This window comes from Impatiens glandulifera, chromosome 8 (assembly GCF_907164915.1).
Source record: "Impatiens glandulifera chromosome 8, dImpGla2.1, whole genome shotgun sequence".
Taxonomy (NCBI): Eukaryota; Viridiplantae; Streptophyta; class Magnoliopsida; order Ericales; family Balsaminaceae; genus Impatiens; species Impatiens glandulifera.
This window is the reverse complement of record NC_061869.1, coordinates 10225864-10297952: the sequence shown is the minus strand read 5'-3', so window position 1 is coordinate 10297952 and position 72089 is coordinate 10225864. Positions and strand designations below refer to the sequence as shown.

Sequence of the window (72089 nt, the reverse complement as noted above, 5' to 3'; positions counted from 1 at the left end):
ATGAATGTTTGATATTTTCATTTTGAAAATAATAATTTGAGTTTGAGTTCAAGCTCGAGTTCGAGCTCGAGCTTGAGTTTGAAAATTTAAATTTAGTTCAAGCTTTTCGAGCCGAGCCGAGCTTGTAGTTTAATAGTCGAGCTCGAGTTCGAGCTCAAATTTATAAACTCGTTCGAGCTCGAGTTCGAGTCGAGCTAAAGAATACTAAATCGAGGCGAGCTCGACTCGACTCATTTGCAGCCCTACCCCATTCTAGTGTTCACATCGAGAAAGGAGGCAGTTAAGGATTTGATGGAAGCACGAAGGGCATCTATCTCCGAATGTTTTCGGGTTTCCATCATGGTAGGATTGTCTGGCTCTGATACCAAGATGTTACAGGTTAGGATTTGATAGAGTACTAAATTATATGATTTTATGAATTTAGGGCAGGAAGCAAAGTTTTCAATTGATTAACAACTAAGGGGGCGCTTGGTTCAAATAAGGGAATCGGAATAGGAATGGGATTGATAGATGTGTGGAATGGGAATTGATATGATTGATAGAAGTGTAGTGTTTGGTTATGAGTATTAATCATTCTCAATCACATTGATAACGTTTGGATATTTTCATTCCATAAATAATGTTTAGATTTATTAGAGAGAAATTATTAATATTATTTTTTAATTAAAATTAAATTAATATTTTTATTTTTTTATTATTATATTTTATTTAATTATAAATACAAAATATTATTTCTTTATATTATAATTGTTTAAAATATATAAAATATTGAAGTGTGTTCTAATTTAATAAAATATAAACCTATAATATTTTATTATATTAATTATATATATATATATATATATATATATTTTAAAATTCTTGTAAAAAAAATTGAATGATTCATTTTTTTTATTTATAAGATAAAGTCTTTATAATATTATATATTAACAATTAATTAAATTAAATATAATATAATATTTTACCTAATAATATATACTGTAACAATAAATAATATTTTTAATAACATTTTTTATTAAAATATTTCATATTTAATTTTTCTAATATTTTTTAAATATTTATATTATATAAAATTGATATTTTATTTTTAAATTTTTATATTTTAATTAATTTATTATAATTTTATTATTAATATATAATATATAAATTAACTATATAAAAGTAATTTTATTATTATTAGTTATTATAATCATTATAAATTTTTATTTTATATAATTTATCGATATTATTTAAATAATTGAAATAATTTATTTTAATAAATAAATTAAAAATTTATTATTAATTTAATTATAAAAGAAAAAATATATATATAATTATAATTATGAAAGAAAACTTGGGAGAGTGGACATCATGGAAGAGAAAATGCATTACAAGGGAATGGGATTCAATACTCCCAATTTAGTGAGCATTGGATGATTCCCGAGTATCCGGGAATCAAATTAATGTTCTGGAATGAAACTCATCAACCAAACACTTCATTTTATTCTCTTTCTCATTCTTGAGTAAAAAACCACGTACCAAACATCCCCTAAGAAGAAAGAAAGGTACATAACAATATTTTAGATTTTCCATCTTGATAAAGAGATTTGGAGATTTTATACCCAAACATTACATTTACATAACTTTCTCACCTTTCCACTATTTTCATAACTACCCACTACACAAACAACTATTACTAATTTGCATGTCCATTACCCCACTACGCATAACTGCCCATTATAACCCTTATACTGAAAGATGAAATTTTAGCTACATGTAACCAAACCTATTAAGATTTCGTAATAATGAGGACTTACATATGATTTAGAAAAGTCCCTAAGACTTTTAGATGTTATGTTTTTGTCTAGACCCATAATGGGCTTAGAACCCTGGCCTAAAAATTCATAAATCCAAAGTTTGAATCGCAACCTCAAATGGTGAAATTTTTTACAAGTTATTTCGCTATCCGATTCTTATTACTCGCTCTCTTCTCTTAGTCTCCAACCCCTCTTAAATACCCCTTAATCTAATTTATACCCAATCTTTCGAATTTTGAAATCCACAAATTTCTTCTTGTTTCTTGTTCTTCAAAATACAACTAGCTCGGGCCTTAATAAGACTTCTAAGGGATTCAGGGATGACCCGGTTAACTCCCTAGCATATTGTTTTTTATGGGGAGCGTTTTGGAGAAGTAAATCGAAAGTTGGAATTTATAAAATTCATATTTTTTTGGGTGTTCTTCGACTACTTGGGGGCGTACGATGAAGACGATATCCTGCGGTTGTTGGACGCATCCAACGCGGGTGGGACGCAGGCGTGCGTTCCATTTGTTTGATGGGCGTTTCGTCACAGATTAGCGATCCATCTACTTCTATTTTGCCCATACGTTAGCTTCTCTATTTGGGTCATTTGCTTATGTACTTATATTCCTTCCGCTTACGCCTAGGCCCGCCTTTGGTCGAGCACATGCGATCTGGGTTCGGTCTTAAGAGCCTCGGTACACTTGTTGGGTTTTTGTTTTCCTTGGTCAATGAGGAAAAGCCCAGCAAATAGGTCCATTTGGGCCCCCACTTGATTCACTTATTTGAGAGTAATATAAAAGGGGAGAAATCTTCTTTTGCAAGAAATAAGAGCAAAAGAAAGAGAGAGAAAATTAAGAAAGAAAAGAAGGGAAAACTTCAAGTTTAGCGGCCTTAGTGTTTTGATGATTATCGGAGTTTGCACCGTTGGATCGTCCTAATTTTTGGACAGCAGCTTCACAACTTCTGGGCCAACATTCTGGACGGTGGAGATCGGATTCTGAGGTCTGGAGGTCGGAGTTTCTTTGCCGGAGCAGTAGCAGTTGTTTTTGGTGATATTCTTCATTTCTTGTTCTTTGATTGTTTCTATATCCTTGATGTGCATGTTTCCAAGGGTATTATGAATTTGTATGCCTCTAGTATTGTCTATAGAAGACTTTTGTATTACTCTCTTGCTGGTGATAGTGGATTTTAAGCGGCACTATGTGTCCCGTGGTTTTTACTCATTGAGGGGTTTTCCACGCTAAAATTATGTGTTGTTTGTGTGTGTTTGCTTGGTGTGTTACTCACTGTTTTAGGGGCTGTGTTGATTGCATTTGTGCACACCTATTTTTTATCTTCCTCACAGGTTTAAACAGATTGGGAAAGTGTTGCCAAACGAATGATATAATCCGCAGTTTGTAGTTTACCGTTGTGGTGCATTTCCATCAAAGTGGTATCAGAGCCTTGGTTGCTTATTTGTGAATTGAACTGTTTGAACGATGGAAACTAATACAAGTAGGATGATTAATTTGAATGGTTCTAATTATCATGTTTGGAAGGCAAAAATGGAAGATCTCCTATATGTGAAAGATTATTACTTACCTGTTTTTGCTACTAATAAACCTGATAATAAAACTGATGCAGAATGGACTATTTTGCATAGACAGGTTTTTGGATATATTCGGCAATGGGTGGAGGATAATGTGCTGAATCATATTATTGGGGAGACACATGCTCGCACTTTGTGGAACAAGCTTGAACAGTTGTATGCTCGGAAGACTGGGAACAATAAACTGTTCTTGATTAAGCAATTGATCAAGTTACAGTACAAAGATGACACTCCTGTTACAGATCACTTAAATGCATTTCAGGGCATTGTGAATCAGCTTTCAGGAATGGGTATCAAGTTTGATGATGAGATTCAAGGTCTTTGGCTACTTGGTACGTTACCAGATTCTTGGGAGACTTTTAGGGCATCCTTGTCCAATTCTACACCGGATGGTATTATCACCATGGAATTGGCTAAGGGTAGTGTTATGAATGAAGAGATGAGAAGAAAGTCACAGGGTTCCTCTTCACAATCAGATGTCTTGGTCTTTGAAAAGCGGGGGAGAAGTTAGAGTAGAAGTCCGGGTAACAAAGGAAATCAGCATGGTACTAGCAGCTCCGATAAAGGGAAGTATGCTAATATTGAGTGTTACTATTGTGGTAAAAAGGGGCACACAGTAAAGTTCTGCAGACAGGCAAAGAAAGAGAACAAGAAGAAAAACTACAACAACCAAAACAACAATCAAAGGAAAGATGACGATGGCAGTGACAAGGTTGAAGTGAATACTATCACTAATGATTTCTTTGTTTGTTGTGATGATAATTTGGTGAACTTTGCACATGATGAGGCGAGTTGGGTTATTGACAGTGGAGCTTCGTGTCATGTTACATCACGAAGAGATTTTTATTCATCTTACACTCCAGGTGATTTTGGGGATGTCAAGATGGGTAATAGTGGGCTATCAAAGGTTGTTGGCATTGGAGAAGTCTGTTTGAAATTTGATACTGGGATGGAGTTGGTTTTACAAAATGTAAAACATGTCCCGGATATGAGATTAAATTTGATTTCTACAAGTTTACTTGATGATGATGGGTACAACAACTACTTTGGTAATGGTTTGTGGAAACTCACTCGTGGTTCTTTGATCGTGGCAAGAGGTAAAAGGTGCTCAAAGTTGTATGTGGTACAACCGAAGATCTCCAAGAGCATTGTTAATGCAGTGGAGAATGCTGACATGACTGAGTTATGGCATAAGATACTTGGCCATATGAGTGAAAAAGGCATGGCTTTATTGTCAAAGAAGGAAGTTTTATCAGGTGTAAATGATGTCCAGTTGAAGAGGTGTTCTCATTGTCTTGCAGGTAAACAAAACAGAGTTTCCTTCAAGAGTCATCCTCCTTACAGAAGAGAGAGCATACTTGATCTTGTTCATTCTGATGTTTGTGGTCCTATGAAGACAAAAACACTTGGTGGTTGCTCATATTTTGTCACATTCGTTGATGATCACTCCCGGAAGGTATGGCTTTATACTTTGAAGTCTAAAGATCAAGTTTTAGATGTGTTTAAGCAGTTTCATGCCTCAGTTGAGAGAGAGACTGGAAAAAAGCTCAAGTGTATTCGGACAGACAATGGAGGTGAATACATTGGGCCATTTGATGCTTACTGTAGAGAGCATGGTATTTGGCATCAAAAGACTCCTCCAAAGACACCACAGTTGAATGGCTTAGTAGAGCGGATGAACAGAACACTAGTTGAGAGAGTCAGATGTTTGCTTTCACATTCAGGGTTGCCGCGTTCCCTTTGGGGTGAAGCGTTGAACACGGCGGTACATGTTATTAATCTAACCCCTTGTGTTCCTTTACAGTTTGATGTTCCTAACAGGGTTTGGAGCGGCAAAGATGTTTCTTACAGTCACTTGCGAGTCTTTGGATGTAAGGCATTTGTGCATATTCCCAAAGATGAAAGGTCAAAGCTTGATGTGAAGTCTAAGCTTTGCGCGTTCCTCGGCTATGGTGATGATGAGTTTGGATACAGGCTTTATGATCCAGTTCAGAAGAAGCTTGTTCGAAGTCGGGATGTTGTGTTTATTGAAGATCAGATTTTGAAGGATGTTGAGAAGACAGAGACAATTCCTCGACATAGTGATGATCTTATTGATTTGGGTCCAGTTCCTCTACAACATGTTGACACACAGGTTGGAGATGATGTTCCTATTGATGACCATGGTACTGATGATGTTGATGCTCAAGAGCAAGATGTAGATGAAGTTGTTCATCCAGAGTTACCAGTTCCAGACATGCCACCATGTGTTCCACTCAAACGGTCTATGAGAGATCGTCATCCTTCTGTACGTTATTCTGCAAATGAGTATGTTCTTCTCACTGATGAAGGGGAGACTGAGTGTTATGCAGAAGCTATAGAAGATGAGCACAAGAAAGAATGGGCTGAAGCTATGCAAGATGAGATGGATTCCTTGTATAAGAACAATACTTATGAGTTGGTGAAGTTGCCTAAAGGCAAGAGAGCATTGAAGAACAAGTGGGTTTATAAGGTGAAGACTGATGAGTTCACCTCACAACCCAGATACAAAGCTAGATTGGTGGTCAAAAGATTCAGCCAGAAAAAAGGTATTGATTTCGATGAGATTTTCTCTCCGGTTGTGAAGATGGGTTCTATTCGGGTGGTTCTCGGTTTAGCGGTCAGTCTTGATCTTGAGGTTGAGCAGATGGATGTCAAGACTGCTTTCCTTCATGGTGAATTGGATAAAGAAATCTATATGGAGCAGCCTGAAGGGTTTCAGGTAGAAGGTAAAGAAGACTATGTGTGTAGACTTCAGAAAAGTCTATATGGGCTGAAGCAGGCACCGAGACAATGGTATAAGAAGTTTGAGTTTGTTATAGGGAGCAAGGATACCGAAAGACTACTTCAGATAATTGTGTTTTCTTTTAGAGGTTTGGTGATGATGATTTCATCATTTTATTGCTTTATGTTGATGACATGCTTATCGTTGGCAAGAATGCAGGAAGAATTGCTAAGTTGAAACAGCAGTTGAGCAAGTCTTTTGCAATGAAAGACTTGGGGCCAGTGAAACGGATTCTTGGGGTACGGATCACTCGAGATAGAGCTGCCAAGAAGTTGCATATGTCACAAGAGCGATACATTGAGAAGGTGCTTTGCAGGTTCAACATGGACAAATCTAAAGTGGTTAGTTCTCCTCTTACTACCAACTTTAAGCTAACAGGTAAAGATTGTCCTACTTCAAAGGAGGACATTGAAGATATGGATAAGGTTCCATATGCCTCAGCGGTCGGTAGCTTGATGTATGTTATGGTATGTACAAGGCCGGATATAGCTCATGCAGTTGGTGTTGTTAGTCGGTTTCTGTCAAATCCTGGTAGGAAGCATTGGGAAGCAGTTAAATGGATTCTCAGATATCTGCGCGGTACTTCCAAACTGGGTATCACATTTGGAAATGAAAAGTCGGTGCTTATGGGATACACAGATTCTGATATGGCTGGAAATAAGGATAACATGAAATCTACTTCTAGATATTTGATGACATTTGCAGGGGGGTTGTTTCATGGCAATCAAGATTGCAAAAGTGTGTGGCCTTATCGACAACAGAGGCTGAGTATATGGCAGCAACGGAAGCTTGCAAAGAACTATTGTGGTTGAAAAGATTTCTGCAGGAGCTTGGCTTCAAGCAACAGCGTTACGTGGTTCTTTGTGATAATCAAAGTGCAATACACCTTGCTAAGAATTCCATGTTTCATAAGCGAATGAAACATATTGATGTGCGGTATCATTGGATTAGAGAATCTCTTGAAGATGGGTTGTTTGAACTTGATAAAGTTCACACTGATGATAATGGTTCTGATATGTTGACAAAGGCATTGGCAAGGGAAAAGTTGAAGGTGTGTTGTTCGATCGCCGGGATGGCGAAATCTTCCTCATAGTCAGGAAAAGGGGGAGATTTGTTGGGTTTTTGTTTTCCTTGGTCAATGAGGAAAAGCCCAGCAAATAGGTCTATTTGGGCCCCCACTTGATTCACTTATTTGGGAGTAATATAAAAGGGGAGAAAATTAAGAAAGAAAAGAGGGGAAAACTTCAAGTTTAGCAGCCTTAGTGTTTTGATGATTGTCGGGGTTTGCACCGTTGGATCGTCCTAATTTTTGGACAGCAACTTCACAACTTCTGGGCCAACATTCTGGACGGTGGAGATCGGATTCTGAGGTCTGGAGGTCGGAGTTTCGTTGCCGGAACAGTAGCAGTTGTTTTTGGTGATATTCTTCCTTTCTTGTTCTTTGATTGTTTCTATATCCTTGATGTGCATGTTTCCAAGGGTATTATGAATTTGTATGCCTCTAGTATTGTCTAGAGAAGACTTTTGTATTACTCTCTTGCTGGTGATAGTGGATTTTAAGCGGCACTAGGTGTCCCGTGGTTTTTACCCATTGAGGGGTTTTCCACGCTAAAATTCTGTGTTGTTTGTGTGTGCTTGTTTGGTGTGTTACTCACTCTTTTAGGAGCTGTGTTGATTGCATTTGTGCACACCTATTTGTTATCTTCCTCACAGGTTTAAACAGTTTGGGAAAGTGTTGTCAAACGAAGGATAAATTCCGCAGTTTGTAGTTTACCGTTGTGGTGTATTTCCATCAACACTATGCCCGACAGCTCTGTCCGCCTCTGTCTACCTCGGTTATCATTTTCGGTGGCTAACAATTTATTTATTTTATTTCTATGCACACACACAAAATATAATATAAATATTTATATTTAATAAAGGTTTTTGCCTATTTATTTCATTTATTTATTTTTAGTAATTTTGATTTTATTTAAAATATATGGTTTAATTAATTTAAAACTCATCGGATTTCGTATTATTCTCAAATTAATTATTTATTTTAAATCTGGTACAATTAGTTCTTATATGATTTTTATAAAGAAAATAAATTGAATAAATATTTTTATAATTTATAAAATTATTGAGTAAAAATTAACACAACACACTGTTTTAATTTATCTAAAAGTTATTTGTAATATGATGTTTAATCACACCTCATCAATTCTCGTGCAAAACAATATATTGTTTTTTAGTCATTGTTCTTAAATAAGTGCCAATAAAACATCACAATCAATTCAAACCTTTTTTTTAAATTGGATATTTTTAGTTGGGGTTGAATGGATGAATTTTTTAATTCCAACATCGTATACAGAAAATATAAAATTTTAAATTAATATTTTATTCAAATTGGGCTAGCACAGGTAAGGATGACAATTTGAAATCGCCCCGCGAAAACCGAATCGAATTGTACTGTTTGGGACGGTTTTTCCCCGAAACCGAATGGGGATGGGGCAGGGATAGTATTTGTGTCCCCCGCCCCGACCCGCCCCGATTTCATCCTGATTCTGCCCCGAACACTAAAAACATAATTGAATATATTAAATCACTAATATATTTATTTATTTCACTATATTTTATAAGAGTAGTAAAGTTATTTCTTTATAATAATTTTAAATTTTTAATATATTATAATATATATTATATTAAAAAATTCGTTTATATAATTTTATTGTATAATTTTTATTTTTATGTTTTTTTGAAAAAAAAAGTTATTAACAGTACCCTGCGGGATTTTCCGAAACCGAAAAAAAAACGAACGGGACGGGGATGGTAAATGCATTTCCCGCCCCGAACCGCCCCATTGTCATTTCTAAGCACAAGTAGAACGATGATACGAGAAAACCTTACAAAGAATTTTTATTTTTTTTTAATGGTTTAATTTTATTTTATTAAAAATCCTTTAAAGAGGAAAATGAGTTTTAAGAAACAAAATTTGACAGACCCTAACTTTGTTAAAAACACCAATTGAATTTAAAAAAAAACTAAATTACAAAACAAACAGAATAACAAATAATTGAATTATAAACAAGCTATCAAACAAAAACTATTTGAAGATTCATTTCCTTGTAATAATCTCATAGGTATATTCAACATTTGACTGAGCTTTCAACTGTCTTCATTGATCGAACATCCCCTCCTTATTTGTATGAGAGCATTGTCATCAAAAACAATATAATCCCAAACTTTTCCTTCTAATCTCTTATTTGTGCTATAAATTCTTGTATTTTTTTCTCTCCAAGTATTGTAGATCAGGGCTCCAAAAAATATTTGAAAAACATTCGCGTAGAAGTTATCGCCCTTAGTCTTTTTCTTTACGAACTCTACGATTTCGTTCCATGTACTTGGAAAGTTAGTGATATTTATGTTTGAAGCAAAATCGATCCATAGTTTGAATATAAATGTGCATTCCTCAAACAGTTGGTCAATACTTTCCTCTTTTACTACGCATATTGGGCAATTGACGTCTCGAATATTCATATACTTTTTAATTATGTCTCTTGTTGCAATTTTTTTCCTGAATGTCAGACAGAGGATGAATTAGTGTTGAGGTATAACCTTTGAAGACAATACTACTTTATGTCAATTGACTATCACCTCCTTTGTTCTAATGATCTTCCGTATTTTTCCTGTCACAAACTTTCCATTCATAACAGGATATGAACTCTTTGTATCAGTGTTTCCATTAAATTGCATATTATTGATCAGATTCATAATTATGATTCCTTCGGAAGTACTCTTTATAATAGAGCTGCATTTTTCTTCTTGAATATCTCTAACTGAGTACAAAAGACTATTTTTCTTATTCTGATAGATTGGAATTTCTCTCGAAGAATTATGGGATTATTCTCTAGCCATGGATCCTGCCAGAATAATATTTTCCTTCCATTACCGATTTTGAACTTCATCATCTGATATGCGTCTTCTCTAGTTTTTAAGATTTTTGTAAGCACAATACCATTCCATTTTTGATTTGGCATGTTCATATACTGGTTTCTCCTTTCATTAATCTTGTATGAACCTAACCTTACAAAGATTATAAACTTCCTTTAGGGCTCGTTTGATGTAATGGTTATTATATTTTTATTTGTTTTTCTTAAAAAATAGTTTTTTATGGTTAAAAGTCAAAAATATTATTTATTTTTTTATAGATAAATTAATTTTATATAAAGGCTAATTTTAGTATTTAAAAATATAAAATGAGTGATTAAATAGTTAAAATGATAGATGAAATGATTGTTGAGTTTTGAGATAAAATACTGAAAAACCCTCAAAATCACTACCTCAAACGAGCCCTTGGAGTTGATGTATCAAATTTAAGGTAATATAAGCACTAAGTAGTAAGCACTCTATCTATCCAATAAGACAAAGTGATATCTTTTATTCTCTAACTACTCAAAAAGTTGAATAAATAAACTAAAAAAAAGGTATTGTGCCAATTATATATTTAACTTATATAACAAGAAAACTTTATATGAAATCAAAACTTGTGGGTGCTAAATCTGAATTGTGCGACTATTTTTGTCAAATTTGTTGTAATCATATTGCCGACTGACGTTACTTTTTTCGAGCTCAATTGAATGCTCTCATTGAAAAATTGGATAAATAACAAATTTAGGATTATAGTTGAAAAGTTTTGTCAAATTTAAATCTCTTTTAATTTTTTATCGTTTTAAGAGGTCTTTTACAATGTTTTTGTTATATTTAAAACTCTCAAACTAACCATGTTAATTTATATATAAGTCTGTTAAATTATTTAATTTTTTATTATTTAATATAATATTTAAATGTCATCAATTTTTTCTTTAATAATCTTTTAACCTCATCTCCATCATAGGACCTAATTGCAAAATCGGATCCAATTTATCATAATCGGTTAGTTAACATGTTGGTTAACCGAATTTTGAAACCAAAAAAAATTATTGGCTTATCAAATTATTTATCGAGCCATGAAAAGGATTCAACAAAAGATGAATATGATATCCATATCGTATGGAGTATATGACAATGATGGAGTATTGCTATCTGACATGTCATATAGGCCCGAGTCGGACATCCAATTACTTCGATTTCTATTCCACCATATTCGATTCTCTCTCCTCCACCGTTTCCGATTCTCCCCTAAACCCAAAACTTTTTCAACCCATTCAAAACATGAATAATGACTTTTGACACACATGTATTAAAATTAAAGCTTATAAATGAAATTTATTAACCTTGCCAATTCGTCTCCTCCCTCTTGAATAAAGTTTAAAAGAAACATTGTTTCAAATAAATCCATGACAGCTTCTTCAATCTTGTTTTTCTTTTTACATAATCATTTAAATATTACTTGCAAGGCCTTGTTTATTGACAGCCCAATCCCAAGAAAGAGTCAATTACACCATATTAATTAAGTTAAAAACTAAACTGTTTCTTTAAAAAAAAAATTGCAAGAACCGAGTAGAAACCTAAGTAGTGAGAATGACGATAGAGTCAGAAAATAATCTTTTGAGTTAGAATTCATAAGGCAAGAAGACAATGACAACGACTTTTAGTATTATCATGGCCTTCCCTTCAGGGTGCGGTAAATCTTTATTTAGAAGGGATGATAGATTAGGGAATGAGAGAATTTGGTCGGGAGAACGATGAGAATAATTAGAAGATAAAAGAATTATATAAAATAAAAAATGACATGTACGTATTTGAGAATTTTAAGTATAACAAAAATATTATAAACTAAAGTTTTTAAAATGACAACAAATTATGAGGATTCTAAATAAATAAAAAAATGATAACTTAAGATTCTAAATTTATCATTATACCAATAAAAAATTATGACCTTATATAATTTCAAAATAATAATAATAATTGAATGGAGAAAGAAGTCTCCTAGACCTTGGGATATGTACCAATGGATAGTTCTTATTTTTACAATTTTGTTTTTCATTTTTCAGAATATTACAAAACAAAATAATAACAAATAAATTTATTTATTTATCAACATAATTATTATTTATATCCAAATATTTAACACGAAAATGTTTTTTTTTAAATAATTATTTATTTAATAGAATAAAATATATAAATAATATATTAAATTATTCAAATCTAACCATCTTATTACTTATTTTTAAAGTTTAAAATTTATTATTCTGAGTCCAAAATGAATTCAAAAACAGTTATTTGTTTAATAAAATTTTAAAAACTAAATTATTCAAATTTATCATATTTACTATCATATTATTTATAGTCCTACTTTAATTATTTCTGAAACATTTATAAAATATTTATTTATTTAATAATTTGTGTAATAAGCATTTATATTTATTTAAAAAATAATTAGAGAATTTTATTTTAGGTTTGAGGTGATAATTATTTTTGATAATAAAACTTAAATAGTATTGAGATATATAAATAAAATAAATAATAATAATTTAAAATAGAGAATATTTTAATATTTTAATTAATGAAATAAGTGATGTGATTAGTCTTAAATAATTAATTAAAAAAATAATTTTGTATAGATTAAATAAAAAAAATTGAAAAAGAAAGTGTTATAACTTATAACAAACAAAATTATATTAAAGCATCTTTTGAAAGAATTAGCATAAAATCAATTACAATTCATTTTATAGAAGACTCTTGCTCTAAGTTTTGTTTTATTTTTCAATATCTACAATAATAATTGAATATTTAGTTAGTTTTTAAGATATTTATGATAATTTAATCACCAAATCTAAAAGTTTAGACAAGATAATGAATAACTTTTAATTCACTTGTATATAGAGAGAATAGATGGGTAAATCAAACTTGTATTATTGAGCTCAAATTATACTTAATCTAATTTTATCTAACTTATTTTATTTATTAATATAGATTGGGTAATCAAAATAAATTGGTAATTTGTGGGCAAAATTAGTTTATCCAACTAATGTTTCTTATATGATATTTATTTGTATGTGTCTTTTTTCTGTTTTATATTTTTGTTTAAGTGTTTATTATATACATTTTTCAATCATTTAATATTTTTAACTTATTTATATAATTTTACCCATTTAACATGTTGCTTCAGTGCTTTACTGTTTAATAACTATATATGTTGTGACATGTATAATATGTTTGATATGTTTTAGATTTTTTTTTTTTTTAATATTTGAATATAGTAGAACTGTCAATTGGGTCGTCAATTAGAAATTGAATTTCTTCCTTCTTTTAAAGTTATACAAATCAAATTTATCTTAATGATTTAAAATTTAATTATATATATGAGACATTTATTAATAAATAATTATAAGATCAATTTCATAAATTAAAATATTGAATTTCAACGAATTGATAATTTTGAGTAATAATTTTTTGAAATTCAATAATTAAAATTTTAATTTTTTGAAATTAAATAGTTATTAGTGATATTAATCTTTTATTTATTTATTTATAAATAAAATGTATATAATAAGTTAACGACATTTAAACCATTAAAACACAACTCGTTTTCTATCATTTTAACAATAATGAGCCTTAAATTATAAATTTTAAAATAAAAAATCGAAAATACAATATTTTAATATGAATAGAGTCATTTAACCTATTTTTAAATTAATAATAATTCAATATAAACTAAATAGTAATTTCAATTCAATCCGGATTATTAATTAAACAGTTTTTTAATCAAGTTTGTATTTACAACTTATTAGTTATTACCTAATATTTAACATTAAGGTTATAAAATATTTAGATGGTAAAATCTCATAATATAAAGTGAATATACTGTTGGAAGCATACATTTTTAGATTATAAATAGTTATTAGTTAGATAAAAAGTAGGTTCTTTGATTTATAATAGTTATTTTGATATTTAAATTTTGTAAGAATAAAACAATTCATTTTGATATAAAAAATAATGAATTGAAGGATTTAATTATTAAATTTTAGACAAAAAAAAATTAATTTTATAATTAATTGAGTTGGTGAAAGTTGCCATACAAGTAGTTGTCTTCTATATTTAATTCAATCTTCATTTTTTTTCAGAATCATCCACTTTTGTTCTTTATTCCTTTTCCTCTTTACTAATCAATAGTTTATTTCAGATTCTTTTAAATTCAATTCTTATATAATAAATCTCTAAATAAAGTTTATATATTTAATTATACCCATTAATATTTCATATCCAAGAAACCCTAAAAACCCTACGAAATCAATAAAAAGAACAGAGCAAATGAAAAGAACTTGATTACTATATAGTAAAAAGCATTACATTACATCACATAACCTAATCAATTCAGCAACATAGATCTAAAACATGTTAATTAAAAGCCAAAATATACAATAAGATAATTAAAACATCAACTACATAAAACTAGAACAAACCCAACAAAACCCATAATCAAATCTAAGAACTAGTAAACTTAGTAACAGCCTTAGTACCTTCAGAAACAGCATGTTTAGCCAATTCACCAGGAAGAACAAGTCTAACAGCAGTCTGAATCTCCCGAGAAGTAATCGTGGGTTTCTTATTATACCGAGCAAGTTTAGAACTTTCCTGAGCAATCTTCTCGAAGATATCATTAATGAAACTGTTCATGATTCCCATAGCCTTACTTGAGATTCCAACATCAGGATGAACTTGTTTTAAAACCTTAAAGATATAGATCTTGTAAGTTTCAATACTCTTCTTATTTCTCTTCTTTTTCTTATCTCCGGCAGCTGCTGCTCCTCCTTCCTTTGGTAGTTTCTTACCGGCCTTTGGTTTCTTCTCTGCCGGAGCTTTCTCGGCGGCGGTTTTCTTCTCCTCGATGGGTTTTTCGGCTGCGGGTTTCTTCTCTGCTGGCTTCTTTTCTCCTTTTGGTGCCATTTTTGATCAACTGAGAAAATCTAGATTGAATTTGGAGATGATGATAATGATGATGGAGAAATATGGAGATTGTTTATCTTATTTATATTGCGGTGGAGAGTTGTTTTTATTGGTTGGTGGGAAGTGAAGTGGATCGATGACGTGGCAATCATGTTTTTTTTGGATTTGTTTCTGACCGTTGGATGTTTTGTGAAGGTTACGGATCATGTTAAAGCAAAAGGAAACGTGGGAGTAGGCTATTGAATGAAATGTTTGGGCGCGGATTGATGGTTATTTGGGGAGATATTTTTGAGTTATCTTGTTAGATTATTATATTTGATTTTAATAAATATATTATTATATTATTTAAGAATAAAATGAATGGAAATTAACTTTGAATAAATAATAAATATAAGAGGTTAATATTAATTTTAGTATTTTTTTATGTATATTTATGGGACAATATATTTTAATATTTTATGTGATAATATAAATAAATGTGTATGAAAATTAATTCATATATATATAGAAAAAAATTCAAGTTTAATTTATGTATTTATTTTTGAAGAAATGTGAATTTTTTTAATTTTCAGAAAAAATTGATTTTGAATAATATTATTTTTTAAAAAATACAGCCTTTCTCCTGAAGGATGTTATATATATATATATATATATATATATATATATATATATATATATATATATATATATATATATATATATATATATATATATATATATATATATATATATATATATATAAAAGCTAGTCTTATTTTTTTTAAAAAAAAGGTTTATTTATTAAAAGGAAAAATTTTATTTAGGCAAAAAAACCGATAAAGATTTATTTATCAAAGAAAAAAAAATATTCAATAAGTTATTAAACTCGTAAAATCTTGGGTCTTGTTCGCTTATTAGGTTGTTTTAAAAATCAAGAGAGAAAAAAATTAAATGATGGGTGATAATTTTGAGAAAATAATGATTATTTTTTTGTAAAAATACTTAAAAGTATTAAAATATATAAATAAAATATAAAATAATAATTTAAATTAGAGGGTATTTTAGTATTTTAATTAATAAAATGAATAATATGATTGCTGAGAAGTGATTTATTAAAAATTTAATTTGATAAAGATTAAAATAAAAACTTTTAGATAACAATGCCTTAGAAAAAAACAATTTACTAAACTAGTCTTATTAATTGATATTTACCTTTAACTAAGGCAAAAACAATTTACTAAACTAGTCTTATTAATTGATATTTACCTTTAAAATATCAAATAAATACTTAAATTAGGATATGTTTTTTAAAAAATTGAGTTAATAATCTCATGATTGTCACTTCTACAAATTAGATCAAGGCCATATTTTGTATTGGTCAAATAAAATAGATCAAAGTTTGAAAACAAAATACAATCATAAAGGATTTTATTTAAATAACAAATACAATCATAAAAATTTTCAAACTAGCTAATCAAGCTTCAAAATATTCATCACGACGATATCAAGTAATACTCGAATCAAAATATATTTCACAACCGAAGAAAACACATCAGTAAAATTAATCTCTGGAATTTGACTATAACCTACCAATCGAGTTTTCGGGAGATCTAATTTCATATATTGGCTTATTTGTAGCAATATGATATTGTGGTGCAATCGGTGAAGTATTTGACAACTCTAGTGTAGTTAACGGTAATGTTGCAGGTTCAAATTCTGATATGCTCTCAAACTCTACATGCTTGCTAAATTCTTGTTGAATTTTATTTCGAAAATATAGAGGATGTAGCATTTAACATATGTGTTTCATTGAAAGTAACATCTCGACTAATTATTATATTTAAATTTTTTGGACACCATAGCTTGTACCCTTTACACTAGATTTATAACCGATGAAAATACACTTCCGAGCTTCCAATTTTCCTTGATCAACATGAGCATACGTCGAACAACCAAAAATTCTCAAATCATAATAACTAGAAGTAATACCATACCATGTTTCTTGCGAAGTCTGTTTATTAATTGAAGTTGACGGAGAACGGTTGACGAGGAAGCATGTTTAAGTTGCAACTTCAGCCCAAAAAACTTTGATAAATCAACATTAAGGAGCATACAACGCACATTCTACATCAAAGTTATATTCATCCTATTTGTCACACTATTCTATTGTAAATTCTTAGGCACTATGAGGTGCCTTACGATTCCTTCAATTATGTATAGAGCATTAAAATTTTAGAACATAACTACAAACTATTATCAGTACGTAAACTTTTTATTGGTTTCCTTGTCTATTTCTCAATCATAGTATTTCATTCTTTAAACTTGGAGAACATATCACTATTTTGTTTCAAGAAGAAAAAAAAAATTCTGGATAAATCATTGATAATCGTCAACATATAATTGACACCTCCCATAGAAGACACCCTAGATGGTCCACATAGATCATATTGGATATAATCAAGTGTTCTTTCATTATTGTGGATGTCTTTAGAGACTTTGATTCTTTTTTGTTTGTCGAGAACACAATGCTCACAAAACTTTAATTTGGTAATACTCTGCCCATTAAGAAGTCCTCGTTTGCTTAATTCGGTCATTCCATATTCACTCATATGACCAAGTCGCATATGCCACCATTTTGTGACATCATCATCAGATAAGGAAGATGTGGTGACAACAACATCGCCTAAAACGGTAGAGTTTTTCAAAACATGTTAGATTTTCTTTCACCATTCATCACGACAAAAAACACATTACTAATATTCATCACTCCACCTTCAGTAGTGTACCTGTACCCTTTTAAATCGAGAGTACTAAGAGAAATTATATTTCTATTCAAATCAGTTGCATGTCTTACATCACCAAGTTTCCGTGTAGCTCCATCAAATATCTTAATTTTGATTGTTCCTATGCTCACAACCTTAGAGGATGAACTGTTTCAATTAATACAACACTTTTGGAAATTGTATCATATGTTGAAAATCAGTCCCGATTACGTATAGCCAAAATCGAGTATTTATTAATAATGTGATCTCGCGTCGCAAACAGAAGCCATGAGGAGTTCATTGTCTTAAGCTTCAACAATACTAGATTCACCGAAATTTTTACCCTGCTTTTTAGTCGAATTACTATCCTCTTTTTTACCTTTATTTTGTAGCTTCACACACTCAGATTTTATGTGCCTCCTTTATTCAGGAATTGCATGTCTTCCAAGGTTTTCTTGACTTCAATCTATCTTTCTGATATTTTTTGAACATTTTTTTTGGTTTTCCTCGAGTAGTAAAACCCTCTTCCGGACCATCGGAATGACTAACAAAATGTTTTATCTTCTTCTTAGAGAATAATATATTTATAGACACATAATTGGGCCTAGTGAGCCCAATATCAGACCGTTAAGGTTTTATTTTATATTATTTTATTATATCGCGGACTTACCCAAGACCCAATCAAAACTTATATGAGTCACCATAATCTAACACTAACCATTGCTCCTATCAAAATAATAATCATCCACATTATACTTATTGCAATAAAATATGACACTCCATAAAAAACGGTTGGAATATTTAAACATGTCAGATATGTAGAGAATGCAGTCACATAACTATCGGTTGTCGGATCTTTACTCAACAACGAAAAAATAACCCCACAGTTATGAATCAGCTTCTTCTGCAACTATTACAGATCCGACAAGGGATGATCCCAGTTCAGGTGCTACTAATTATGTCACATTAAACCTCAATATATTTAACTTTATTCACCATATATATACAGGTAAAGAAAATATTACACCTTTAAATATTTCTAATGAAACTTCTATTATACCTAGTTATGATTGGTCACTGTGTTTGGAAAATGTCTTACACATACCCGAGATCACAACAAATCTGCCAAGTGTTGCTCAATAACGTTTTCAGCGTCGAGAATTGTGACGGTTCCACTTACTCTAGTAACTTTGCCAATGTCGTCGAAATCAAGTTCGGCGAAGGAAGTCTTCATCATCGAGCATGGCAACGGTTCCACCTTCTCAAGTAACTCTGAATGTACATATGATCAATGGCAACTCAGCTCAACAAAGAAAAACAAATCGATAAAGGAAAATCAACGGGTCACCTAAATTTAAGCATTATTATTATATATATATGTAAATATATTAATTTAAAAATTAGATGAACAAATGTTAATTATTTCAATAGTTTAAAATTAATCAATAAAAAACACTTAATATCTCAATATTAATATAGTAAGAACACAATCAATTTTTTTAGTACATACTAACATTGACTACATTAGTCATGTTACTTATATTATTAAATTAAATTTCAATCCAACTTTACTAATTCAAAATTAGCAAACAACATAAGCATTTCTAAACACACTTTAACTTCTGGCCACGAAAATATACTATCAAGAAAAGTTCAGCCATTATTATTCCATCGACCCGCAAAATACATAAAGAGCGCAAATATATACAAACAGTTAAGAGTTCAAAACTTGAGAGTTACTCAAAAGTTCCCATTTCCGCAGCTAAAAACAGCATCATTATCATCCAAGAAGCATAACTTACTGTAAAAAAAAGCATCAGTTTACGCCAGAATTGACTAATAACTGCCACCTCTGGAAGAGCCTTTAGCTTTCCTACAATTCCTCTGAGATTTAGCCTTGTTCTTGTTATGCTTGTTCCTGTAATTCTTCTTGTGCCTTGAGTTTCCATTGTTATGGCTACTCACCGAGTGTGATTGAGATGTAACCGGTGGATCGTAAACATCAGCTGCCCATGACACACTAAGCTTTCCCACGTTTAGGCCTTGTTTCTCCCTACTACCTTTCATGGCAGATACGAGCTTCAATGGAGCCTGAGAAACACAAATAAATAGATATCTCAAACACTTTAGTTTGTTTATGTATACATACTTATTTGAATCTAGATACACCATTAGAAACTAAACTAATCAGAATAGTATTTGTTGTTTCTCTAATGGATCTAGATCTAGTAACAAAAACTTACATTGTTTGATGAACACATTAATATTTGAAATTGTTTAGGTTGTATAACTAAAATATTATTTGTGATTAATATTTCAAGTCCTAGTATAAAAAAATAAATAAAGATATTTAATATTTTAGTTGATAATTTGATTAAAATCAAATAACCTTTCAACAAATAGGCCAAAACTAGTTTTTTTAATAAATAAATAATAAATATGGAAGATAGTTTAACCTTTTAACTCGTGATAATCCAATTTTTCATCAAATGTTTTTTTTTTCATTCAAAAAGAGAGTTTATTCAAGAAAAAATAAACAATATAAAACAACCTTGTCTAGACTCTAGATTAGGGTTAAATAACTTTGTTGTGATTGAGATTATGAAATGAAGTATTAGAAGATATTAATACACAGTAGGAAAAATATTTGGTTTTGATAATTTTATTAATGTGATTGATGAGAGAATATTTGAGAAGACTATAGATATTTGAAGATTATTCAAATAACCCAAACCTGGTTTTGAGTTATCAAACTATAATCTTAAATAACCTAAATCTTATCATATCTCCACATATTCAAATCATTAATCAAAATACCATTTATTTCCTTAAAAATAAGTAATCATATATAGTATTTTTACCAAAAATAACTAATTTTTCAGTAACCCAAATCTAACAAAGTTATTTTTAATAACTCAATTGGTTATTCAAATAACCGGGATTTCGAACAAGCTCTAGTTGTTTCCAAATGGGGCCTTACATGAGGAGGAGGCATAAAGGTAGCAGGCGATAGATGAGTAGAATCCATTGAACTTTCATCAGCAGCATTAGTAGTTATCTCTTTATCACCAGATTCTAAACCATCATCTTCTTTTTCAGTTCCATCCAACAGTGGTGAAGTGGAAATAGTAAACAAACCTTGACCATCTTCAAACTTACTTCCAAGATCAACCACAAAGCTATCAATTACAGTAGTAGTATTCCCACCATGCCTAGAATTATTACTCCACAACTTAGACCAGTCTTGATGGCAGGCTACATCGTCTTTGACTGGTTCAACATAACGAGCTAAAACATCCATCAATCGAGATGAAGAGGAATTCACTGCCTGTCAAATAACAGTTCAAACTATGATGATTCAATAGAATATGACAATTGAAACTACTGTCTAGTTTTCTTCTCAACATTAACAAAGTAGGAATTAGATCAACATACAATGAAATTAGAGTAACAAAAACCTCTACAAAATGAAATAATACTAACTCTTGGGAAGCCAATACTCCACTTTCAAGCTGTTCATTACATTGTCCATTCTATATCCTTCAAAGAATCTGATAAATCTAATGGAAGTAAAAGACTTCAAGAATTAAGAGTATCAAATAATGAAAACCTAAACCAGAAGGCAACAACACCTGCACCAATCAATCTCACATTTCATCTTATAAAATGGAATTAGAAAACAAATTTTCTAAAAAAGTACCTTCAGCTCAGTCTCTAGAGTCCAGAATAATCAAGATCAGATTTTGACGCAAATTTCCAACGACCCAAAAGCTAAGTCAAACAACAAACTTCCCCGATAACGCAAGAAGGTTATAATAAAACAGAACGATCGATACTAGAAACACAAAAGGAGCTGAATGTTAACTAAGATTATCAATCGCGATCCAATTCTCGATAAGCTTCAGACGATGCGAGCACGAACCGGTATTTCCTAACATTGTCATCGCCGTAGATCGATACACGGACGAAGCAAAGAGTGAGCACATTGGCCGGTGCGATTCGGCCTTTAAGCTTTGAATAGATTCAAAACCCTAGTATGAAGCCAGATTGTTTCTCTCTCCTTTGTCTTGTGGATTTCTACAACTGTGTTTCGGATGCGGTAAGAGAGAGAACGGGGATAAGATGATCCATAAATAGAAAATGGGTCGCCCGAAATTCGGACCTTGGTCCGATTGTTACCATTGACCCGGAACAGTAAATAGTAAGAACAGACCTGACAGGTAATCTGTAAGAAATAGAAATAAGAACAATGTTTTTAATTTTGTAAATATTATTTTATATTATTTATTAACTAATTTTTTATAAATAACTTCTATTTGAATTTAATGAGAATTATTTTTTTATAAAAGTAAATAAATTTAAATCTCAATTATTATTTTAAGGTCCGCCCATATTTGGTCAAAGTTGATTATTTTATTTTGATCCTTAAATCTAAATATATGGCCTTGTTCTTTTGAGTTTTTAAAAAAACCCAATCAAAACCAATTTTCCAATCAATCACTTTTCAACAATTACGTCACTCATTTCATTAACCAAAATACTAAAATACTCTCTATTTTAAATTATTATTTTTTAGTTTATTCAAATATATCAATACCCTTTAAGTCTTTTTATCTAAAATAATCATCACTTCCTCAAAATCATCACTAATCATTATTTTTTTCTCCCTCTAGGTTTTTTAAAAAACTCCAATCCGAACAAGGCCTATGTTAGATACATATCCAAACAAAATTAACTTTGAGATATTTTATTCTATTTACATCTCAAAACACCTTTGGATAGAACTAAATATCCAAACAAAATTAACTTTGAGATATTTTACATATCCAAACAAAATTTAAAATATCTCCTTCTATATTAGTTTATCTCTTTATATATTAGTTGTTTTGATAATACTAAATATATGTCAGATACTATTTATACAAAAATTAATTTTTATTTAATTCAATATAGAGTTATATGTAAAAATAATTAATAAATATTATAAAATAATATCTACAAAATCAAAACAATTAATTAATTATGTCATCAAATTTGTTTGATTTAGTTCTTTATACATATAAAATAGTATTACAAGGTTTAAAATTCATTTTCTTTTAAAAATAAATAAATAAATTTTCCTATATACCATCTATGATGAAATGAAATTGAAAAATTATTAGAATTTAAGTTTTTGGTGATAATAGAATAGGAGTTACTAAAAATTAAATATTTGGAGTTATTATAATATTAAATGTATAATTATTAGAGTTTGTAATTTTAAAATAATTATATGGAGAAAATTTTATTTCATTTATATAAATTACAAAACACAAACATATATTTTTATATGTCTATTTTAAATTAATAATGATATAGAACAAGATTTAGTGATATAAAATGTGTGGAAATGATGTGACAACATTTGATTAAACTGAAATCTAATGAGAGATAATTAATTTAATTTTTCAAATCTATATATATATAATGATGCTTAATTTTTAAAGTGTCCGGATTCCCGGGTCGAGAGCTGTGGTTAATTTGGATACTTGGGTCGGATTGTGGGTTTACCCGTTTTTAAATTTAAAACGGTTAAAAATAAAATTAAAAATGCTAGAGGTATGTTTCGAACTTGCAACCTAACAAAACAAGTACAATTCTTTAACCAACTAGGCTACAAAGACTTTATATTTTAAAAATCAACACCAAATTTGATAAACGCGGGACGTTTTAACATTAATATAAGTTCAACTTTTTAACTAACTAATATATATATATATATATATATATAATGATGCTTAATTTTTAAAGTGTCTGAATTGCCGGGTCGAGAGCTGTGGTTAATTTGGATACTTGGGTCGGATTGTGGGTTTACCCGTTTTTAAATTTAAAACGGTTAAAAATAAAATTAAAAATGCTAGAGGTATGTTTCGAACTTGCAACCTAACAAAACATGTACAACTCTTTAACCAACTAGGCTACAAAGACTTTATGTTTTAAATTCAATACCAAATTTGATAAACGCGGGACGTTTTAACATTAATATAAGTTCAACTTTTTAACTAACTAATCTATATATATATAATGATGCTTAATTTTTAAAGTGTCCGGATTGCCGGGTCGAGAGTTGTGGTTAATTTGGATACTTGGGTCGGATTGTGGGTTTACCCGTTTTTAAATTTAAAACGTTAAAAAATAAAATTAAAAATGCTAGAGGTATGTTTCGAACTTGCAACCTAACAAAATAAGTACAACTCTTTAACCAACTAGGCTACAAATACTTTATATTTTAAATTCAACACCAAATTTGATAAACGTGGGACGTTTTAACATTAATATAAGTTCAACTTTTTAACTAACTAATCTATATATATATAATGATGCTTAATTTTTAAAGTGTCCGGATTGCCGGGTCGAGAGTTGTGGTTAATTTGGATACTTGGGTCGGATTGTGGGTTTACCCGTTTTTAAATTTAAAACGTTTAAAAATAAAATTAAAAATGCTAGAGGTATGTTTCGAACTTGCAACCTAACAAAATAAGTACAACTCTTTAACCAACTAGGCTACAAAGACTTTATATTTTAAAATTCAACACCAAATTTGATAAATGCGGGACGTTTTAACATTAATATAAGTTCAACTTTTTAACTAACTAATCTATATATATATAATGATGCTTAATTTTTAAAGTGTCCGGATTGCCGGGTCGAGAGTTGTGGTTAATTTGGATACTTGGGTCGGATTGTGGGTTTACCCGTTTTTAAATTTAAAACGTTTAAAAATAAAATTAAAAATGCTAGAGGTATGTTTCGAACTTGCAACCTAACAAAATAAATACAACTCTTTAACCAACTAGGCTACAAATACTTTATATTTTAAATTCAACACCAAATTTGATAAACGCGGGACGTTTTAACATTAATATAAGTTCAACTTTTTAACTAACTAATCTATATATATATAATGATGCTTAATTTTTAAAGTGTCCGGATTGCCGGGTCGAGAGTTGTGGTTAATTTGGATACTTGGGTCGGATTGTGGGTTTACCCGTTTTTAAATTTAAAACGTTTAAAAATAAAATTAAAAATGCTAGAGGTATGTTTCGAACTTGCAACCTAACAAAATAAGTACAACTCTTTAACCAACTAGGCTACAAATACTTTATATTTTAAATTCAACACCAAATTTGATAAACGTGGGACGTTTTAACATTAATATAAGTTCAACTTTTTAACTAATTAATCTATATATATAATGATGCTTAATTTTTAAAGTGTCCGGATTACCGGGTCTAGAGCTGTGGTTAATTTGGATACTTGGGTCGGATTGTGGGTTTACCCGTTTTTAAATTTAAAACGGTTAAAAATAAAATTAAAAATGCTAGAGGTATGTTTCGAACTAGCAACCTAACAAAACAAGTACTATTCTTTAACCAACTAGGCTACAAAGACTTTATATTTTAAATTCCAACACCAAATTTGATAAATGCGGGACGTTTTAATATTAATATAAGTTCAACTTTTTAACTAACTAATATATAATGATGTTGAGTAAATGGATACTTGGGTCAGATTATGTGTTGACCCACCTATAAACTTAAAACGGTTAAAAATAAAATTAAAAATGCTAGAGGTATGTTTCGAACTAGCAACCTAACAAAACAAGTACTACTCTTTAACCAACTAGGCTACAAAGACTTTATATTTTAAATTCAAACACCAAATTTGATAAATGCGGGACGTTTTAATATTAATATAAGTTCAACTTTTTAACTAACTAATATATAATGATGTTGAGTAAATGGATACTTGGGTCAGATTATGTGTTGACCCACCTATAAACTTAAAACGGTTAAAAATAAAATTAAAAATGTTATCCGTAATTTTTTCATGATTTTTTATATTATTACTCGTGCAAATGCACGGGCTAAATGCTAGTATATATATAAATACCAAATTTCCTTTTTATTATATTAAAATTTCACTAATGAAAGGGGTAACTGAAATTGAAATTAAGGCTGAAAAACATTAATTCTTTCCATCACAATCTTTTAACATTGAATCTTGCTCTTGTTACACTACTTCCAAATATTCAACAGTTAATCTTATTCAATTTCATAGGACTTCCAAATTATTCAACAGATAATCTTATTCAACTTCATAGAAGGAATTAGGGACGGTTGAATTATTTGGTAATATTGGATCAAAATAAATAAAATATTAATAAGATACAAAAACTAGCGACAAATAAATTGACTTTAAAACAACAACGATTAATTATTATTGATATAAAACAAAGCTCGTATTTATCTTGATTACCTTTTCTTTAAATCTTAATTCTATTAATACTAGGATTTCATCCTAGTAAAATAGAACAATTTTTTTAAAAACATTATGTTATTTGAACAAAATGTCACCATTTCTCAAACTATCGTCGCTAAATGTGTGTAGCAAATGTAATTAGACCAAGGCTAATCGTCGTTTTAGCTTTCGTCGATAAAAAGATGTTTTTGGATCCTACAAACTCGATTTGGTGAAATGAAAGTTAATTAAGAGAATTGGTGAAATGAAAGTTAATTAAGAGAATCATCATTTTGTAAATAATGTTGGATATTTTAGTAAATAAGATTGTAATTATCTGGATTATAATTCATATTAAAGTATGATTTTGGATTCTTTAATATATAAAAATTATTTTATGGATCATGGTCTAAATTATAATAGTTTTATTATTATTTAATATTGAGGTATTAAGATTATTGATTAGATCAAATATGAATCCTTACTTTTTAAAGAGAACATAACATGTGTAAATATTTTAAAATTATATATATATATATATAAATTAATTTTGGTTAGTGTAAATGAGAAATTACACATAACAAATAATTTATAAATAATATCTAAAAATCAAGACAATTAAATATGACAAATTTAAAGAAAAAATTAAATTGTATTAGAAAGATATACAACATCTTATAATTTTTTTAATAGTCACATAGTAACAAAATAAAACAAATTTTATAGTGTTTCTATAGTCACTAAAAAGTGTTTTTAACGACCAACATAGCCACGATGTATGTTTGCCGTGGTTAATAATATTTTATTAGTGTCGGGATCAATTTTCTGTGGTTAATAATATTTATAAGTGTCGATGATGTAACACCGACACTAATAAATATTATTAATCACGACTTTCGTTGTCTTCGTCGTGGTTAATGTTTTGGCTTTTTTCGCGGACTCTTCCACCATTATTATTAGCCACGGTTTTGTGATGAACGCCTAAGCTAAAAGTCATGTTTCTCCGCACTTTTCTTGTCATTTTTAGCAAATATAATAGTCCCGGTGATAGCTAATACCGTGGCTAATAATCGATATATTCACCACGACGATAACATAACGTCGTGGCTAATATTTCAAAAACTATTAAGGATGGCGTTAGCATAAAGCCGTGGTTAATAAAAAGATTATTAGCCACGAATTTATGCTAACATCGTCCCTAAAAATCATCCACCGAAAAATTCTTAAATATTGATTATTAAGGATGGCGCTAGAATAATGACGAGGTTAATAAAAAGATTATTAGCCACGACTTTATGCTAACGTTTTCTCTAATAATCGTCCACCGACAAATTCCTGAATATGATTATAAGGACAATGTTAGCATAATACCGAGGTTAATAATCTTTTTATTTACCACGGCTTTATGCTAACGCCATCCTTAATAATCCACATTCAAACTATTAGTAACACACTGAAAATGTCGTCGCTGATAATCTTTGTCAAATTATTTTCGAGGCCTATAAATATAATGCTTTCGTTTCTCTCCATAAAGAATTTGAGATAGATTCTCTTAAACTACTGATTTCCTTCAAATCAATATGCAATTCGGGTTCGATCATTTGATATCACTAGTAAAAAATGTGTTTTTAACAGCGAAATTTTACGGCGGTATTTAAAACCGTAGTTAATACCTTGATTTTAACTGTGGTATATAAAACCGCCTTTAAAAGTCTTACATTTAACTACGGTATATAAAACCGCCTTTAAAAGTTTATATTTAATTGTGGTATATAAAACCGTAGTTAAAGTCTTATCTTTAACTGCGGTTTTTTATACCCCAGTTAAAATCTTACATTTAATTGCGTTATATAGATCCACATTTAAAAGTCTTATATTATTATAAATCATAAAAAAAATTATTAATAAATTTTAATTTTTATTATTTTAAAAATTAATTGGGATAAGTTTCAAAAGAGAATATTAAATAAGTTAATTAAAATATATATACTTGTAAAATATTATTTTATCAGTTCAATAAACATATCTTACATGAATTAAGAATGAAAAAAAAAACAAACGAATAATAAACTATTATATTGAGACTTCATATTTATATATAGTTTTATATCCTACCCACTTGATTTTGTTTATAAATAATTCTAAAAATAATATTAAATCTTATTAATATTTTTCTCTCTCATAATTAATTTCTAATTAAATAATAGAATAATTTATTACTAATTACTTTTATAAAATAATATATATATATATATATTTATATATATATAAATAAAATATTTATTATTTTTAACCTTTATAACTTGGTATGCACTATTATATTTTTTAAGGGGCGCTTGGTTAAAATAAAGGAATCGGAATAGGAATGGGATCGATAGATGTGTAGAATGGGAATGGGTATGATTGATAGAGGTGTAGTGTTTGGTTATGAGTATTAATCATTCTCAATACCATTGATAGTGTTTGGATATTTTCATTCCGATATTTCTATTTCATTGATAATGTTTAGATTTATTAGAGAGAAATTATTAATATTATTTTGTAATTGAATTAGATTAATATTTTTATTTTTTTTGGATTGTCGGGTCGAGAGCTGTGGTTAATTTGGATACTTGGGTCGGATTGTGGGTTTACCCGTTTTTAAATTTAAAACGATTAAAAATAAAATTAAAAATGCTAGAGGTATGTTTCGAACTTGCAACCTAACAAAATAAGTACAACTCTTTAACCAACTAGGCCACAAAGACTTTATATTTTAAAAATCAACACCAAATTTGATAAACGCGGGACGTTTTAACATTAATATAAGTTCAACTTTTTAACTAACTAATCTATATATATATAATGATGCTTAATTTTTAAAGTGTCTGAATTACCGGGTCGAGAGTTGTGGTTAATTTGGATACTTGGGTCGGATTGTGGGTTTACCAGTTTTTAAATTTAAAACGGTTAAAAATAAAATTAAAAATGCTAGAGGTATGTTTCGAACTTACAACCTAACAAAACATGTACAACTCTTTAACCAATTAGGCTACAAAGATTTTATGTTTTAAATTCAACACCAAATTTGATAAACGCGGGACGTTTTAACATTAATATAAGTTCAACTTTTTAACTAACTAATCTATGTATATATAATGATGCTTAATTTTTAAAGTGTCCGAATTACCGGGTCGAGAGTTGTGGTTAATTTGGATACTTGGGTCGGATTGTGGGTTTACCCGTTTTTAAATTTAAAACAGTTAAAAATAAAATTAAAAATGCTAGAGGTATGTTTCGAACTTGCAACCTAACAAAATAAGTACAACTCTTTAACCAACTAGGCTACAAATACTTTATATATTAAATGCAACACATAATTTGATAAACGCGGGACGTTTTAACATTAATATAAGTTCAACTTTTTAACTAATTAATCTATATATATAATGATGCTTAATTTTTAAAGTGTCCGGATTACCGGGTCTAGAGCTGTGGTTAATTTGGATACTTGGGTCGGATTGTGGGTTTACCCGTTTTTACGGTTAAAAATAAAATTAAAAATGCTAGAGGTATGTTTCGAACTAGCAACCTAACAAACAAGTACTACTCTTTAACCAACTAGGCTACAAAGACTTTATATTTTAAATTCAAACACCAAATTTGATAAATGCGGGACGTTTTAATATTAATATAAGTTCAACTTTTTAACTAACTAATATATAATGATGTTGAGTAAATGGATACTTGGGTCGGATTATGTGTTGACCCACCTATAAACTTAAAACGGTTAAAAATAAAATTAAAAATGTTATCCGTAATTTTTTCACGATTTTTATATTATTACTCGTGCAAATGCACGGGCTAAATGCTAGTTCAATTAAATGCTATCATATCAATTTTTACATCATTTATGACACTAAATTTTCGCTCTCTATCTAATATTTTAAAATAATCAATATAAATATATGTTTATGTTTTGTAATTTATATAAATGAAATAAATTTTCTGTATATCATCATTTTATTTTTCTTAAAAAAAGTGATGTATTTAAATTTTAAACTAATTCTATAAATTTTATTAATTAATGAATAAAAATTAGAATGCGAGTAATAAAATCGATGAAATTCACATTAAATTCAAACGTTAATTAAAATGTGAAATTTGATTGAGCTTATTATTATTAATTGTTTTAATAATTTAATATTATTATTAATTGACAGAAACAAAATGTTCTTAAAAAATCAATTGAAAAAATATGTAAGTATTGCAAAATAAATGTTTTAATTCGATGATTTTAGTCAATCGTTTATTTTTAACAATATAAAATTTTATATCTCTAATTCATTAACTCTATATCATTTCTCACTCTATAATTTTATAACTATTTTATTATTTTTGTGAGTTTTTTTTAGTTTTTAACTCGATTATTTATGTTGAAACTAAGGGATTGAATTCAGATATCTTTGATATGTTCGATGTGTACTGATTCCAGTACATAATCACTACTAAAATCGTTGTATCCTGAGACAACTATATGCGATAAATTCTAGCACAAACGGGAAACAATTGAACTGTTTTAAAAGAAATGTGTATAACACATAGCTCAGATCAACTTTTATTCGGTGATTTCGTTCTTCGTATATATTTTATTATTTCATTTGTTTATAACATTGTATTTTTTATATGTTTATGTAATTTAAAGACCAAAATACTACCAATATGTGAAAGATATTATATTTAAGAATGTGTCCACCTTAGATAGTTCTAAATGGGTCTCAAAATGTATGGGAAATCGTCCTCGATCAAAAGATACTCATATGATGAAGTACTTTTTGCATTCAAATGAGAAGTAAGCATTTGTAAAGACAAGAGAAAATAATTAACATCTTTTACCTTATTCATCAATGTTTGAGATGGTAGCTACTTCAAAAGAATAGTGAGCTAGATTTTAGAAAAATATTTTCAAAGTATTAATAAAGTAAAAAACGTGAAATTTCAAATGATTTGAAACCTTGAAGTTGAAGGAATCCAAGTCAATATTGGAATATTGTTTGCGAAAATTGAAAATGTTTGTGTCATTGATCTAAGGTCCTAACAAATTTGATTATGTGGCCAAAGAATAATTGGATTATTCACCCTAAGTTTATGAAATAAAGTCAAGAGATATGATGATCCATTATAGCAAATTTTGAAAGCTAAAGTCACTTAAAATGTATGAACAAGGAGGAAAGTGAAAAGAAAATAAAAAGAAAAAAGATCAAACATTTTTACTAGAAGGAAGATGTAGATGACAACAAGTCTCAAATTGAATGTTATAATTATCATAAATTTAGGTCTTTGATTTGAAGAACATTATAAGAACATAAGACAAGGTTGGCAACCTTGTTATAACCTTCTAAGAAAACAGGATAAAGATGATACTAATACTTTGTGGTATTTGGACAATGGTGCAACAAACATATATGTGGAGATAATGACAAACTAAACAAATAAGGAATTTGACAATGTAAGTATCTCTCGAGATTTCATTAATTATTGATATCCCATGCTAAGTTATTAAAATGCTAATTTGATTGGGAAGGTTGTTGTATCAATAAAATGTCTGAAATCTAGCATAGAAAACGGAACATAATATTGGCACATGAGATACAATCATTTGAAGTTTGAACTTTGATGCTCCTAAACTTATAGCCTTCTCCGGACAGTGATTATTTGAAATATAATTATTAGTGGTGATTTTAATAATGTGTATAATTTATTTTTTTTATTTTTTTTATAAAAAGACTTAAAAAATATTAATATATAATGATAAAATAATAATAATAATTTTGTTAATTAAGTTATGCACTTTCAAATGGAAACAAACCCATGACCTTTTGGTCTTTAAATCGAGTCTTACCGCTTAGCTACTAGTTGCTATGAATTTTTGTAAAATGAGTATAAAAATAATCATATTACACTTATCGCTCCTTCAACCCTAGTCGACCATAAATAAGTTCCATCCAAGAGTAGGCCTAGGTAATGCCCAACAAGCCATTAGCTAATGCAGCCCAAATATAATATAAAAACTATTAATAAAGCTCAAGTTTATTATTTTTAATGACCATTACTCTATTGGAGCAAATTTAATATGTTTTTTTTAGCATTATTTAAAATATTACACTAATTTACAAATTAAAAAATAATAATTTATATGTATTAAAGTGAATAAAACATACTTGGGATAATGGTAAAGTTAAATAAATAAATAAATAATTAGTATGATTAGGGCAGCTCAAATATTAGGGTTATATTACATCAAATGGCGGTTTGAAGCTCTTAGTCACTCCTTATCTATAGTAGTTTATGCATCTCATTTGCCTCATAATAACAATACTTTTAATGACTATTGCAATCAAGTGATCAACTATGGATTTATTTTGGCCACCAATATTGGTCTTACCAATATTGTTTTTGTGTTTGATTATTTTCTTAGGATTAATTATTTACTTATAACGGCGAATGACGTTCTTAGTAAATCTGAAAATACATTATATATTTTGTTCATAGAAGTGAAAATGATGGAGATATCTTGTATTGTCGACCTTAAGGACATTTGTGAATTTATCAATAAAATCTATGTTTCTGAAATTAAAAAAACTAGCATTATCCCGTGCATTTGCACGAGTAATAATATAAAAAATCGTAAAAAAAATATTACGGTAAAAAGGTTTATGGGCGGGTCAACCCATAGTTATAACAAAAACAATATTTTTTTTTTCCTCTAAATAGAATTGCACTTTGTGATGATGGGAGTTTCCAAAAGATTATATATATTCTACCACATGTAATTGCCATCCATGTCTTCGATCCCACTATTTTTTTAGAACATGATGGGTGCTCGATAATGTGCTCCTCAGAGATTGTTGTTGACTCTCCTCTCATTGAATTACCATTGTTTTTTTTTGCTTCATTTTGAATTTTGCAAACAATTTTTCATTGTGTTATAGTTGATTTAAACTTGTTGCAAATATTTTTTTGGGTCAAATTATCTATTTTGATAGCTTTCATATCTAATTTTTTATCAATATTTTATTTTCAAGTTTGTATCACACTTGTTATAGAATTGAAGAGGGAATAAATAAATCCAATTCCCATATTATAGGGAAAAAAGAGAACCAATAAACCTTAGAAAATGGGCAATTCTTTATTTAAATATACGGTTTTGAGCCAATAATTTTTTTTTAAAATTATTTTTAAAATTATTAATCTAATAATCAACTAAAAAATATTAATATAATAATGATTTTTTTTATTAAATAAAGACAAATCAAGTTGATAATTGGTATATCTATTGAAATAAAATAAATTTGGTATATCAAAATTTTAATTAAGATATTTGAAATTGATTCAATTAATTAAATATATAGTTAACCTAATATGCAAGTTCACTAATTATTAGATCAAACCCTTATATTTGACTCATCATCATGTACTTTTGTATTCTTATTTAGTCAATATAATAGCTAGACAATTTAAATATATTTAAATTCTCAATGTAATACACAAATAAACCATATTTATATTATTCTAATGATTTCAATCAATTGTAAATATTGAAATTATAAATCAATAATAAAAAATAAATAATCAACAATATACAAATGTGTGGATATAGTTGAGTGTGAGAATTTAACATTGTGTTCATGGAGACTTAGCTCAGCTCGAAACCCATAAATCTCACTTTATTTTTAATTAGTCTAAATTTTAATATATCTTAATTAAGAGATCATTTTTTTAAAATCGATTTCAACTAAAACCACATGGATAGTTTCATTGCTCTAAATTTTAATACATTAAAATAACTTAAATGTCAATAATCTTCATTTAGAGATCAAATATTGTAAATCCTACTGAAAACCCAATAATGGGCTCGAATCTCAACAACTACATTTCCTTTTTCACTAGTCTAAATTTTAACACATTAAAATAACTTAAGTGTCAATTATCTTAACTAAGAGATCAAATATTTGGACTAAATTTTAAGATATTAAGATAACTTAATTGTCAATAATCTTAACTAAAATCAAATGTGGCTGTAGTTTAGTGGTAAGAATTCCACGTTGTGGCCGTGGAGACCTGGGCTCGAATCCCAGCAGCCACACTCACTTTTTTGTAATGGTCGAAAAACACATTGACAACAGCTACATTTGTTTTTCATTGGTCTAAATTTTAACACATTAAGTTAACTTAAGTGTCAATGATCTTAACTATGAGAGCAAATGTTTTAAGTCCTACTAAAATACATTGATTGATTTGAATCATAACATCCACATTTCCTTTATCAATGGTCTAAATTTTAACTCATTAAGGTAACTTAAGTGTCAATAATCTTAACTAAGAGATTAAATGTTTTAAGTTCTACTAAAATATATTGTTGGATTTTAATCATAGCATCCACATTACATTTTTATTAGTCTAAATTTTAACTCATTAAGGTAACTTAAGTGTCAATGATCTTATTTAAGATTAAATGTCTTAATTCCGACTAAAAATGTATTGATAGGCTCGAATCTCAACATTCATACTTTCTTTTTTATTGGTCTAAATTTTAACACATTAAGTTAACTTAAATGTCAATAATCTTAACTATGAGAGTAAATATTTCAAGTCCTACATTGATTGATTTGAATCATAGCATCCACATCTCCTATCTCCTGTACAATGGTCTAAATTTTAACTCATTAAAGTAACTTAAGTGTCAATAATCTTAATTAAAAGATTAAATGTTTTAAGTTCTACTAAAATACATTGTTGGGTTTTAATCATAGCATTCACATTACCTTTTCATTAGTCTAAATTTTAACTAATTAAGGTAACTTAAGTGTCAATGGTCTTATTTAAGATTAAATGTCTTAATTCCTACTAAAAATGCATTGATGAGCTCAAATCTCAACACCCACACTTCCTTTTTCATTGGTATAAATTTTAACACATCAAGATAATTCAAATGACAATGATCTAATTAAATGTGGTGGTAGTTTAGTGATAAAAATTACATGTTTTGGCCATGGAGACCTATGCTCGAATCCTAATAACCACACTTCCTTTTTCATCGATCTAAATTTGAATACATAAATGTAATTTAAGTGTCAACAATCTTAATTAATAGATCAAATGTTTTAAATCTGATTTCTACTAAAAATGCATTATGATTTTATTGGTCTAAATTTTAATACAGGTAACTTAAGTATTAATGATCTTAACTAAGAGATCAAATATTTAAAGTCCTACTAAAAATAATAAAAATGCATAGATGAACTCGAATTTTAATAGTCACGCTTCCTTTTTCATGGTCTAAAGTTTAACTCATTAAAATAACTTAAATATAATTAATATTAACTAAGAGATCAAATATTTAAAGTCCTACTAAATATGCATTGACAATGCATTGATAGACTCGATTTTCAACAACCACACTTTCTTTTCATTAGTCTAAATTTTAAAATATTAAGATGACTTAAGTCAAAAATCTTAACTAAGACATCAAATGTGACTATTGTTTAATAATAATAATTTAATGTTGTGGCCGTAGAGACTTAGTTCAATTCCTAACCGTCACACTTTATTTTTTATTGGTCTAAATTTTAACACATCAAAGTAACTTAAGTGTCAATGATCTTAACTAAGTAAAATATTAAATATTTTAAGTCCGATTTCTACTAAAAACGCATTGATGTTTTTTTTCTAAATTTTAATAAATTGAGGTAACTTATGTAGTTCAATTATAAGCAGCCACACTCCTCCTAAATTTTAATACATTAAAGATAACTTAAAATGTCAATGAACACTTCTTTATTCATTCAATAAATTCTTTCAAATAAATTTAGGCTGCTTTTATATAAAAACATATTCCTAATAACCAGTGAACGATCTGTTTCTATAATTGAAACAATTCATTATGAGCAAAATTATAATGATTTCACCTCATCCTTACACCTTCTTGTCAATGAACTAATCATTTATAAGTAATAATAATTAAACTAAAAATAAGTTATCTTGATGGATAAAAGTGGTCAATAACATCAATTATTTGTCTCAATTATCTAACTATTGAAAACAAAATAATTATCTTCAAACAAGGCAAGACAGAGGTGATTGATCACAAACTTAGTCTCATTGGTTTCCTTTTAAAAGGATTTAATGAGGTAAATAATTTTATGAAAATCATTACAGGTAAAAATATGGTAATTTTTTTTTAATGGGGGTAAAAATATGAATCCATTTACAAATTTACGAGGTAAATAAGGGTAGGAAATAATTAGTTTAATTAAAATTAATACCAATTAGTATTGGTTGGGTTAAACTATAGTCTTAATTGTCTAGTTCAAATATATATATTTTATTATTATTTATTTATTTTAATAAAAGATTTAAAAATAATAATATATAATGATAAAATATATTTTTTTAAAATATGATATTTTTGTTAATGATTTTATTTTTTTGGCTTAAAATATATATATTTAAAATATTTCATTCAGAGTATTAATTTAAATAAGATTATTTTCTAAAAAATACCTTATATATATTAACAAATTTTATAATTTATTTTTGGTGTAAACTCATTCTCACTCAAACTAGACATTGTTTTAGAGTTTTTTTAATCTTAAGTTATTAAAAACAAGTTAGATTTTTTGAAAAAAAAAGAAGAAGAAAGATTAGTAAGGTTATTTGGTTCAAAAGATGATAAACATATTTAATATTTTAAAAATAAAATAATTTCAATATAGTTCACAATCAAACAACCCCTTAATTAAAAATTATTATGAAATTTCAGATTTCAAAAAAAGCGGGAACTTAAAAAACAGAAAACCAGTACTCGTTCCTCATTGGTCCACAACCAATACACACGGATCGATAGAAATCACTATCCACTGTCAGATGAAATCCTATCTACGGTCCAAAACCCATCTCGCGCGCCCCACCAAAAGAATCAATCTTTACACCGCCCCCCAATATATAAACAGAAACCCATCAAATGAAAAATTCACAATCACTTCTTGATTATCAATCTCTTTCTGCATTTCATCTTTATTCCAAAGTAAAAGAAACGAAATGGAAACCACCGGAAAAGCAAAGAAGGGTGCCGGAGGAAGGAAGGGAGGTGATTCAAGGAAGAAATCAGTGACAAAGTCCATAAAGGCCGGTCTTCAGTTCCCAGTCGGTCGTGTTGGTCGTTACTTGAAGAAGGGAAGATATGCTCAAAGAGTTGGGTCTGGAGCTCCAGTCTATTTGGCAGCTGTTCTTGAGTATTTGGCGGCTGAGGTAAATAAAAATCCTTTCTTTTGATCTAGATCTGGATCTGGAACTAGTTTTGTGGGTTGATTTTAAATGATGTGTTCTTTTATGGGTTTAGGTTCTTGAGTTGGCTGGTAATGCTGCGAGGGATAACAAGAAGAATAGGATTATTCCAAGGCATCTTTTGCTTGCAGTGAGGAATGATGTTGAATTGGGGAGGTTGTTATCTGGTGTTACTATTGCTCATGGTGGAGTTCTTCCCAATATTAACCCGGTTCTTTTGCCAAAGAAGAATGAGAAAGTGGCCAGTGAAGGGAAATCTCCATCTAAGGCAACCAAATCACCGAAGAAATCAGCTTAGATTCGTGTTTAATGGTTTATGTTCTTACTTTACTTATTAGGGATTCTGTAGTAAGTTGAAGTAATTGGCTTTTGTTTAAAGTATATTTGATGAAAATTAGGGCAGTCGTCAATCTATTGTAATTCCTAATTACTTAATATCAAAAGGTGTTTTTGATTTTATTTCATCTTCATTAATACTTTTCATGTTATTATATATGTTATCTTTATTTATTGGACTTGATTTAATGAGAAACTAAAATGGAATGGCAAATTATTGAACTTGATTTAATTGTTCAAAGTGCAGGAAGATTTTGCCTTTAATTGAGTGGCCGAGCCTAATAGTTTAATTTCCAGATTTAATCTTCACATTGGTAGTATTATACAAGTAATTTATTGTTTAGGGTATCAAATGAATTGGGTACCAATTTGTATTTACAAAAAGAAGGAAAAGATTAAGCTCTTGAGACAATGCCCAAGAATAAAAGTGTTCTTTACACGAGATATCAATTGCACATTAACGAAATTCCATGTCACTATTAAATCAATCAGTAGCCATTACTATATTGCATTTAGATGTTACAACAATTGGCAATTTGTGCTTGAATTTAAGCCATTAAATGCTTATTGTACAAAATATGTGAAATAAGAACTAAGCTAGAAAGACCCCATTTAAGAAATGCTATGAGGACCGCATTATTAATGGAAACCAAATCCCACTTCAATACAATCATAATGGGAATTGAATCCGCACTTTAATGTTAGATGTTTTTAGTGGATACTAAATTTGAGACTTTTGATTTCTCTCTTAGAACAAACTCTAAACACACACTTGAGCCTTCGAAGCAGAACTGTTGCATGATCACTTAGACTGGCTAGGACTAGGTTAGGTCCCCCGAACTTTGAAAGGATGTGAATATTCCGCTTCTTTGTCCAGATTCCAAATCTTGGGAACGGATGAATGGAGGATTGAGCCGGGTTTTAACTAGAGTTGGTGGGTTCTGAGGTGCCTATCAAGGGAATCTGCTTTCAAAGAGAGATAATGTAGTCCTTGAATGGCTTTCCATCACAAGCATTTATGGATTCTTTCTATCTTTAAAAAAGAATTGCTAAAATAAAGAATCCGCCCACCTTTCCAAACACGGTGTCTTAGGATCGACTCTTTTCTATAGTGAAGAATTTGAAGAAAATGAGACTTAATACTTGGTATTGAAGGAGGTGAAATGATAGACACGCAATACTCAAAATCTCTCATTTTGTACCTGAGAAGTATACTTTTCAGGTTCCGTTGTTGCCGCGGGATTTACATAATCAATTAGAGAATAGCTAGGATTTTCACAATAATATGTCATTCGTTTGATTAGAAATTAAAAGGAATATTTAATCTGAAGCAGCTATTTGTTCCAAAAAACTTGAGTAATTCTTTGTTGACACAGGATTGTTATAATCACCTTCATCTAGTGAGGATCATCTAAAAAGCCAATTTTAATGAAAAATATAGCTCCTTGAGCAAAAGCATATGTCATAATGAACCATGCGATAACGCTGCTGCGAGATTATTAACAATATATTTTTCTAGAAAATGTTAATAAATTCTATAAGATTCCCATTCTTGAAAATCTACCATTATCCAAAACCAGAAAACAGAAGGGTTGCCATTACAAGTGAGTACTATAAAAGATTGCAAGGAATGTTCAAATTTTAAAAGATGAGCAAATCTATAAGTATAACCAAGAACAATCAAATTAGCTCTTCAATCTTGTTGATAACCAATGTTCAATCCTCTGGTAAACTAGAGATTTTGATAGATGTAATAAAAGAAACTACAGAAATTGATCAACTAGAATCATCTTGATTTTATTTCAAGCAGATTGCGTAACAAAAGATGCTTACACAAGATTGTGATCGTAAATTAATGTTTGCTAAATTAAACACATTGATAATCATGAATCAATCTTGAATGACAGAAACATATTCATTAAATAAGATCTTCATTGATTGCATAATTCAATTCAATCTATCTAGAAAAATAACAGGGAAATAAATGTAATACCTCATAATCATTCATAAGATGCAAAGTATCTACATTCAAAAGGAAACAAATCCCTAATCACTCAAAAAAAGAGACAAACCCTAACCCTAAAATCAAACGATAAGAATGTAAAACATAACATCAATAACTCAATTCAAGAGCTAGTAAACTTGGTAACCGCCTTAGTACCTTCAGAAACAGCATGTTTAGCCAATTCACCAGGAAGAACAAGCCTTACAGCAGTCTGAATCTCCCGAGAAGTAATCGTAGGTTTCTTATTATACCGAGCAAGTTTAGAACTTTCCTGAGCAAGTTTCTCAAAAATATCATTAATAAAACTATTCATAATTCCCATCGCCTTGCTCGAGATCCCAACATCAGGATGAACCTGTTTCAAAACCTTGAAGATATAGATCTTGTAAGTCTCCGTGCTCTTCTTAATCCTCTTCTTCTTCTTATCACCGGAAGCAACAGATCCAACATCCTTCGGTAACTTCTTTCCGGCCTTCGCCTTCTTCTCTACCGGAGATTTTTCCGGCACGGCGGTCTTCTTCTCTTCCGCCGGTTTCTTCTCCGCTGGCTTCTTCTCTGCCTTGGGCGCCATTGATGGAAATGGAATTGGTCAAATTGAGAGAATGATTTAGGTTAGAGTGTATTGGGATTGGATCAATCGATTGTATATTTATATGAAGGATATGATGAATCTTATTGGTTAATGGAATTAGACGCGGATTGATGACGTGTCGTATGGATTGCCGTTGATGTATGTAGAAGGTGGTTTCATGATGCGGGTTTTATGGAAGTTGGAACGGTGGACCTACTGCTTTCACTAATTAATTATATTTTTCTTTTTCTTTTTTAATTTTAAAGTTTGTTTTTTTATTATTTAGTTATTTGGATAACTCTATTTTATTTTAAAATGACCTTGTTTCTTTATGATATTAAAAATTATATATTATTTAGATAACAGGATATTAAAGTTATCAATATATAATTAATTTTAAAAAAATTGTTTCTTTTAAATTTTAGTGATGTGATTAATAAATTGTAAATGAGAAAGTATTTGAAATTAGTGTTTTAAATTCAAATTATTCTTGCCAAATTTTAAATTATATTATTTTTAATAAATAAAAATTATAATATTTTTTATTTATTATTCAAAAATTAATTATTAACTTGTATTTCCTTCTGGAATTTGGTTGGAGGAGATTAACGAAGTCAAGCCTTTCGAAGCTACTAAAACGCTTCTCCAACTTATCGCTTCTCTTTGCCCCTTAATCAATTTATGGGAAGGCTTCAGCGCTATTAAAACGCTTTCTTAACTTAATAGTAAAATCGTTTCTCTTTGCCCCTTAAGCAATTTATGGGAAGATGTTGATCTTTTATATTTGAAAAAACAAATATCTGAAGTTGAAATAGTTGACGATTGATTAAGTAATTCTTGTGATTAATCTTATATTATTTTTAATATTTAGAATAAGATGTGATTCTTCAATTTTCATATGGAAGTTTAGACACCATATTCAAATTTACAATATTTACTTTGGAAAATACCTCTGTTTTAACAAATTTAAATGTTTTTTTTTTTGTGATGATATGTTTTACTAAAATCTATTAATGCTAGTAAATTTTATTTTTATACATGACTAGTATATTTGATGTGTGAAATATTGTCATAATGTTCAATTTTTTACTTATAACATTCTGATTTAAACTAGATGAGGAAATGACATTCTAATTAACTCATTCTAATTATTATTATTATTATTTATTTTTTTTTGTTAGTCACAAACTTTGCTTTACTATCATTTCTACACTTATTGGTAATAAGATATTTCTTAACTACCTTGATCGCCATTACATCTTTGCACAATTGTCATATTTTTTAAATAGTTTAACAAAAACATTCTTAGTCGGGTCTCATGTTATAAATAATTTCGTTGCATATTAGTAATGATTTCTTTAGTTTTTAGTGACATTTTTCGCCCGGGTTATATAAACTTGTTATTCATATTCTTCTTCAAAGAGAATTCAATCTTTAGTATCATAAGCTCGTATTGAACAAGTCTTTCTATCAATTTTATCGTTGTAAGAAGTTAAGAACCATTAGCCTATGAGACTATTTTTCAGGTGGGGATAGCAACGTTGAAGAATTCCCAATCGCGTCAACCTGTATTCACACTCTATTTGTGATAAAACCCGATATATGTAAAAAAAAAAAAACAATAAAGATATTGTATTGTTTTGAATAAATAATTTATATGACTTATTTATTATTTATTTATCACTTATTATCTATTTAAAATATGAGCACACAAGTTGTGAAAAAAATTGGAAAATCGATAATCGAACCGATAGTTTACCAGTTTATTGATTAACCGATTTTAACGGTTCCAATTAACTAATTTTTTACCGGTTAAATGGTTCGAATAAACTATATTTTTGCGGTTTAACCGGTAAACCGGTAATAATTTAATCATATAGGTTAGTTATTTTGTAAATATAATATATATTATTAATAATATTTAATAATATACATTAATTTTTTTTAAATTTTAAATTTTAAATTATAATTTGTATAAAATTATTTAAAAAAAAAATTTCTAAACGAAGACTTTTGAAATATAATATATTATAACATATTTATAAATATATCTATGAAAAATATTATAATATAATATATTATATTATAATAATAATATATATTATAATATAGAAAGAAACAAAAATGGAGAATAGATAAAGGTACGACGCAAACAAATATATTGAAAAAAAAATCATTTAATAAATTTACTTAATTTAAAATATTGAATTATATGTTCATAGTTAATATTGGTCGGTTAACCACTTTGTAAAATAAGAGTTAAAATTAGACTTAACCGAAACCGTTTAACCAGTTAACCGATAAATTGAACACCCTAGCATTGCTGCTATTTGAATTAAATTAAATATTAGAAAAAAGTAACATTAGTTATAAAGTTATATTTATATTATTAATGAAAAAATCGTTTAAGCACGCAACGACAAAACATGACATTAAAAAAATAAAAATAAATAACGGTACTCAATAATTTATCAAGCTCATAAATCATCGAGAAAAACGATTAACTCATTGACAAATTCTATTGACTTTCCTGAACGAATATCAGAAAATGACATAATAATCGTATTATGAATAATATACATTAGACGATTACGATTTACGATCATTGAATGTTCGGCAATTTCTCTTCAACTAGATAGTCTACCAAAAACAATTGGGATATTAACCCAAATATGTATGTTTTTCATATCAGTCGCATCAGTCCAAATTTTAGCAACTCAATGAATCATAATAATATTTTACAAAATACTTCAAATATTAGTTATCACTCATTAATACAAAAGTAAGTGAGTTGCCTAACTTTTTTGTGACACATACGATTAGCCATAAAACATCATTTTTTTATGCACATATCACCCGTTAAAATTCCACAATGAAAAATCTCTATCCAAATTACGAGATCTTATATTGAATCTTTGACTTCCAAACTTTTTTCCCAATAAAAATTATATGGAATGTCCCAAACGTCTTATTCAGATGGTGACACATGTTTAAGTTTACTAAAAGTAAAACAATGCAACAAAGTCTTGATAATATTTAATCTCATTCTTTATTTAATTTGGCAAACGAAATCAACTACTAGACCGATAATCAAATATGTCTTTAACTGAAAACAAACTCATAATACGTCGTAGCTAGATTTTTAACACTATACCAAATGTTGTCCTAAAATTTAATCGAAGAACCATCCACACAAGAAATCTAGACTATTTACGAAATTTTTCCACGTAAAATAAATTATAAAATGTTAAAGCAAAAATAATAAAATGATAGCTAGTATGAAAAGTTTGTTAGCCTGCGCAGGAGATAAGGTAAAAGAGAGATACTGCAGCATCAAAGCCACCATTATAGGAGAAATTTGCAGTTCGGACGGTAAACCGATCAAGCTCTCTCGATCCTCCTATTCTGCTGTAAAACAAAACAAAACAAAACCAAATAGATGTTCCTTCACGGCTCAATCTTCTCTCTATTCGTCTCTTATCATCCGGTATTGCATTTCAATCTCTCCGTTTTACTGCCTTTCATTTGTGTTTATATGCCTATGTTCCTTCTTCATGTTCAGGTGATATCGAAGATATATTTCTCCATAAATTAGCTCCTAGGTCTTCTAAATCGATTCTTCAATGGCCGCTCCACCTGCAAGAGCTCGTGCTGATTACGATTATCTTATAAAACTCCTCCTAATTGGCGACAGCGGTATGATATTCCTCCTTTTCATTTCCATAGATCACGATCTGGATTTTAATTCACTGTCGCTAGGCTTTCAAAAACGCTGAAGAAGAATGCAGATCCATATATGTTCTCAGATCGATAACCTTTTTTTTTTTTCAATTCAGCCGGCCATTACTGTTTTATGTATATAATGTGGTGTCCTTCTTGGAAGCAAAATGTAACGCTGTTGTTAATCTAAGTTCATGTTAGTTTTGCATGCGTTTCGTTTCTTCTTCTTTCATAGTTGATTGTACTGATATGGTTGATTGTACTGATATGGCGTTTCTTTATGTATCTCCTCCATTCAGCTCTATAGCATACATTTCAATCCTTTCGCTAAGATCCAAATTCGTGAATAATAGTAATTTAGCTAATCAGTTATGATGTAACTAACCTTAAAAGATGAGTAATCTTCTCCTAGGTTAAAACCTATTTGGATGATTATGAGAATTTGAGTTATGTTCTTGTGCATCTTTGAGGCAGATAGGTTTGTAAATAGTTCCAATTTCTAGTATCCGATAAGTTTGTCAGACCAATGATCCTTTTCAGTTCTCCACGAACAAGTTGAATAGTTTAACTCTGTATGATTTTGGGGAGCATTATAGCAGATCAAATCAACATTATGGATTAAAATAAGGTACTGTTCGAATAACTTTTTTTGGTTTGATTTGTGGCCTTGTAGGTGTGGGTAAGAGTTGTCTTCTTCTACGATTCTCTGATGGTTCCTTCACTACTAGTTTTATTACCACGATTGGGTGTGTGATTTTCTCCAAAGCTTCTACATCATCTTAAGGCCATTGTGTGTTTTTTTTCATGAAAGTATTATTGATTCTTTTCCCTATGTAGAATTGACTTCAAGATAAGAACTATTGAACTAGATGGCAAACGCATCAAACTCCAGATTTGGGACACAGCTGGCCAGGAGCGATTTCGAACCATCACAACTGGTAAGTGTGTATTGCTGATAGACTACGTGTAGTTCAATCTGATTTTACAATAGACTTTTATTTGTCAATTGTCAGCTTTACGACATTATAGGTTTATTGTCCATGTGTGATTTACATTTGAGGTATATCATTAGTTTTCAAACTGTTGAAATATTTGGAACAAGGTAGAATATAGAGAAACTGGAAATAATGCATACTCTATTATCTATAAGTTACCAATTACCGTAATACCCTGAAATCATTCATTACTCCAACCTAGAGATCTAGGATTTGTACATGGAATGTAGATTAGACAAGAATGACCTAAGCCCTTATAAGAGATAAACCAAATTCATTATTATTTCTTTCACTCGTTACTTTACATAATACATACTCTATTATTTACAAGTTACCATTCTAGCCCTATAATAATATTAGTTACCATACTACCCATGAACTACTAATGTATCATACTAATACTACTAACTAATTTTCATTACATACCACTACTAATTACCATACTACCTCTTTACTACTACTACTTACTTCCAGTACCCTTGTATTAATGTATCATATTAACACAAAATTTCCATTACTATATATCATACTACCCTTATATTACTACCAACTACCTTCCTTATATTACTACTAACTACGATAATTACCCTTGTACTACTACTAATAATATTATCAGTCTACTACCTAACTTACTCTTTTAATTACCATACTATCCCTTAATACTAATTACCATACTACCTTTGTACTACTACTAAGTTACTAACTACCATATTTCCCATGTATTGCTACTAATTTATCATACTGTTACCTAACTTACTCTATTAATTACCATACTATCCCTATGGCCTGTACTAATACTAATTACCATACTACCCTTTATAGTCACTAACTTTGAGCTCTTGATCATCACGTTTCTGCCTCAAAATTGCATTGAAAAATGTTGGCCTAACAAGTATTGATAGTATTTTTGTTCAACTACTGATCTTGTTTTACACAGCTTACTATCGTGGAGCAATGGGCATTCTGTTGGTTTATGATGTTACAGATGAATCTTCTTTTAACAGTTAGGCTCTTCTAATCTATTAACTACTTACTACTCGTATTCTACTGATTTATTCTTGTTTTATCATTTGGGACAATCCTTTCTCATATTATTCCATGGTTGGTCTGTCTGTCTGATCCAGACATTAGGAATTGGATTCGAAACATTGAACAACATGCTTCTGACAATGTCAATAAGATACTTGTAGGAAACAAGGCCGACATGGATGAAAGCAAAAGGGTCCGTGTTTCCTCTTTTTTATTTTAAACTTGTTCTATTCATCTATGTAATCATCATCTGAAATGTATAAACAGGCTGTACCAACTGCCAAGGGACAAGCACTCGCCGATGAATATGGGATTAAATTTTTTGAGACAGTAAGCAAAATGTAAATTTGAGTTCATTATAATAACTAACTGAAACCTTTTCTTTTAGGATCTGACTTTTGTATTTTTTTGTCGTCGAACAGAGTGCTAAAACGAATCTAAACGTGGAAGAAGTGTTCTTTTCAATAGGAAGGGATATAAAGCAAAGGCTGGCAGATACAGATAACAAGCAAGAGGTATATTTTTTTGAAATTCTGTTTGTCTAATAACTTATCATGTTTAATTTACCTTTATCGGTTTGGTTTGGTTTCCATTCATGTATTATAGCCTCAAACGATCAAGATCAATCAAGCTGATTCGGCATCTGGGTCTGGTCAAGTTGCTCAGAAATCAGCTTGCTGCGGTTAAAAAGGGATTTTTTGTCGAATTTTTGGTAATATGACAGAAGAAGTAGAATCGGGAAATTGTGGCTGTGTTATTAGCATTCATTCTTTTATCGTGAAAATAGGGCTTCTTATTATTTGGAATTTTATTGTCGCACAACACGAAATTCTGTTTTCCAGATACTTAATTTGCTAACCTGTTCTTTTGAATGATACTCAATTCTATTTCGAAAACTTTATTAATACAAACTTCTTAATACCTATATTAACTCATTACAAATCGGGTAGATAGCCTTTCACCGAAAAATTGGGTAGATAGCCTTTCACGTTTGTTTGGCGACAAAATCGACCTTCAAATCGAACTCTAACCAACAATGTCTTAACACTTGTGATTATTGAAAATATAATTTTGATGCCAAAAAATTTCAGTAGTATAATCTAAATTATAACTAAGAAAGTAATGTATGCATTGAATCATTCTAATTGAGGAACAATAAATAAAGTGCAAAATACAACATAATAAATTCATAAAATTAAAAATTCCAATAGGAAAAAAAAAACACAAAATTGATCATAAACCCTAATTTCTGAAGCAGTAAATAAGATATGAAATTGAATGAAGAGAAGAGAAGATTCTTATCTTAGTTATAGTATGAATCAATCAAATTTCCTCATCTTCTTCAATTAACGTCTTTTCTTTTCTTCTCCTTCTTCTCCTTATGCTTCTTTTTCGAACTATTCTCGCTCACCACTGCCGCCGCCGCTTGATTGACTTCATTATTATGATCTGTCTCTACTTCCTCTGTAGTCGAACGGGAATGGCGTTTCCTCTTGCGATCCGATTTCAGATCCTTGTGTACGTCAACCAATTCGTTGAATGCCGCGGAAGTACGCTTCAAATAAGCGGTGACGGCTGGAGTAGCTTCGTGCTCTGAAACTACGAAGTTGGATAGTATCTTTGCCGCTTTAGAGAGTGAAACTGCCTTTGTTGACGAGATTTTCCCTGATATTGTCTTCATCTCTCTCTCTCTCTCTCTCTCTCTCTCTGAAAAACGGGTCAAACGGGTTGAAGGGGGGAAGAAGAAGGGTTTCTGGCTTTAAGGTGTACAGGCTTTTAACCTATAAATAAGGTTTCAACCTAAAAAGTTTTAATTTTATAAAAATTATTTGTTATTAAATAATAAAATTAAATAAAGAGTTACCTATAAAACATTAATTTATAAATAATATTAAAAAAAAAATCAAATATAAAAAATATTTAAATCATACAAAATAATAAAAAAATCATTATCTTCCATATATATATATATCATCTTCCTTTTCTACAAAAATAAAATAAAATATAAAAATAAAATAACAACATAAATTGACCACTAATCCAATTTGGGTACCAGTAACAACGGTCATATAAATAAGGATCTTATTTCGGTATCAACTTAAGATATATTTATGAGATTCTATATATATTAATGAGTTAATTATAACATTGAAATTTCCGAGAAATAAAAAATAGTTCGAATATTTTTTTTATCAAAAGATAGAGATGAATACTCTAGGATTAACGAAAGAAAATTCTTGGACTCTAGAAATTATCACCGTAAAATTTACCTAACCTAAAAAGTTTAATCTCTACATTTATATATCTTAACTTCTTAAGTTAAAAGTTATATTTAAAAAATAATTAATGCGCTTATAAAAAAACTAATTAGCTCTTAAAAGAGAATAACCTTTTATAATTTTATTATGAGTATACCTTAAGAAAAAAAAATGACACTCTCTCAAACAAACTTAATTATCACTTGTTAAGTGTGTTTAGGAAGTTAAATAATATTTAAGCCTTGTTAGCTAATAAATAAATACCATTATTAATTATAATATTAATAAAATATAAGTTTACAACTACTTGTAAAAACCATTATAAACCCCTCATTTTAATTTAATAGATTCTTATGTAAAAATCAACAGTAGACAACTATTTTCACTATTATTTATATCTAAATATATTACTATTTTATCAAAACAAAAGATTATTTATTCTAAAGAACACTATACATAGAAGGGCTCTCTACTAATTGAATTTTGAGACTTTGAAATCATATGGGAAGTTAAAGATCTTTACCATTTTATATGAAAAACTAGTGCAAAGTGTAAACATCATCAAAACAAATGAACCTCTCTCAATTACAATGGAGAAGAAATGAATAGAGAAAAATATTAAATGGAAGCCGAAACCGCAACCATTGAAAAACATTAAAATTTGATAGTTTAATCTCAAACAATTTGCTTTGCTTCTGCACCTCAATCATAATACCATAATATTCCATTTCTTGTAAAAGATCTAAAAACTTAACCACCGCCTGCCCGCCTGCCCGCCTGCCCTTATTCTCCGACTGTCAAACCGAATCCAAATTTGCTATCCTTCTTGTTATGGTCAAGCTGCATACAGATTAGCCACAAAGAATTCTTATTACCATATTCTTAGACAAGAAGAATTGAGCTTTTTTCAATACAATCAAAACCATAATAGTAATAATAATTCTTATTACCTCAGCTGAAAGAATAAAATTGAGACCCATGTTTAATCGCTCCTCCAGAAATGCAGACACAACACCATTCGAATCTATCTTTCCCCTAAGACGAGCCTGAATAATAACCAAATGAAATGTTTCAAAAATTTCTCTAAAATTGTTGAAAATGGGGGCAAATATGGCGGAAAGTACCTGTCTAAGAATATAATCATAACCAAAACTTGCAGTTACATCTCTTGACATGTAGTTGTACATGAAATCCGACGCCAAAGAAACCTAAGCAAGCAAAAAAAAAACAGATTATGCAATGTGCTCACCCATCGTAACCATATAACATTTTCAGATTCATTACGAATACACTAGCTTTGTTTAGGTACGCCGCGTTGTCAACTTGCTAAAAATACAGTCAGTTATTATACATTTGGCTTAAACACTTGAACCTAATTTTTTTTGGATCACAATCTGGCCTAATGTTCCAAATGAATGTTCTTAAATAAAAAGAAAAGAACTTGATATGGTAAAATATCATAAAGACCCTTAATCTAAACATATATAATAAGGGTAAAAATCTAAATATAAAAATATGGTTCAAAGAGTGACAATTTTTTTTACCAAATAAAGATTCATTTAATTCAAACACTTTTATACAAACTGAAAAGAAACAATCAATTTCACTTTTGACAATTGTTCAACGTGATTGTGACAATATACCAACTTTCAAATAAGCTCAATTTAATAGCATCCCAACTACACATTTGAGAAGTAGTCATATTGCAAAGATGTTACCTTTTCAGAAACCTTTTGAACGTAGCTCAAAGCAATCATTCCAGTGCTAGCAACTTGCCCAGTGGCAACCTGCAGAGTAGCTTTCTCATTATCTGACTTCAGAACCAAGTTTTGCTAATATGAAAATAATTCATGGACTACTACAATAAAAAGTAATTTGTAAGCACTTCCTTTTTTTTATATGAATCGGATGAAAATCCACCAATAACTTTTTGAATTTGTGTCGCTGTTTACACATCAAGATGAGGTATCTTACAAAAAAAAATAGTGCTTCCACATGGAGCCTATAGTCTTCCACATATTTTCCTTAAATGATTTAACACCCACAACCAAATCCCTCCAAGAAAAGAAAGCTCTTAAAGAAGAGGGAATGGAATTTCCTAATAGTTAGAGCATATGAATAATCTTTTCTTTTTTATGAACAGGACTAGCTTGGAAGCACCTTGACTAACCCTTGCGATGGCTAGTAAAACAACCCACCATTATGGGGTGACCCCATATTAATAATCTCCGAGCATAAACCACGGCCTAAAATGAGCTTCATTCATTGTGCTCACATCAAATTATAGTTCAATGGGCAAAAGATAAAAGGTTCATCACTATGCACAAAAGAAAGTGGAATGCCCTTTCACCAATTCAACGTGGCATAATGATGATATGAAATAGGGAAACCTTATTAAACCCTAGACATGAATAGTTGAGACTTGAGATGCAATCAATAAGGAAAGTATCGAAGGAATGGGAGTCCACCACCAAGAAGACAATCAACTCATACGAATTCATGTGAAAAGCACATTCAAGAACATTGTTTAGAATATATACAGGGAAGGAGGATTTAAGACAATTGCAAAGGTAAAATACCATTTTATCTGTGTTATAGCGAGCAGCGTAGCCAATGCCAGACTTCCGATGCTGACCAGCCCAGAATACTTCACCGCCAAGAGATAAATGAGGAGACACGCTCTGCGCGAAACATTTATTTAATGAAAACGATATCTTAGGAAACTAAATAAACAAAATGCTACATTTTCATTTTAGAAAAGCAGGTTATGAAATTATTAGGCCTGGTTTTAATCATCAACTAAATTACTAAAATATCTTTACTTTAGTTTTTATAATATTTAAAATATTAAATGTGTCATGCTAGTTCCCTTTAATTCCAAAAAAATAAAAAAATAATATTAAATATAAAGGATAGTTTAGCCATTTAACCTAAATAATCCACTTTTTAAGAAAAAATATATTTTTGAAACAATTGGATTATTTCAAAAAGAAAAACCTAAATCAAACTTATTGTCTTCAAGTCAAGAAAGAGATATAGGTCAATGCTGGAACTGCAAAGAAAATATTAGTTGCAACAAAGATCAATCAGAACCAAAAGACAATCCTATTTATCAGCATAGATGACAATGCTTAGATAATTTTACCAGCAATACTATTCTATAAAAGCAAGAACTTTTGCCAAAAAAGAGGAAATAAAACTTGTCTACTTACCTTTTTATTTTTTATGAAGTTAAAATTTCATTTCACAAATCGGAGAGCCATAAACAATTGAAGCCTTACATTAAATCGAAAAAAACAAGACAGAGACCAGAAGAGGGATTATTTGCCTACTTCCTAAAATCAGATGATAAATATTGCCAAAAACGTATACACACAACAGTAAGCTCTAATGTGAAAAAAGAAGTTAATAAGACAACTCCAAGTCTCTATAGTTGGCACCAATTTCCAAATTATTAGGAAATGAAGTTGGCTACAATAAAAATGCACTAGTTTGTCTAGATGTCTTGAATGTAAATGAGGTAATTACCTGAATGTAATTAGCCCCAAATAAGGCACCATTTCCAAGTTGAAACTGAGCCTTGTAATCAGAACCCTGTGCAGCAACATGAAATGCGAGAAAACATAAGAAATCTAGATACAAATTAAAGAATAAAATCAGTAATTGGATTTACAAACATCTCCATGTATGGGACTGGGTATTTTTTGGGTTTATTTGGGATCACTCTAGATGCTTGATCTTGATGGAAGTATTTTCACGACAATTCTTTTATACAAGCCTTAAACTTTTACAAAGAAAAATGATGTGGTTAAATTAACATCTTCTTACTGATACATTTTCACAAAATTTATTGTGGTATTTTTTCTCTTCGTGATAAATAGAAGTGAAACTCGTAAAAACCAAAAAGTATAACTGACCTTGTAGTCAAAGTTGACCATGCCATGAGACATATGCGGCTCATTTGTTAGCTAAAAAACAAACAGGGTGGAAGAAAGAACTACATGAGAATGCTAATTATAAAATTTCATAACCAGAAGAACACAAAATCATTACTAAAGTAAGAATTTATCACATCACATATTTACCTGAGCATTTCCCTTCAGAGAGAGGTTATCAGATAAATCACACTTAAGTCTTGCATTCAACCTCCCATCTGTCATTACTCTCCCAAAAAGCAACAACTGCAGATACAATGTTACAAACAACACGATCCAAATATCAGATTGGAACTACAAACATAAGTGCAAAGTGCCTTCTCCGATTCGTTGTTTACCTGGGGATGATCTATAAAATTGGCACCAAATTCATAATGAGCAGTGGGGATCTTTATAATCTCAGATGACTGTGAAGGAATTTCAGTAGGTCCCATGAACAAACTGATAATAGAAAAATAAAATAATGAAATCATCACCTAACTAACAGAGATAAAGATTCAGCATCTAATAGAAATTCTACATTAAACTAAGAGTACCTGTGACTAAGGGAGAATTTCTGGTTAAGTCCTTTAGTGAAATCAAAGCGCATTCCCTCGAAAATTTCTGGCTTTAAAGACACTGTAATATGATTCCCAAAGTAAAGAAATCAATTTGTTTCCGAAAGCAAAGCAGGGTATACGATTTATATACAAATGAAGTAATTTGAGAAGTAGTGAAGAAATGTTTTGAGCTGCATTGGAGGAGGAATCAAGGCTACATATTTCATCAATAATAGAAAAAAGCATAGGAATGAAGAAAAAAGAGGTACTGACTGAGAGCTTCGCGATGGATTTCTTCGTAAGGAATAGGAGATGGGAGATTTAAGTAGTCGACTTTGTTTGGCGGCGGGATCAGCTCTGGCATGGTAGAGGGTTGCACTGTGGCTGGAGGAGGGACGAGTGTGGCCATAGTTCGGATCCTTTTTCAAAAAGACAGTAACCTAGAGAAAGAACAGAAGATAGATAGAGAGAGAGTAGCAATTGGGTTGGCTCTCTTTCTTCTTCTTGTTCTTGCTTGCTCCAAAAGAAGACTCTTTTGATGATGAGAGTAGGACTGGGGTTTTGGTTTTCTCTGGTTTTGGTAAAAACTTCGTCTTCCCTAATTTTTGGGAATGGTGGCTTACAATTTCGCACCAGTAAAACCCCTAAGCCCTGTTTGTTTGCTGTACCCAGCCCAGCCCAGTCCATTACATGAATTGCCTAGCCCATTTCTATCTTTTTTTTGTTTGCTTTTTTAAGTAAGATTTTTTTTTTCTATTAATTTTGTGGAAAAAAACCCTCAATTCACTTGGTTGGTGACATTATTTTGTCAGATAGATAATAAATTAACAGCATTCACAACAACGATAAAAAAAAAATCAATTTAGTATAACTTTAATAATAAGGAGTTTAAATTGCGAGATTTAAAAATAGAGATCTGAAATCCTAATAAAGAGCTCCAATTTCACAATTCAGTCTTATAACAATTAAATTTACTTTTTTTTTTTTTAATTAAGTAGAACTAGCATGATAGTCTACATGTATGCCTCACTTTATAAGTTATTAGTTGGAATCGAATTTGTGAGCTTATAACAAAATTAAACTTATATTAATTGTAGTTTTTAAAAATATTATTTTAATTTTTTAATTATTTTAAATTATTTATTCTATATGATATTATTAAAAAAATCTAACTTGAAAATTTTATAATATCAATTAAAAAATTTGTTTTTTAATTATCTATATAATTTTCTTTAAGTATTATACATTATTTTTTAATTTTTTAATTCAAATTATCAATAGAATTGACTTTTGTTCGTTTAGTAAAATTTTAACAACAAAGAGGATGGAAATTACAAAAACTTTGATTTTGATTCGAGCATAGTAACAATTAAACACTCTATCTAATTAAACAAATAATAATTGTAATTTTTTTTAGATGATATTACTGAACAAAAAAAAATTTAAAAAATCTAAATATATCACTTTAGGGGTTGGTTAAACGGTTCCAGTTAAGACCGGTTTTATTTTTTATTTTACAAACCGATTAACTAGCCGTTAATGATATCAGTTTTACCAGTTCTGATTTTATCGGTTTTGGTCGGTTCCGTTCGGTTAACCTGAAATCGATAATTCAATTTTTTAAATTAAAAAATAAATTTTGAAATAATTTTTTTTTAAAATTATTGAATATACTTTTCTATTATACTATTCTCCATCCTTTCTTTCTTGTCTATAATATAATATATTTGATAATTATTTTGATTTTGTTAACTTATAATTCTACGTTAATGTACATTTATAAAAACAATTATATATATTTTAATGAAATTATTTCAGTTTTTTTTTTAATTTATTTTTGTAATTTGTTTATATAAATTAGAGTGTTTTTAAAAAATAATTCAATAAAAATTATAATTTAAAATTTAAAAATATTTTTTTTTATAGATTATTAAATATTATTTATAAAATAACTATTACAAATTATAAAATATAAATATATATAATTAAATTATTACCGGTTAAACGGTTAAAAAAATAGGTAAACCGAAAACTGAACCATTAACCGGTAAAAACCGGTTAACCGAAATCGCTAAAACCGGTTAATCAATAAACCGTTAAAATGAAACCGGTTAACTAGGGTTACCGATTTTTCGGTTTTTTTTACAAAGCCCTAACTAACTTTAACTTGAAATTTGTATATTATCAATTAAATAATAAATAAAATTTCATTATCTATTATCATTTTCTTTTAAGTATACGTTTTTTTTAAATCAAATTTTCTAACTTTTAGCTTTTCTTTTAACTAAACTTTTTAAAATTGTAATTTTTCTAATATTTCTTTCTAAAAAAATCTGTACTAATTTTTTTAATTTTCAAATTAATAATAGAATTAACTTTTATTTGCTTAATAAAAATATTATTATTTTTTGTTCAAATATCTTGTTGGACGAATATAGCCCAGCCCAGCCCATCCCATTTCTAACATTACCTTTTAAATTATCATAGAACTCAAACACCCATAAAATTATAAAAATTAATCTTCACTTTATCTAATTAAACAAATAATAATTGAAGGGTTTTTTGAACATTATTTTAATTTTAAATAATTTTTAAAGTATAGTATATGATATTATTACAAAAAGCTAAATTTATCAGCATTGAATTTAACTTTAAAAAATTTATATTATCAATTAAATAATAAATAAAATTTAATTATCTATATTGTTTTCTTTAACTATACATTATTTTATCAGTTTATCTAACTTTCAGAATTTATTTTAACTAAGAATATTTCATTTTTTCTTTCTAAAACATTATTCTATAACTAATTTATTTTTCAAAATAATAATCAAATCGACTTTTATTTTCTTAATAAAAATATTATTATTATTATTTTAATAATAATCACATGATATCTTTTGATTATAAGAAAACTCAAAATCTACAACTTAATTAATATTTAGTAACTATTAAAAAATTTAAAAACAAAAGATTAATATATTTAATGTGATATATTTATTATTATTAATGGTTTGGAACAATTAATTATACATATAAATATATACAAAAATAAATCTATAAAATCTACACTATATATATTGTAAATAAATAATAAATAGGAACATATATATAATTAGGAAAAAACTACCAAATTTCCTGTTAATTAAACAACTCTTAAAAAATATTAACATTAAATTGGATACACTGCAAATTCATGATAAAGAAATATTTTTTTTTTAAGTGTATTTTGAAATTTTGTTCTCTAGTTAATGAAAATAAAGGTTCAAACAAATACTTATAGGAAACTAAGAGAGTTGAATAGTAAAAGTCTATAAAAGCTTGTTCAAACAAATACTAATTATATGAAGCTATATATATTTTTATTCATATTGTGTTAGTATAAAGTATAAACCCAATATAAAGTTTTTAAATTATCAATCTAATACACACTAATTAAACTCATAATTTACATCATTTTAATGGTTTCAGTCTACAAATATTGAAATTATAAATCAATAATTTCAATGATATAAATACACACAAGATAAACCAATAATTTATATTATTGTAATGATTTCAGAGTTTCAGTCACCTACAAATATTGAAATTATAAATCAATAATTACCATCATATAAATGTGGTTGTAATTCCTTGGAGACCAACGTCCGAATTCCTACCACCACACTCCCTTTTTATTTTATTTATTGATATACTTATTTTACTAAAAATGTATAGATTAAAAAGAGATTGTAATTGATGGATCATGTTAGTTCTTTTTGAATAAATTTGAGTATAAATAGTGGTAAGAATTTTAAGTTGTCACAACCGTGGAGACTTTGTGCTCGAATCCTAGCCGCTACAATTCTTAACTAAGAGTTTAAAGACACATTTTCTTTTTGATTAATATGAATTTTAACACATCCAAGTTAACTTAAGTATCAATTATCTTATCTAAGAGATCAAATATTCTAATTTTAATTTTCCCTAATACCACATGGATTAAAAAGAGATTGTGATTGATAGATCATGTTAGTTCTCCGAGAATAAATCTGAGTACCAACTCTTTTTAATTGGTATAAATTTTAACATATTGAAGTAAGAGAAGTGTCAATTATTTTAACTAAAAGATCAAAGACACGTTTTCTTTTTCATTAATCTAAATTTTAACACATTAAGTTAATTTAAGTGTCACTGATTTTAACTAAAAGATCAAATGTTCTAAGTTCAATTTTTCTAAAAACACATCGATTAAAAGGAGATTGTGATTGATAAATCATGTTATTTCTTCGAGAATATATCTGAATTTAAATATTGATGAAGTTTAGTGGTAAGATTTTCATGCTAGGGCCGTGAAGACCCCTAAACAGTTGTGGCAGTTGAGATCTGGACTCTAATCCCAACATCCACATTTATTTTTTATTGGATTTTAACATATCAAATAACTGATGTTATAATGATTTTAACTAAGAGATTAAATTCACAGATAGTGTCAATTATCTTAATTAAAAGATCAAAACCCTATTTCCTTTTTCATTGGTCTAAAAGAGATCAAAACTACATTTCCTATATCATTGATCTAAATTTTATCAAATCAAGTTAACTTAAGTGTCAATATCTTAACTAAGAGATCAAATATTCTAAGTTCAATTTTTTTCTTTTAAAAACACATTGCTTAAAAGGAGATTGTGATTGATGAATCATTTTAGTTCTCCGAGAATAAATGTGAATATAAATATGGCTGTAGTTTAATGGTAAGAATTCCACGTTGTGGCCGTGGAGACCTGGGCTTGAATCCCAGCAGCCACAACTCTTTTTTATATCAAAAGGTCGATGGATCATGTTAGTCTAAACCAACAGCCACAATTCTTTTTTATATCAAAAGGTCGATGGATCATGTTAGTCTAAATCTAAACATAATTGTGGTTGTAGTTTAGTGGTTAGAATTTCACATTGTTTATGTGAAGACATTGACTCAAATCCCAACAACCACAATTCTCTTTTTTATTGGTCTAAGATAACTTATGTGTAAATTATCTTAACTAAAAAATCGAAGCCCTATTTATTTTTTATTGGTCTAAAAGAGATCAAAACCACGTTTCCTTTTTATTGGTCAAAATTTTAATCAAGTTAACTTAAGTGTCAATGATCTTAACTAAGAGATCAAATATTTTAAGACTTTTTTTAAAAACATTGATTAAAAGGAGATTTTGATTGATGGATCATGTTAGTTCTCTGAGAATAGATCTAAATATAGATGTGGTTGTAGTTTAGTGATAAGAATTTTACGCTCGAATTCCAACAACCACACTTTATAATTTTTAACACATCAAAGTAATTTATGTGTTAATGATCTTAACTAAAAAAAAAATCAAATCCACTCTTCTTTTTTATTGGTCTAAGATAACTTAAGTATCAATTATCTTAACTAAAGATCAAAATCCCTATTTCCTTTTTCATTGGTCTAAAAGAGATCAGAGTCACATTTCCTTTTTCATTGATCTAAATTTTAACACATCAAGTTAAGTGATTACATGTTTTTAAGTTCGATTTTCCCTAAAAACACATTGATTAAAAGGAGATTGCTATCGAATGATCATGTTAGACATATGAGAATAAATATAAATATAAATATAAATATAAATATAAATATAAATGTGATTATAGTTTAGTGGTAAGAATTTCACGTTGTGGCCGTGGATACCTGGGCTCGAATTCCAGTCGCCACAACTCATTTTTTATTGGTGTAAAGTAACTTAAGTGTCACTAAGTGGTAATTATTTTAACTAAAAGATCAAATTTTTAAGTTTGATTCTACTAAAAACACATTTATTAAAAGAAGATTGTGACCGATGGATCATGTTAGACACTCGAGAATAAATTTGAATATAAATGTGGTTGTAGTTTATTGGTAAGAATTTAACGTTGTGGCTATGGAAATCCAATCTAGAATCCCAGCAGCTACATTTCCTTTTTTATTGGTATAGGGTAACTTAAGTGTTGACGATCTTAACTAAATGATCAAAGTCCCATTTCCCTTTTCATTGCTTTAAAAGAGATCAAAGCCACACTTCTTTTTCATTGATTTAAATTTTAACAAATCAATTTAACTTAAGTGTCAATGATCTTAACTAAGAGATCAAATGTTCTAAGTTCAATTTCACATTGATTAAAAAGGAGATTGTGATCGACGAATCATGTTAGTCCTTAGAGAATAAATCTGAATATTATTGTGGTCGTAGTTTAGTGGTAAGAATTTTACGTGTCCATGAAGACATTGACTTGAATCCCAACAACCACATCTCTTTTTTATTGGTATAAATTTTAATACATCAAAGTAACTGAAGTGTTAATGATCTTAAATGAGAGATCAAATACAGACTTCCTTCTTTTAATGGTCTAAGGTAGTTTAATTATCTTAACTAAAAGATCGAAGCTCTATTCCTTTTTATTTTATCGTTTTAAAAGAGACTAAAACCACATTTCCTTTTCCTTGATCTAAATTTTAAAACATCAAGTTAACTTAAGTGTTAATATTTTAACTAAGAGATCAAATATTTTAAAACATTTTCCCCCTAAAATCAAAAGGAGATTGTGATTGATGGATCAGGTTAGTTCTCCCATAATAGATAGGAGAATATAAATGTGGTTGTAGTTTAGTGGTAAGAATTTCATGCTTAAATCCAACCGCCACACTTTATAAATTTTAACACATCAAAGTAACTAATGTGTTAATGATCTTATCTAAAAAATTAAATCCACACTTCCTTTTTTATTGGTCTAAGATAACTTAAGTGACAATTATCTTAACTAAAAGATCGAAAGCCTTATTTCCTTTTTCAATGGTTTAAAAGAGATTAGAGCCACACTGTTTTTTTTCATTGATCTAAATTTTAACACATTAAGTTAACTTAAGTCTCAACAATCTTAACTAAGTGATTAAATTTTTTAAGTCTAATTTTTCCTAAAAAAACATTGATTAAAAGGAGATTGTGACCGACAAATCATGTTAGACATATGAGAATAAATCTAAATATAAATGTGGTTGTAGTTTAGTGATAAGAATTCCATGTTGTGACCGTGGAGACCTAAACTTTAATCCCAACAATCACAATTCATTTTTTTTATTGGTCTAGAGTAACTTAAGTATCATTAATTGTCAATGATCTTAACTAAGAGATCAAATGTTTTATATTTGCTCTCTACTTAAAAACAAATTTATTAAAGGGAGATCGTGAACAATGAACCATGTTAGCCACTCAAGGATAAATTTGAATACCAATGTGGCTGTAGTTTAGTGGTAAGAATTCCACGTTGTGGCTGTGGAGACCTGGGCTCGAATCCCAGCAGCCACATTTTAATTTTTATTGATATTAGGTAACTTAAGTGTTGATTATTTTGACTAAATAATTAAAGCCTCATCTTAACTAATAAATCAAATGTTTTAAGTTCGATTTTTACTAAAAACACATTGACTAAAAGGAGATTGTAACCGATGAATCATATTAGACACTTCCCTTTTGATTACTCTCATTAGATAACTTAAGTGTCAATGATCTTAACTAAATGATCAAAACCCTAGTTCCCTTTTCATTGGTTTAAAAGAGATCAAAGCCACACTTCTTTTTTCCATTGATCCTAATTTAACACATGAAGTTAACTTAAATGTCAATCATCTTAACTAATAAATCAAATGTTTAAAGTTTGATTACTACTAAAAACACATTGATTAAAAATTGTAACCAATGAATCATGTTAGACACTCAAGTATAAAATTTGAATATAAATATAGCTCTAGTTTAGTGGTAATAATTTTATGTTGTGGCCATAGAGACATGTGATCGAATCCCCACATTTTTTTATTGGTATAAAATTTAACACATCATGATAACTTAAGTGTTTTATTGATCTTAACTAAGCGATCAAATCCACACATTCTTTTTTTATCAGTGTAAATTTTAACACATCAATGTAACTTAAGCATGGTCTTAACTAAGAGATTAAATCCACACTTTCTATTTCAATGATGGTTGTAGTTTAGTGGTAAGAATTATATGTTGTGGAAGTGGAGACCTAAGTTTAAATCCCATCAGCGTAACTTAAGTGTTAATGATCTTAACTAAAAAAATATCAAAACCCTATTTCTTTTTTCATTGGTCTTATAGAGATCAAAAGCACACTTATTTTTTCATTGATCTAAATTTTAACACATCTTATAAAATGTTTTAAGTCCGATTTATATTAAAAATGCATTGATTAAAAGGAGATTGTGACCGATGAATCAGGTTAGCCACCCGAGTATAAATTTGAATATAAATGTAATTTAGTGGTAATAATTTCATGTTGTGGTCATAGATACATGTGCTTGAATCCCTACACTTTTTTTTAATGGTATAAAATTTAACACATGATGGTAACTTAAGTGTTAATGATCTTAACTAAGAGATTAAATTCACCCTTCCTTTTTATTGGTGTAAATTTTAACACATCAAGGTAACTAGTAGTCTAGTATCGACCCCAAGTATTGGGCTCACCAACCCAAGTAAAATATGGTGAATGTTTTTTTCGGCCATAATTCTAGTTAAAAGAAATTGATAAAAAAAATTACTTTTTAAGATTTGAACTAATAACCAAATAAAAATTATCCATTTTTATCATAAATTACTATGCTAAATCTTTTTATATTTAAGAAAAAAAATAAATTACTAAATTTAACAAAATACTTATTGTTTTTATTAATTGGGTCGTCATGGGACGGACTGCTTTAGCCTGTGAATTTACTAGGCTTACCTCATGATCAATCCCGAAGACAACTAAAACATGATCTTAACTAAGATATCAAATCCACACTTCCTACATGATCTTAACTAAGATATCAAATCCACACTTCCTTTCTCATTAGTTTGAGGTAACTTAAGTGTCAATTATCATCAAAGCCCATCTCATTTTTTATTGGTCTAAAAGAGATCAAACTCACACTTCATTTTTCATTGATCTGAATTTTAAAATATCAAATTAACTTAAATGTTAATGATCTTAACTAACATATCAAATATTTTTAGTCCAATTTCTACTAATAACGCATGGCATAAAATGAAATATTGACGGATGGATTATGTTAGCCATCCAGAATAAATTTGAATAAAAAAACAATATATTGTCATAATGTTTTTAAATATATATAAATGCAGAGATTGAAAGAATTGATTTGGTAAACAATGAATTGTACAACAATAACTATACAAGAACGAAATAAAATATTTGGAGATTTTTATTAAGTATCAAAATGTGTAAGAACATAATATCTTTGTGATTTGAGGATTATGGGGACATATGTCTTTGACTCTCAATTCTAACATTCAAAATCATAATCTAGCCCTTAATCTATTATTATACATTAAAATAAAATATAAACTTTGTAAGAGTTTGTTTGAGGTTTGATCTGGAAATTTTAGGAAAGTTAAAATTAATTAATACAAAATCTCTGATTAGAACTAGTTAAATTTACTTATCTCAATAATAAATTTATAGATGACTTACTCCAAACTTGAAACTCATCATTTGAACATAGATGAATTGTCTTAATTATTTAAAATATATATTAATATATAATGATAAAATTTATTTATTTTTAAATAAAAAATATTTTAATATTTTTATTAATGGATTATGTGATATGATTGATAAAAGAAACGATAACTTAAGACTCTTGAACTTATTTGAATATTTGTATCGAATTTTTATTTATTTATTTTCAATTATCAAATCATCAATTCACCCATCAAAATATTAAAATAATTTTATTTTATTTTTATAAAATTTAAAATATAAAAAAAATCACCCTCACTTTCATGTTAGGTGGATAAAGTGTGGGTTATTAAAACATTATAGGTATTTCTCACGTAAACAACACTTCTGTGCCAGTTTTGTGTATAAACCCAAAAAATATAAATTATTTCATATTAAATATATATACTAATTTCATATAGTGACTAACACGTTGAAGATATATAATAGTATAAACTAATTTAGCATTATTCATGGTAAGGTTAAAAATATAATATAATAAAAATAATGTAGACAACCTGACATCATAATTTCAAAATCTGAAAATTAAGTAATTAAAAAGGTGGAAAAACAATCAATGAGATATATTGAATATTATCATTGTGAAATCGAATATCCACCTATGTGATCAACCAATTGATACTTTTCTTAGAGCATTGTTTGATTTTTGATTATTTGAATAACCATCTAATTATTTTCAAATATCCCCTTTCCAGCATAAATAGTTTCAATTTACAAAATTATTAGTAAAATAAAAGATTGTTTATATTATGAATAAATAAAACTTAACAAAGAAAGAAAGATAGTATTTTGACATTTTAGTTTATAAATTAGATGATCCTATGATAAATTGGATAGTGAATGATTTAAGATAATTTTAAATAACACATATCAAAAAAGGCTTATGAGAAGAATAAAAAAATATTTTGGTTAGACCTATAATAGAGAAGAAAAATCTATATTGATTTGTATTTTACTATATTTGAAATAACCTTACCTATCTAGGAGTCACCTATATAACATTCTAATTTTAATGAAATTATACTTTTGATATTTGTGTTATAAGACATTAATTTTAATTTAAAATACATAATTAATTAACTTGAAAATTTAAAACCAATTATATATATTTTTTAAATGTTAGTAAAAAATACATATGTTAACTATTTTTAATATTTAAAACAAAATCAAACACTAAATATCTTAAGGGAGTAATTTGAGAACTAAACAAAATTTATAAAAAAAATCTATTAAGTATGGAGCCACCAAGGAACATCAAAATAACAATGATTTACATATATTGATTTAAAACATGTTATGTTTATTTATTTGAAATGTCACAAATCCATCAACTTTGTTGTCCATATCTTTGAGAAAGTGGGATCTTTCAACCCCCACACAATTTTGCATTTGCCTATATAATAAATAATTGAAAAAAGTCATAATGATTATATTATGACAATATTTTATAATAAAACTAGTACCAATCCAATAGTGGTTTACCTAAACAACTTATAATTGATTTAAAAAAAAGATGTATATTATATAGTTACAAATTATAAAAAATTAATATAATTTAATTGATTAATAATTTTATTAAAAAGTTGTAAATTTTAAATTCAAACAATTGTAAAAATTTATCATTTAAAAATAAAATTTGAAATGGAGTTAGATAGCTCTAGGGAGGGGTTACCTAGACAGGTATATATGGTAAATAAGGACAACCTTGTCAAAATATCTAGGGGGCTTATTTTTATAGACTAGGGACCATTTATCCCGAACCATGCATTCACAAACACAATTTTGCATCACCTATTTCCAAAGGTCATAAATACACAATTTCTTACCATTTCATTTCGTGCTATAATGATCAATTTTAGTCATTTTTTTCTATATTTAAATTCGGTAATATTAGGTTGGTTATACTCTACAAATATATTATATCCAAAGGATTAGATATATCAAATATTAGATCATTTGATAATTGTTTTTTTTAAATATCCGACTATATAAATTCTATATAAATTCCATATTTAATGTTCATATTTTTGTTAATTAATTTTAAAATAAATAATCTTATAATCAACTAAAAATATTAATATAATAATAATTTTAAATAATTTTTCTTATTAAATAAAGACAAATCAAGTTGATAATTGGTATATTTATAAAAATAAATAAATTGGTATATCAAAATTTTAATTAAGATATTTAGAATGTCAATCAAATTGGTTCAACAATTTAAATATATCATACCTAATATGAAAATTCATAATTATACTCATCATATATTTTTTGATTCCTATTAGATTCCTATTAGATTGATTTGAATATATAATACACAAAAAAAAGCCTTATATTCTAATGATTTCAATCAATTACAAATATTGTAATTATAAATAGTAATAAATATCTACATTATATAAATGTGGATGTAGTTTAGTGGTGAGAATTCCACATTGTGGTCGAAGAGACTTTGACTCGAATCTCAACCGTCACACTTCTTTTTTTATTGGTCTAAATTTAAAAAATCAACGATATCTCAAGTGTCAATAATCTTAACTAAGAGATCAAATATTTTAAGTTCGATTTCTACTAAAGCAACATTAATGGTTTCATTACTCTAAATTTTAATACATTAAGGTAACTTAAAAGTTCAATGATCTTTAACAAAAAGATCAACTGTTTTAAATCCTACAAAAATACAAAAAGCATTGATGAACTCGAGCCACAATTCCTTTTTCATTGGTCTAAATTTTAAGCCATTAAAAAACTTAAATGTCAATGATTTTAACTAAGAGATCAAATGTTTTTAGTCCTACTAAAAAGGCATTAATGACTCAAATCTCAATAATCACACTTACTTTTTCATTGGTCTAAATTTTAACAAATCAAAGATAACTTAAGTGTCAATAATCTTAACTAAGAGATCAAATATTTTAAGTTCGATTTCTACTAAAAACGTTGATGGTTTCATTGCTCTAAATTATAATACATCAATGTAACTTAAATATTAATATCTTAACTAAAAGATCAAATGTTTTAAATCCTACTAAAAATGCATTGATGAGATCAAAGTAGCCACATTTCCCTTTTCATTGGTCTAAATTTTAACAGATTAAAAAATTTAAATGTCAATGATTTTAACTAAGAGATCAAATGTTTTGAGTCCTACTAAAAATGCGTTGATGACTCGAATCCCAATAATCATAGTTCCTTTTTCATTGGTCTAAATTTTAACAAATAAAAGATAACTTAAGTGTCAATGATCTTAACTAAGAGATCAAATATTTTAAGTTCGATTTCTACTAAGAACGCATTGATAATTTCATTGCTCTAAATTTTAATACATCAAGTTAACTAAAATGTTAATGATCTTAACTAAAAGATTAAATGTTTTAAATCCCACTAAAACACATTGATGAGCTCGAATCTCAGTAGCTATATTTCTTTTTTCATTGGTCTAAATTTCAACACATTAAAGTAACTTAAATGTCAATGATCTTAACTAAGAGATCAATTGTTTTGAGTCCTACTTAAAAACACATTGATAGCTCGAATCTCAACAATCAAACTTCCTTTTTCATTAATCTAAATATTAACACATTAAAATAACTTAAGTGTTAATGATCTTAATTGAAAGATCAAATGTAGTTGTAGTTTAATGGTAAGAATTCTTTAATGGTAAGAATTCCAGGTTGTGGTCGTGGAAACCTGGGCTTAAATCCCAGCAGTCACACTTCTATTTTTATTGGTCCAATTAACACATAAATTAACTTAAGTGTCAATGATTAAGGATGATAATTGTCCCATTTTATTTGGGGATTTTTTTTACTACCATTCCCGGTTAAACTAGGGAAAACTACTTAAACGGGACAATTAGTTTGATTACTGCGGGGTTGTTTTAAATTTTCATCTGATAAGATCTTAACTAAGTGCCACACTTCTATTTTTATTGGTCTAATTAACACATTAAGTGAATGATCTTAACTAAGTGATCAAATGTTTTAAGTCATACTAAAAATATATTGATGAGCTCGAATCTCAACATGCATATTTCTTTTTTCATTTGTCTAAATTTTAACACATTAATATAAGTTAAGTGTTAATGATATTAATTGAGAGACCAAATGTGGCTGTAGTTTAGTGGTAAGAATTCCACGTTGTGGCCGTGGAGACCTGGGCTCGAATCCCAGCAGCCACACATTATTTTTATTGGTCTAATATTCGAATTCCAATAACCACATTTCATTTTTTATTGGTCATTTTAACACATTAAGGTAATTTTAGTGTCAATGATCTTAACTAAGTGCCACACTTTTATTTTTATTAATCTAATTAATACATCAAAGTAACTTAAGTGTCAATGATCTTAACTAACATATCAAATGTTTTAATGCATTGATTGATTCGAATCCCAATAACAACATTTTATTTTTTATTGGTCATTTTCACTTTTATTTTTATTAATCTAATTAATACATCAAAGTAACTTAAGTGTCAATGATCTTAACTAACATATCAAATGTTTTAATGCATTGATTGATTCGAATCCCAATAACAACATTTTATTTTTTATTGGTCATTTTAACAATGATATTAACTAAGATATCAAATTTGTTAAGTCCTACTAAAATGCATTGATGAGCTCGAATCTCAACCACCACTCTTCCTTTTATATTCATCTAAATTTTAACACAATAAGATAACTTAAGTGTCAATTATCTTAATTCAAATATTAAATGTGGTTGTAGTTTAGTGGTAAAAATTTTACGTTGTGGTCGTGAAGACCTAGGCTTGAATCCCACTAGTTACACTTCCATTTTTAATGGTCAAATTAACACATTAAAGTAACTTAAGTATCAATGATCTTAACTAAGTGTCACACTCCCATTTTTATTAGTTTAATTAACACATCAAAGTAACTCCCATTTTTATTGGTCTAATTAACATATCAAAGTAACTTAAGTGTCAATGAGCTTATCTAACTGATCAAATATTTTAATTCTTACTAAAAATACATTGTATCAAATGTTTTAAGTCCTACTACAAATGTATTGACGCTCGAATCTCAACCGCCACACTTCTTCTTCATACGTCTAAATTTTAACAAATTAAGATAACTTAAGTTGAATGATCTTAACTGAGAGATCAAATATGGTTGTAGTTTAGTGGTAAGAATTTCACGTTATGGCCATGGAGAGATGGACTCTAATCAGAACAGACACTCATCCATTTTTATTGGTCTAATTAACCCATCAAAGTAGCTTAATTGTCAAAAATCTTAACTAAGTGCCACACATCCATTTTTATTGGTCTAATTAACACATTAAAGTAATTTAAGTGTCAATAATCTTAACTAAGTGTCAAACTTCTATTTTTATTGGTCTAATTAACACATAAATGTAAATGATCTTAACTAAGTGATCAAATATTTTAAGTCCTACTACTAATGCATTGTTGGTTCGAATCCCAATAGCCATATTTCATTTTTTATTGGTCTAAATTTTAATATATTAAGGTAATTTAAGTGTCAAATGATCTTGATCTTAACTAAGTGTTAGATAAATTCAAGACCGGTTCGAATAAACCTAACTTAAACAAACTTCCCATGCAGGAACAAGGAACCGGACCGGATGAATAAGAGAACCAACTGAAGAAACCGAACCGGTCAAGTTACCATACCGATCAAGAGTATTCGGAGCATGACCAAACAAAGGAAGGATCGGCCAAAGCTCAAAACCGGAACCATCAAACAGCCGATCAATCCACAAGACAAGTATAACCGGAAGAAATCCGGTTACTACCGGAAGAAATCCGGTTACTTCACTATCAAAAGACATTCGGCCAAGTCAAGTGACCGACCTGTACAAGAAGACACTTTGGGTATCTGTTGAGAATGATACCAAAGGAGCAGACTGAATACTTCCATATCCATGCAAGTCTGAGGAAAGCCTGTAGGCTGCAGAAGACAGTACTACCGGATCTTTCTACTTCAGGATAAGCCAGAAAGGAAATCTTCAAAGTACAGACAACTGTCCAAACAGACAGTGCCTACATTGAGTAAAAGACAAACCCAGCAGGTTTGCCTTACAGACCGGCAGGTCTGAAACAGGATACCAGGTCTGAGATTGACCGTCAGGTCTGAGGAGACGACCGGCAGGTCTGAGACACTGAATCACTGCACCTCTGATCATCCAATCAGACTCAAGGCTTTGAAATATGACCGTTGGCATATTTCACCTATAAAAGGAGGCAGTTGCAGAAGAGTAAATGCGGGACATACATTGGGATAACAAGAGCTAAGAGCATTTACTACAATAACAGTGTGATATTCTAGAAAGCCTAAGTGTTGAAAGTTAAAGTGTGTTCTACAATTTCGGTATAAATTGTAAGAGTGTTATCGAGCAGAGAATAAGTCTCGATCGGCTTGTATTTGTATTCCTTAGTGAATATCCTTCTCGCGGTTTCGAGAGGAAGGGGTGACGTAGGAGTTTTATCTCCGAACATCCATAAAAAATCTGTTGTGTTATTTACTTTCTGTTGGCTTCATTACATAACCAACTAACTTAACCATACCACTCCAAACCGAATCTATACTAACCATACCGAACATCCAGATTGCCAAAACCGACCCACCATCTCCAAATCTACATCATCCGAAACCGACCGTGCCTATCATACAAGTGTACCGCTTCAACCTGAAAGCAAACCTCTTCCGCGCTTGAACCTATTTCAAGGGTTTGTGACAGGTTGTGTAGTATTGAAACCCCGGTGTTAATCTCTAACCGGATTAACCACCACCCTACGAGTGAGAACCGCTAACCGGTCCAACCCCCGGTCCACCAGCGGCGACCTAGATCCTAACAATTGGTATCAGAGCAGTTAGTTTCAATACTCAAGCAAACATGTATCAGGATAGGCCTCCAATGCTAGAAGGTGATGACTTTGCCAACTGGAAGGCACGCATGCACCTGCATCTAGTCACCTTGGATGATGAAATGGAATCCATTCTAACCGAAGGACCAATAGTCATTGATAAAGACAGAAAAGAATGGACAGCTGAAGATAGGAGAAGGAACAATCTGGACAACCACGCAAGAAACCGGATCTCCAACAGCGTAGACAGAAACACATACTGCAAGATCAGAGACTGCAAAACTGCGAAGGAGACATGGAACACAGTTATCCAGATCTTTGAAGGAAATGAAAGAACAAGGGAGAACAAAATAATGATGGCTACACAGAAGTTCGAAAGCATCAAAATGAAACCAGGAGAAACTATGAAGGAATACAGTGACCGGTTCACTGGTGTGTTAGATGAACTAGCTACTCTGGGCAAAAAGTATGAGAACAAAGAGGTAGTTATGAAGGCTTTGAGATCCCTTCCAAGTGCCTGGGATATAAAGACAATGGTAATGAGGGAATCAAAGAGCCTACGTAAGATGAAACTATACGATGTATTCGAAGATCTAAAGGCATACGAGTTTGAAATGAAATCTAGAACCGAAGAGGAAGTCTCGGCCTCAACATCAACCAGAGCACTAATCACATCTACAGAACCGACTGTACCTGCTCCTGTACCTACACCTGCACCGATACCGGCTCCTGCACCTGCACCTATCAGAACAACCGAACAGTTTACTGAGGACGCCATGGCCATGCTCGCACAGAAGTTTGGGAGGTTCATGAAAAGGAGCCAACCGACAAACAATTACTATGGTGACAAATCCAATGTAAGATGTTACAACTGTAACTGTATGGGACATTTTAAGTGGGAATGCAGGAAACCAAGGAGGGATACCCAGAAACCGGACTATCAGAATGACAGAAACAATTATCAACAAGCTGGTGAGGGAAGTGAGGTACCGAAAGCACTGATAGCCGACGATGGAGGAAGTTTGTGGGCTCGCAGTGACAGCGACGATGAACTCACGTGCCTCATGGCCAATGAGGAACAGGTATTTGACTCTCCCTATGATGAATTTACTAAAGATGAGTTATATGAAGCATTGAATGACATGGTAGAAGAATATAAGAACCTATTGACCATGTTACCTAAACACCTTAACATCAAGCCCGATCCCATAGTACCTATCCCAATAGAACCAGAGGTACCTATCATCACCGAACCGGAAGCCATACAACCTGATGATACCCACACTCTAGAAACCGAGTTAGATCTTAAAACCGAACAACCTAGTGAACCGACTAGAGAACTAACCGAGGAAGAGAATGCCCGATTTCAATATACGATGGCCGCCTATAAGAGATCTAGCGATATAGTAAAGAATATGAATAAACACTATAGGCATCCTCGTTGTAAGCGTGGTCTAGGATACACAGGGAACAGCTCCAAAGACCGAAAACCCATAGAGAAAGCCAGGCTTACAAAAGGAAACCTCCCCTTTATAAAATTCCTTAAGAGCACCTGGACAGCCGAAGAAGAGGAAACCGCATATTATAGGGAAGAGAAGCTAAAATACGACTATGTTGGCCCAACCGACTCATGGCTTGACCTTGAGAAAAGGAAAGCAGAAATTCTCAAATATAAGAAAGATTTTCCCGAGCCACGTAGGTCAAACTATAGATTACCGAATCAAAGATCATTTCCATTTAGGTTATCTGAAGGAAAACCGAAATACACGAGACCGAGTGCCAAAAGGACAGTTAAGACCCTAGCAAAGAAGACTGTCCGGTTCATCAATGTTTGGATACCTAAGGGACTAATCGCATGTGGACCCAAGTAAATGTGGGTACCAAACAGTTGTAAATATGTACATTTTGCAGGATCCAAAGAAACGGCTAGGAAACTCAGAATGGTTCTTGGACAGCGGTTGTTCCAGGCACATGACCGGAAATAGCAATTTGCTAATTGACATCAGATCAGTAACCGGTGCTCCAATTACCTTCGGTGACAACTCAAAGGGTAAAACTGTGGGCAATGGTAAGATTGTCCATGGTAACCTAACCATTGATAATGTACTTTTAGTTGAAAACCTACGTTTTAATCTACTTAGTATTAGTCAGATGTGTGACGCCGGATACACGGTAGAATTCCTTAAACATGCATGCTTAGTTAAGAATTCTCAAGGTATTGTATTGCTAACCGGAAATAGGATAGGTAACATTTATAAGGTAGACTGGAAAACAAGAATAGAATATCCTATATGCATGATAGCTAAGACCGATCAAACTTGGCTATGGCACAAGAGACTAAACCATCTAAACATGAAAACCTTAAACTACATTCGCGGTAAAAAGCTAGTTGAAGGTATTCCTGATATAGTATTTAACCAGGATAAGGTCTGTTCAGCATGTCAGATGGGTAAACAAACTAGGTCATCTTTTAAGAGTAAAGGAAATATTCAATCTAGCCGGTGTCTAGATCTACTTCACATGGATCTATTTGGACCAATTCAGGTCATTAGCCTAGGAGGCATGCTTTACACCATGGTAGTTATTGATGATTATTCTAGATATACATGGGTAATATTTCTACCATCTAAACGTGAAACTGTATCAAATCTGATCACACTTCTTAAGCGGTTGCAAAATGAAAAATCAACTCGTATCAACAGCATTCGAAGTGATCGAGGTACCGAATTTACTAATAGTACATTAACTGCATATCTTGATGAATCCGGCATTAGACACGAGTTGTCTAGTGCTAGGACTCCTCAACAAAATGGCCTGGCCGAGAGAAGAAACCGGACTCTCAAGGAAGCCGCACAGTCTATGATAGCCGACTCCGGCATTGCTCAGA

At 29.4% G+C, this 72089-nt stretch overlaps 7 protein-coding genes and 3 non-coding genes across 15 annotated transcripts; 5 read left to right on the top strand and 5 right to left on the bottom strand.

Moving 5' to 3' along the window:
- Nucleotides 1–14408: 14408 nt before the first annotated feature.
- LOC124911137 (probable histone H2B.1) lies at nucleotides 14409–15099 on the bottom strand. The gene has a single exon (XM_047451581.1). It carries the CDS (start codon nucleotides 15041–15043, stop codon nucleotides 14582–14584), a length of 462 nt encoding a protein of 153 aa, XP_047307537.1. The 5' UTR covers nucleotides 15044–15099; the 3' UTR covers nucleotides 14409–14581.
- A 4322-nt stretch (nucleotides 15100–19421) lies between these two features.
- On the bottom strand, nucleotides 19422–21893 carry LOC124911136. 5 transcript variants are annotated; one of them, XM_047451578.1, is made up of 4 exons: nucleotides 21485–21893; nucleotides 21243–21344; nucleotides 20765–21112; nucleotides 19422–19875 (listed from the first exon to the last, which is right to left on the bottom strand). In XM_047451578.1, the coding sequence occupies exons 3-4, from the start codon at nucleotides 21083–21085 to the stop codon at nucleotides 19621–19623; spliced, it is 576 nt and encodes a 191-aa protein (XP_047307534.1). In that variant the 5' UTR covers nucleotides 21086–21112; nucleotides 21243–21344; nucleotides 21485–21893; the 3' UTR covers nucleotides 19422–19620. The 5 variants fall into 5 exon arrangements, with proteins under 5 accessions (XP_047307534.1, XP_047307533.1, XP_047307532.1 ...); XM_047451577.1 differs by having other exon boundaries at nucleotides 21268–21344; XM_047451576.1 differs by lacking the exon at nucleotides 21243–21344.
- Nucleotides 21894–34117: 12224 nt separating this feature from the next.
- On the top strand, nucleotides 34118–34189 carry TRNAH-GUG. Its single transcript has one exon. It is a non-coding gene; the product is annotated as a tRNA-His (tRNA).
- Nucleotides 34190–37081: 2892 nt separating this feature from the next.
- On the top strand, nucleotides 37082–37848 carry LOC124911139 (probable histone H2A.1). The gene is made up of 2 exons (XM_047451582.1): nucleotides 37082–37353; nucleotides 37445–37848. The coding sequence occupies exons 1-2, from the start codon at nucleotides 37144–37146 to the stop codon at nucleotides 37685–37687; spliced, it is 453 nt and encodes a 150-aa protein (XP_047307538.1). The 5' UTR covers nucleotides 37082–37143; the 3' UTR covers nucleotides 37688–37848.
- Nucleotides 37849–39706: 1858 nt separating this feature from the next.
- On the bottom strand, nucleotides 39707–40343 carry LOC124911140 (histone H2B-like). Its single transcript, XM_047451583.1, has one exon. The coding sequence runs from the start codon at nucleotides 40299–40301 to the stop codon at nucleotides 39852–39854; it is 450 nt and encodes a 149-aa protein (XP_047307539.1). The 5' UTR covers nucleotides 40302–40343; the 3' UTR covers nucleotides 39707–39851.
- A 3244-nt stretch (nucleotides 40344–43587) lies between these two features.
- On the top strand, nucleotides 43588–46970 carry LOC124911639 (ras-related protein RABE1c). Of its 2 annotated transcripts, XM_047452142.1 has the most exons (9): nucleotides 43588–43788; nucleotides 43864–43997; nucleotides 44695–44767; nucleotides 44859–44959; nucleotides 45954–46019; nucleotides 46141–46238; nucleotides 46313–46375; nucleotides 46468–46560; nucleotides 46652–46970. In XM_047452142.1, exons 2-9 carry the CDS (start codon nucleotides 43925–43927, stop codon nucleotides 46730–46732), a joined length of 648 nt encoding a protein of 215 aa, XP_047308098.1. In that variant the 5' UTR covers nucleotides 43588–43788; nucleotides 43864–43924; the 3' UTR covers nucleotides 46733–46970. The 2 variants fall into 2 exon arrangements, with proteins under 2 accessions (XP_047308098.1, XP_047308099.1); XM_047452143.1 differs by lacking the exon at nucleotides 43588–43788 and having other exon boundaries at nucleotides 43847–43997.
- A 235-nt stretch (nucleotides 46971–47205) lies between these two features.
- LOC124912564 lies at nucleotides 47206–47798 on the bottom strand. Its single transcript, XM_047453203.1, has one exon. It carries the CDS (start codon nucleotides 47724–47726, stop codon nucleotides 47388–47390), a length of 339 nt encoding a protein of 112 aa, XP_047309159.1. The 5' UTR covers nucleotides 47727–47798; the 3' UTR covers nucleotides 47206–47387.
- A 1009-nt stretch (nucleotides 47799–48807) lies between these two features.
- On the bottom strand, nucleotides 48808–53340 carry LOC124911447 (mitochondrial import receptor subunit TOM40-1-like). Its single transcript, XM_047451930.1, has 11 exons — nucleotides 53051–53340; nucleotides 52775–52856; nucleotides 52577–52679; nucleotides 52389–52484; nucleotides 52221–52271; nucleotides 51832–51897; nucleotides 50883–50984; nucleotides 50022–50090; nucleotides 49428–49511; nucleotides 49254–49349; nucleotides 48808–49143 (listed from the first exon to the last, which is right to left on the bottom strand). Exons 1-11 carry the CDS (start codon nucleotides 53184–53186, stop codon nucleotides 49087–49089), a joined length of 942 nt encoding a protein of 313 aa, XP_047307886.1. The 5' UTR covers nucleotides 53187–53340; the 3' UTR covers nucleotides 48808–49086.
- A 6699-nt stretch (nucleotides 53341–60039) lies between these two features.
- Nucleotides 60040–60111, top strand: TRNAH-GUG. The gene has a single exon. It is a non-coding gene; the product is annotated as a tRNA-His (tRNA).
- A 6344-nt stretch (nucleotides 60112–66455) lies between these two features.
- On the top strand, nucleotides 66456–66527 carry TRNAH-GUG. Its single transcript has one exon. It is a non-coding gene; the product is annotated as a tRNA-His (tRNA).
- The last annotated feature ends 5562 nt before the right edge of the window (nucleotides 66528–72089 follow it).

Coding starts and splice junctions, on each gene's coding strand:
- LOC124911139 (XM_047451582.1), top strand. CDS start 37,144: ATGGAAACCACCGGAAAAGCAAAGAAGGGTGCCGGAGGAAGGAAGGGA. Junction 37,354..37,444: donor TTGAGTATTTGGCGGCTGAG/GTAAATAAAAAT, acceptor TTATGGGTTTAG/GTTCTTGAGTTGGCTGGTAA.
- LOC124911136 (XM_047451578.1), bottom strand. CDS start 21,085: ATGGATGTTTTAGCTCGTTATGTTGAACCAGTCAAAGACGATGTAGCC. Junction 19,876..20,764: donor CCTTTATGCCTCCTCCTCAT/GTAAGGCCCCAT, acceptor TGTGTTTCTCAG/GCTCCATTGAAGCTCGTATC.
- LOC124911639 (XM_047452142.1), top strand. CDS start 43,925: ATGGCCGCTCCACCTGCAAGAGCTCGTGCTGATTACGATTATCTTATA. Junction 44,960..45,953: donor ATTTCGAACCATCACAACTG/GTAAGTGTGTAT, acceptor TGTTTTACACAG/CTTACTATCGTGGAGCAATG. Junction 46,561..46,651: donor ATACAGATAACAAGCAAGAG/GTATATTTTTTT, acceptor CATGTATTATAG/CCTCAAACGATCAAGATCAA.
- LOC124911140 (XM_047451583.1), bottom strand. CDS start 40,301: ATGGCGCCCAAGGCAGAGAAGAAGCCAGCGGAGAAGAAACCGGCGGAA.
- LOC124912564 (XM_047453203.1), bottom strand. CDS start 47,726: ATGAAGACAATATCAGGGAAAATCTCGTCAACAAAGGCAGTTTCACTC.
- LOC124911137 (XM_047451581.1), bottom strand. CDS start 15,043: ATGGCACCAAAAGGAGAAAAGAAGCCAGCAGAGAAGAAACCCGCAGCC.
- LOC124911447 (XM_047451930.1), bottom strand. CDS start 53,186: ATGGCCACACTCGTCCCTCCTCCAGCCACAGTGCAACCCTCTACCATG. Junction 50,985..51,831: donor TTGGGGCTAATTACATTCAG/GTAATTACCTCA, acceptor TGTTTCGCGCAG/AGCGTGTCTCCTCATTTATC. Junction 49,144..49,253: donor ATTTTATTCTTTCAGCTGAG/GTAATAAGAATT, acceptor ATCTGTATGCAG/CTTGACCATAACAAGAAGGA.